Raw genomic sequence first — 72,089 nt, 5'->3', positions numbered from 1 at the left:
TCAGGAATCAGAGGCCTCCAAAGCATGGATTTACAGTTGTTGACTATGTGTCGCACGTGCGAATTTGAGCTGCGACAGGAGGTGCTCGAGATTGAAAAAAGAAAAGTAGCCAATAACGAGAGGCGGCTTGATCTAAAGGAGCGCAAGCTGGCACTTGCTGAAAGACAACACGAATTGATATGAAAGGCAACACGAAGGAACACTTGGACTTGGTTAAGATTGTGGGCAATCGAAAAGCTCAGTAATGAAATAGGTGACCTAGCAAGGATATTTCCGGAGAAACACATGAATAAAAAATGTGTTGGGAGGTTACAGACTTTCTTGCTTCAATAGGCAATCACAAAAATTAAGGGGTGTTTAGGTACACTTCCAAGCATGGTGGTTCTAGGTAAATAGCATGCGAGACCTCTGAACCATATAGGCAAGTGTGACAGTTTGCCAGCAATGCACTCGCTTTATACATCTTTTCTACACCCTTACTAAAAATATGTAGTTTTTATCTGCAAAAAAGCCCAGAAATATTGCTGGAACTCCATTATACAGCCTTCCTCACGCTGCTCTTTGCCTTGATAAAGGTGCATTGCTCTGGCGTTAGTGATGCGCCGCCGTAAGGTTTCTGCAGTAGTGGCCGCAGTGGGTAAGTGGGATCCCCGTTAAGGCAGTAGTAGTGGCCCTGCAGAATCTTTTCGAGCTTCGCGTAAGCCTGGCTATGGCCAAAGTTACCTGAAAATAAAAAGGAATATGAATTACTGCGTTAGCACTCTTGCGCTTGCTGATCAAACATCGGTACATGTATTTTATAGAATAGAAGAGTAGCAACAGAATAGGCGAGATGTTCTGTCTGCTAATTTAACGTAATTTTATTTTCCCATCTTAGGAGATGGATGTTTATCAGGGATAAGCGATAATCTTATAAATACAATTGAATATAGAAAGGCTCACAAAGAAAACACCAATGACTACACTGAAGGGCAATGTGTACTCGTAGGTAAACCTAAAACACGATATTTCACTACACAGTGTGAAGTGTTTGTCTAGAAATTTAAATCTAGTTTATTTTATATTTGTTCGACGTGATCTCCCACGTAAACGTGGAGTAAAGTGTGATTTCCAAGCATATGACATGCTCTTTACTTACCAGCATCATGTTTGCTACCCGGATAACATCCATCCAGCTGGCGAATGGTGCCACTCGGGCACATTATTGCCTGGTATTTCAGCGCAAGGAACCTTTTTTGCCCACATAAGTACAACTGCTGTTGGCTTGTGGGTTGGCGTATAGCACACGTCAATGAAGCCCCAAAAGCTAATAATTGAAGCTCCCTTGGCGTAAATGGCCTGAAAGAATAATAAGGGAAACAGGTACAACAAAACCTCCAAAATGCACCTACCATTTCGCTCTTATTGCTTCTTACTTTCGAAGAGTTCTACACCATGTCGATGGTGAGCCAGCTGTGGTGGCTTACGTCGTTCATGAGGTAGAAGAACTTGTCGATATGTCTCAAGACCTCTGTCGTCAATGAGGATATCGTCGAGCTATGTCGGCCGAAGAAGTCCTCGAGATCTTTCAGTCGGTTGGGATACACCAGCCGCCGAAGAGCTCCTTCTCCGGAGATTAGCCCTCTTTGAGCTGTTACAACTCTTTCGGGTATGCGCTAGGCGACCAGAAGCTTCCGTATGTCCTCATTTTTGAAACAAACTTATGTTTGAATCATGCCGTCGTCCACGGAATCATGCCGTCGTCCACGACATCGATGTTGAGCAGGCCACGGTAGGAAAGTGCGTCCCATCTTTTCTCGTTTAACACCTAGAATACTAGGAGATTTTCTATCTCCGACCACTTCAGCTCAGATAGAAGCAACGGTTCGTGTGATATACTTCGTGGCATAGCGCTAAGAGGAAGAGACCGCCTATATATTCCCGCTGGTAGTGCGTGAAATGCACATGGCTCAACAACAGTGCTGCTAAAAACCCACATACTCTATCGCTTGGCTTGGCTTCATCCTCACCCTTTCGGCGGCGAAACCCCCCCCCCCCCTTTTTTTTTTGTGGGGATGTCGAGCATTCCGTCATGCATCCAAATCACTGACGACATGTCACGTAAGACAAACGAGGACTTACTGCTACTGAGCACCTGCCACCTATTAAAATGTAATTTACAATATTACTTTCGCAATGACTTCACTTTTATTCGGCAGGTGACGCCAAGAAGCCTCTAGTTGATCGAAAGTAACTTCCACTGCTTCCACCATGATCAACAAGCGGAGCAGGAATGCAATCCGTTGAAGCGAGCGGGGCATCGCTCAGCTATCACACTTTTATCGGGTCACGCTCCGCAGCCCTCTCCGCTCCCTTGCTCACTCGTAAATCCCACCACCTGTAACTCTCGTGTGGACAGCGCACTGCTATTTGCCGCGCAATCACGCCGATGGGCAGGAAGCCGTCGTGGCATGCTTCCCGCTAGAGTGTGCGTACCTTTCCCGGCTGTCGCCGGCAATGCGAGGGTTAGCGAAGCCGATCGCATTTCCAAATGGCGACGTCAACACCGATGAGGCGGGAGCTAGAGAATCCGTTACGCAAGCATAGGCAGTGGAGTATTTGCGACACTGAAGATCTGCGTCAAGAACACTGATCGTGTCCGAGAATACAGACGGCGCGCGGGTAACACCGACGAGACGCCAGCCAAGGGAGCCGAGCGCAAGCGTCAGATAAGCGGGCCGCCTCTCGTGTCTTTGCGTTTCAAACAAATGTTTACTCGAGTAAACGCTGCACCGAGTTTCGCTTCAAACAGTTTTTCTAGCACCAGCGTATACGCCCGTCTCAACTGGTTCAACGCAGTGCGCACAGGTGCTACTTCGAATCCTATCAGGGTTCCTTCTGGGTAGATGTTCCATATTTTTTATTATTCAACACGAATAAAATATTTTTTTTCCATACTTTTTAATCTAACCACTAAAAATCAGGGAACAGGCCTTTGAATTCTAATAAAGCTTTCCTCTTTTCTTATAACTGTTTGCTCTCCGACATTCCTCTATCACTGCTCTCTTCTCCCTAGTTTTTGCCGAGTGCACCGTCTCTGCATCTTTCGCTTCATGCATTATTCTCGTCTGTTTTTTTTTTCATTTTTTTACCATAGCCAATCAGTTTATAATTTATTCGTGACTCGACTCCAACTGAGCGCTCGCCACCTAGCTGTCGTGTCTAAAAACGGCGCTAGCAGGGTCAACCTTGAAATGATACATGTTTCCACGTTAGGTGCTTTGAAAAGGGGCCACATATAGTTTTTTCATTTTCGCAATACCACACACGTCAACCTGAAAAAAAAAAAAGAAATAGATATCCAGTGACCACTGCAGTGCGCCGAAATGCGTGGCGTTAGGGTGGAAACAAGGCGACACATGGTTCTACCACTTCTCGGAGAACGTAGATAACTTGCCACTGAGAACAGTGTAAAAAAGAAACGTACATGTATTTTAGAAAGTGGTGGACACTAAAGTAGTTTATTCTAATCAATTCGCTTGCAATGGCATAATTATTCTTTGTGAGTACACCATTATTTAGCGCATGTGCATTATTATCAGCATTCGGGCTCGCTAAGCGCCGAGTGCATAGTTGCGTTCGTATAAGCAAGCGTGTTAGGATATTTGTTGCTTTACGTGCATGACTGTGTTTCTCGCATATGCTTGTTAGCTGTAATCCTTTACCCGAGAAATATACACACACACACACATTACACACACACACACATATATATATATATATATATATATATATATATATATATATATATATATATATATATATATATATGGTGGGGTGAAATTCAATGGATCCGGTGGAAAACGCGGTAGAAAAAGAGGTCGACAAACGTGCGAAAAAACACTAGTTTTACTGACACTAGTCAAACTAGTGTTTTTTCGCACGTTTGTTGACCTCTTTTTTTACCGTATATATATATATATATATATATATATATATATATATATATATATATATATATATATATATATATATATATATATTTATATATATATAGAAAGAGAAGAGACAACTTAGTGATTGTCTTAGTGTTATTTCCAATGGTTTCGACCGGTTGACCGGTCTTCGTGTTTGTGAATAAGTGCGACGCAATGCAAACATGCCACATTGACATGGTAGTGCAAGAAGGACACGGGAGAGAGTGACAAATCAGTAATGTTTTACAGTAGTGACATATGCTGTGCTAAACAGTTCTCGTCTCTCTGGCTGGAGCTAGCAAAAGACGGAAGGATGAGATAGGCCCAGTTTATAGGGGGACACGTGTCGTATGTTTTGGAGAAACATAAATTTTAGAGACAGCAGAAGCCAAATAAACCAACAAACACTTAAAAGAAGTAGCAAAAAAAACATAAAAGAAGGAAGGGAGGAGAGAGAAAGAAAGAAGAGGGGGATAGTGTGGCTTACCGGACGCACCATTGAAGGTCTTGGAGGGACATTGTTGGTGAGCTTGGGTAGCAGGCAATTACCTGTTGTGAACGAGGCGACTCTCGCAGAGAGAGGCTCCAATGCGGCCCCTTCTGTGGTCATTTAGGAAAATGGGGTGAACGGGTGTTTCGCTGAGGCCACACTGACACGTTCCATATGTGTGGGGGGGAGTGGCAGAATTCGGGTCAAAGATGGTGAAAACACACAAGGCGCATTGAAAAGTACTAGATAAATTTCGGGCCAGAAGGCACATGTGTTAAAGGCCAACTCCGGCGATTTTCTTACCATGTCAAGGGTATGGTGTTTCTATGTTCCTGAGACACTCTTGTCATGAGTCCAATAGCTGAAATGCTCAGAAAATTGGAAAATAATTTTAATAAGCAAAACTGTACAATACCAAAACCGAAACAGAACCGAGTGCCCTGTCTGCGCATGAAGAGTTATTTGGTAGAGCCGGAGGCCGTATGCTGGTTCCGCTGGCGCAGAATACGAAAACTGGGAAATGCAGTCCAGCGAAGCACCGGCCAAACACCACACAGGAAGGAAGAAAGCATGCCCGTGCTATACATAATTCAAACACCACTGCCATCGCCTTGTGGACTGCACAATAAACACTGTAGTAGCGATGCCATCGACTGTGTCACTCCCGTTGACGTGCAAAACATGACGTCACACAGACAGTGTTGCTAGTAATTCTGGCAAGGGAGGTGAGCTTTTCGAGGCAATCTTTAAAATTGATTTGCAAACGATCAGTACATCACTCAAACCTGTGATTTGGCATAAAAGAATAAAATGTGCAAAGGAACATACCCAGGGAATTTCATTGAGATTCATTGACCTCGAAAAATCTCCGAAGCTGGCCTTTTTATGATGGCGCGCATGTATCAAGCCCTTTTGTACCACTCCCCAACGCGCTTGTGATTGAAACCAGCTGGCACTGATTGGGTTCTCCCACTTACAAATAATAAGCCAAACATAAGTAAAGTAATGGCCGAAAATAAAAAGAATTGTGAAATGAGAAAATGGAACAAATATTAACAACACATAAAAGGACCAGTGATTTTGTGCGACAGATATATGCGAGAGAACATTCCGAGCGATGGAACGGGGTCCCCGTCCCACTGATGCTGTGGTATCGGCTATGCGGCAGATGGCCAGACTTCGTCCACTTTTACATCTTCAGCTGCCCGACCCTTTTTTCCCGCCTTCCACAAACCAGGTCCCCTATTTACTGCATAGGCATTCCTTCCTACGAATGCTGGCATCATACTTTCATTAAAATAATTATATGGCATTAAAATGCCTTTTACGATGGCAGAGTTTTCGACAGCCATAGACCAAGCCAAGTCGCACAGTGCACCAGGGCCTTACGGCATCCCTTATGAACTATATAAAACTTTTAAATAAAAGTTATTGTGCATCTCTTGGATGCGATTAACGAGGTGTGGGCAAGTAGCCTCTTGCTAGATGCATGGCTACACGCGGATGCAACCGCAATTTCTAAGCCAGGAAAAAGTCCGGATAACATCACTGATCTGAGGCCTATATCCTTAATACCAACTCTGTGCAAAATGATAGAGTGAATGCTTGCGACCCGTCTCACATGGTAGCTCCAGTGGTACTCTTAGTACCATCCTGCGCAAATTGGATTGCACCCCTCCTTGGGCCCTGAGGATGGGCTGGGACAGCTGTCTTGGTGCTCGTTGAAGGTCACTCTCACCATACTCAAACATTATTGCCAATAGACATTCGAAAAGCTTATGACCATGTCAGCCATGAAGCATTAGCTGCAAACTCACCTTGCCTTCACCTTCCAAGACACGTGTGCACCTTTGACGAAGCCTTCCTGTGTAACCGAACATTCTCTATCCATCGGGCTGGGCATGCAGGTCTGTTCACGTCCCACCGTGGTGTCCAGCAAGCGTCTGTCTTTGGACCAGTTCATTCAGTTGCGTTGCATTTGGCGGCAGTATCTGACACTTACTTCTTGATGTATGCCGACGATATACTGAGTGGACGGTACACCGAGATGTCGCCCGCCAATACCACGTACTTCAAATGGCCTTAGATGTTACCAGTGCTTGGTTGGGCCATATAGGCTTAGAATTATCGAAAGAAAAAAACAGCAGTCATGACCATCGGAAACAAGCACGGGTGCCGAGCACTTCAAGCCGACCTACCCGCCTTTCAATCTAGATCCTGCAAAGAAGGTCTCAAGTATTCACATGTTGGGGCTTTGAATTTTTCAGAATGAGTCTGCTTCTACATGGATCAAGATCGAAAAGCAACATAGGGCGGAAACAATTCATCTTATTCGGTGGATTGCCAAAAAATCAGGCGGTGCATGCGCCACAATGGCACACAACCTTGTCAAGGCTGTTCTTAAACCACGCCGTGTGTAGCAAGCCCTGTTCCACCATCTAACGAAACAAAATGGGCACGTATGAACTGTAATAATCACAAAGCTATGCATTAAATCACTGGACTTCCGCGAATGACGATGATTCCAAATATGATGGGAGAATCACAAGTGAACACGATTGATGAATTGGTACATCAGTGCCGTTAGGCACGTGCACTGAAACGGACATTTTCAAGCGTTGTAGCGTTATCTCTATACATGAGATTTGCAGTACCCATTCCTACCATTAAAGCCACTATTGCTCTATGGCAGCGTATACAGTTCACGGATAACAAGCCACTTGACCGTCTTCATCGCCCGATTCTTCACCAGGCGACTGCGTTCGTCTTCCGTACTCTTAGCACCGACAACACACCATGTAGCTTTGTAGAATATGCCGATGTGTGACGTCCCCGCTAACGCGGACTGGACCCCGGACCCTTCAAGATGTTTACGTCCATTTATTCTGCCCACACTTCGGCAAACTGAAAAACTCCCGGGGTAATGAATGCGAATTTCAGAATGGAGCTCCTGGACCAATGCTGTCCATGGTTCTCGCGAGCCCACCGCGCAAACACCAGGACCGGGTGGCGGCTTCTTGTCTACGGACACCATGGTGGCGATACACCATGCGCGCCCTTCAGTTTTATGGCACGGGAGGCAGCGGAGTGCATTTTGTTGGTTTTGTTCGCATGACCCTGCTGTAGCACATGTGCCGGGCCAGGCTTGACATTGCGTCAGCCTCCACGGCTCTCTGGCTCAATACTTAGTTCTCGCCGGATGACCACCTGCGGCGTCTAGGGACGAAGAGGCAGCGACTGCGGAGAATCGTGCTAGAGACACCGTGTTGGAGGTGTCGAAACTCGACCCGGAGATTGGTTCATCGGGCACCAAAAATAGGGGCAATTGGGGCGGCTAGGTGATTTTTGGCGCAGTACTCTAAACTCCGCACGTCGGCCGTTAGATACGATGCGCTTTGTCTTAGCGTTGAGATTCCTGGTCGCTCATAGTACACGTGTCATCAGACAACTCGACTGTTTCTCTGTCTAAACTTGAAGTTTGTACATTTTTACTTACTCTGCTTGGAAGAGTGCTCTCTACTGGTGTGGGCCGTAGGGGCGACCGTCGAGGCTGACGCACCAACCGACAAGGAGCTATGTCGCATGAACATTGGCAATTGTTTAGGTGTCATGGAGGGATGGAGTCGGGTCCTACAAAAAAGGGACCACGGAACCGCGATCGGAGGAGATGGTGCAATGAGATCAAAATAGCAGAGAGACGGAATGCAAAAGGAAGATAACGGTGCCAATACAGAAAGATGAGAGTCAATGAGAAGATGACTGAGACAGGAACGGTTTAATGAGGAAGGAAAGTTAGAGATGGGAGACGAGGAGGCGAGTGATCGGAACGTTATGAAAAAGGACTAAAATAGAAATGACCTAGAGGGACGACGAGGAAGACGACGATCAAGAAGATTGAGACATTGACAAATGGGACAGTGACTCCAGGAAAAATCCTTAAGTCCCAACTTGAACAGCAAGCTCTGAGGCCCCCAACAACATGGATCATTCATGACACGAACTTTATGTACCTTATTCAGACGAGCGTTGCAGGAAAGGAGGTGGCGCGTTGTGACATAGTGTGGTTTTATTTTTAACTTCATCGTGCGTTTGTCACCATGCGTTTATTTTGTATTGTCACACCATTGTATTGTCACAATATTTTCTTTATGTACCATGTGTCACACGTCGCCAGTGTTTAAATTATTTGTTATAATTTTTTGAAGCAGTTGGTATAGACGGGCAGCATTTGTGTACGCTGTTTGAAATTAGCAATAAATGAAATGCATCAGTCAATAAAAAGAACATGTAGCGTCTCTTCCTAGCCACAGCACGAGTCCCTGCGTGCATAAAATGCTTGATAGACATAGACAAGAGGGGACTGAGGAAAGGGTTCAGCGGCCTTCCCGCTTTTTGGTGGTCGGTAGCGGGGGACGTCTAGATGTCAGTATCACCAATTGCATATTTCATACTCATATGGTGTGCCCCCAACTAACACAAGCAGGACAAACATGCACGTATGCAGGTGACCCTGAACCATCGGCATATCTCGCTGAAGTCGCCGCTATACGGGACGGCCTAAACGCACTGCAGCGTTTTGTTTAAACGAAGCACTACTCTTAGCTTGTCCTTCGCACTGATTCTACGGAAGCGACTCATTAAATACGCCGTGTGGCCCGATCGACAGCGTTTTCAGACGCCATGCTTCAGCTGGCAAGAAACATCGGCACAACCATACGCGTCGAATGGGTTCCTCGAGCGACAATATCTGGTCAGATAGAGGCGGAATCTTACAACAACGGGTAACCGTCCGGGGCGCCCTCCGGATGTACAAGAGTGGATAAGAGGACCTTTCAAGCGATCTTCGCTAAACGTTATGCATAACTCGTTCATTTATGTTTAATAAGCCAGTCTTTGTTTTCATCTATGCTTGTTATGCGTAAGGGCAGTCTTTTGAATTGAAAAAAAAACAGATAAACAAGGTGAATGTTTAGCAAAAGGAGTGATCGCATTTAATTTCAAGGAACATTCTAAAAGCGCGAAAGGAATCAGTCAACAACGTTTTAGTTTGTGGAGGCGCAAAGTACATTATATCGCTGTAGCCGGCTGCTCTACGACGAGAATTGGGGCCGACTACCCCGGCCCCGATGTTTGTACACACGAAGTACGTCGATGCGGTTTTTCAGGGCCACTGCGAGCACTATGAATAAGAACGCGGGTAAAACTTTTTTGTTACAATCGAGAGTATATGTTTTACATGGTCGGTGAAACCGTGACTTGACCTTGCGGGCTGTTACTGTGCAGAGGGAATGTGTCCTTCACTGGTGAGGAGGTAGGTGCGTGTGAGCAGGTAAATGCGATGCTCACAATGTTGGCACGTGACGTCGCACAGCACACAACAGATAGCCTGCGAACGCTTACTGTGACCCATTACGTTCTCCAAGACCCTCTTCGCACGTGCCGTGGTGTATCGGCAATGTCGACCGCGAATCATACATACACCGTCAGTGGAGAGGAGCTCGGTGCGCGACTTGAATGCGTGCGGTAACGTCCACCAAAAGTGTTGGCCGCACGAGTGTGTCGCTGTGCTCCAAGTAACGCTAAACGAAACAGTGGCCACGCAGGTTTCAAAAGTGTTGAGTGGCTGGTGAATTAAGGCCGTGGTAAAAAGGCAGAGCAGAGGCTGATGTTGGATCTCTCTTTGGGGCACGATGGAACGGCAGTCGCCTAATGGTATCGGCTCTCAGGGTGAGATCGCAGCCCTGCAAGAGGCAAGCGAAAGTGTTCTATTGTTTGCCCTGCTTGCCTGCGTGACACCGGACGCGTGCGCGGGGACAACAGCTAAACATCTCCGGCTTCTCATTCTTGCTCGTCTTCTCTGCGGCTCGCCCTTTAGTGCTCCTGTAGACCCTCCTCGGTCGGGCCTCGACTTCAAGCTGTAGACATGTCACCGTCTATAACAGGCCGTGCTATTCGGTCTTGATGTTCAAGATAAGGACGAATCTTGAGATACGTGGGTGGGGATCGATGGTGAAAGAATGCTCTGTGTGCCTCCAGGAAAGGACCGTATTTGAGTGCTATGAACAGAGTGCGTTCTAACTGGCGAGTGAACGTTTTCTTCTTGACAGCCGTTGGTTGTTGGGTTCTCTAAAAACCGTGCCACCGGCAAACGTAATTTCTTTTTCGTCATATGTTGCGTGAAGGTAACCACGGGCATCAGCTGCCACGGCCGCTGTAATAGCACCATTGGTTTACGAATCTCCTGAGATGTGAACGCTGAGGTAATGCCCTCGCTGATGAGATAAAAAATGTCGCAAGGTAGAGCTATAGAGTTTTTTTTTGGGGGGGGGGAGGGGGGGTCAGATGGCCGTATACAACTTGTCTGTTTTTTTACATTACACTGGGCGCTAAGTAGTCTTTATTTACCAAAACAGTCACGGGTGTGATGTCATCATTCAGGTGGGGCTACTCCAGATGGCTCGCGATGTTTGAGGTTCCATAGACGACGCTGTTAGCGACTTCGCTTGCGAAACGCTGACATAACTGGGCATCCGGTGAATAGTTAGCCCACGCATGCATCAGTGCCCCGCGTATAAACGAACAATACAGTATCTCTGAAACAAGATTCTTTGTTATTTATGTTTGTCAAGGCAAGGCGCAACGCATCCGACGCGTGCCAGACGTCTAGACAGCGTGCCTTGTGTATCGCATTTTTTCAAAAGCATGACGTACCATTCTCAGCCATGCGCGATGCTTTCACCTACGAAGCGCAATCCTGACGTACTCGTGCCCTGGCCAAAGCATCTCGTGGAGAGACGAGCCAGCAGTGCAGTGGGCAGTGTGCAATAACAGGTCAGTGAAACGTGCAGCCTTGAGCCTTGTTATTAAGTAATATAGTGATTGCTCCAAACAGATTACCACAAAGGGAGTTCACACACATACAGGCCAGCCATTTCGTGGTAGTTTGTTTTGAGCACGAACGTGGTTATACAATGTCACGCGCCCGAGTGACCACGCAACGCGCTCTTCTTGAGCCGTGCTTTTTACGAAACGTGCGTTCCCGTCGCTATTAGGTGCGCAGTCACTTGCGAGTCATGAACTTGTTGCTAAGATCTGGCGTCATAGCAGCAAAAAAGCTATCATAATGAAAAGCAACTAGTAATAATGTGACGTTGTCCATGCACCCGTTCATTGCAGCAGAGTCGTTTGAATCTCCAATTATCTGAAGAGAGCATGGATTCGCATATATGGTGCTGACTTAGATTGGGAAACGTTACAATCGTTATTTTCAGCTCATATAACCACAAAAGTAACCACGGAGTGTAACTGCTGGAAAACACAAATACTTTTCTCTGAAGCTCTTCTTATTTTGGTGGTGCAAAATGACACAAGTAGACTGACAACAGTAGTGTGCTTCTTAGCACTCTGGGAACGCAAACGCACCTCAATAAACTCAGTATACTTACTTGGAAAACCTGAAATGAAGTCGCCATTCGTTCCATGACTCAGTTCAACTAGGTATTTGCTAAATGGGCCGGAAAAAATGGTCAGGTCAGTGCATTTCGTTGTTGATTTTCAAAAGCTGCATAATAATAATAATAATAATAATAATAATAATAATAATAATTCTTATAATATCTGAGAATTTGCGTTCTTAACCCACGGGGTGCCCTATAGTGGAGGGCTACGGGGATTCTAATCGTGTGGTTGAAATTCCCAGTCCAAGGTGGGCCTACATCGCACAGCACGCGAGGCTCTAGCATTTTGCCTTCATCAAAATGCGATCGCCGAAGCTGGTATTGAACCCACGACATTCGAGTTAGCAGCTACGCGCCGTAACCGTTCTACCATCGAGGCGAACTAAAGGGTGCATAGAGCGGCCGTCGTGTACCGAATTTTATCATCCACAGGTGAAAACTAAAAGGGCAGTGTCTAACTTCAAGTAGCTGCATAAGAAGAAGAAAAATAAACTCTAATTTCTGAGGCTCGATTTATAGGAGCTGCAACCACTGCCACGCCACTGGTTATGTTATCTCATCAGTACCCATGAGTCTTATCCTGAGATCATCGCCTTAGGTAATAGTGTCACATTGCATCACGTAGGATCTATCGTCTATAATTGCATTTAGTTGTAGTAAAGGTTTGACGTATGAACCGTTGTTTTAAGTAATTTTAATAAACACACATTTTATCAGCTCTGAAGTAGTCGCAACATGTGCTTGCACAGGTGTTCGTAAGCTCTGGCAGACACTATTCTTGATAATGTAGACCCACGAAACACATAAATACCAAAGACTTTTAAACAATCTAGTTGCTACCGCTCTTACGCCATAGCTTCGCAGTAAAATATTCATAAAAAGTAAAAAAGAACAGGTCTACTTTCATTTAAATATAATCATGCTCTTAGCAATGTTTCATCATTTTCATCATCATAATTCAATCTGATCAAGCTAATTTCGCAATCAAGAGCACGGATCCTGAAAAGTGTACCACCCTCATTAGCGACTCAACATACTGCGTGAGACCCATCATTTGCGAATCAGACGAAGCTGACAAGAACAGCTTTGTGTGGGCTGTTAAAAATAAGCATCGGCTACCATCATTCTTCTCCATCATGTTTAACCTTCTTGCACGGATTAACGCTGCATCGAAATTCACGCTCCTTAATGCGGCATTGGAAGATTGAGCGTAACTTATAACGCCTGCTTACAACGACACAAATTTTAGCCCACTTCGATCAATCAATTACAACCGAGCTTCGCACTGACATCAGTAGGCATGTCATAGCAGCAATGCTACTACAACATCAACGCAAACATGACCATCTTATAGCCTATGCAAGCCGACTGCTATCTGCCACCGAGTGCAACTATTCAGTAATTGAGCGTCAGTACTTAGCTCTCGTGTGGGCAGTCTACAAGTTTCGTACATACTTACGCCGGTGCCCATTCTGTGTCGTCACTGATCACCACGCCTACTGCAGGCTAGCCTCCCTCAAGGATTCCACAGGACGATACCTCTACCCGGTGGGAGAAGCAGCCGCTACTGACACCATTGCATACTGTGTCTGTGTCACAGCTATTAAATATTGGCAACGAGCAATGCCATGATGCTTCCTTACGAGACATCATTGACCAACTTGAGTCAATGCCTCACGACGTGTCTCTACAATGTTCCTTGTCGAAAACGGGATTCCCTACCAGCATAACCTCGTTCTTTACCCCTCTGTCATACTGCCCTTCACACCAGCAGACCAGCGTTCGAGTGTCCTCCATTAACCTCATGACGCTCTTCTCGCGGGTCACTTGGGCGTCTCCCGCACGTAGGCCCGCATACTTCGTTGTTTTAGGTGTGAAGCTCCTCTTAGTCTAACCTTGTCCTGCGTCAGACGTAACTGGCAGTATCAGACAAACTTACAGACAGACGAACAGGTGGACGCACGAACGCACGGATGGACGGACGAACGGAAGCATGCATGAACGCACGGACGGACGGAGAGATGGACGAGTGGATGGATTGATGGACAGACGGGGGAATGCACGGACGGACGCATGGACGGACACAGACAGACAGACAGACAGACAGACAGACAGACAGACAGACAGACAGACAGACAGACAGACAGACAGGCAGACAGGCAGGCAGGCAGGCAGGCAGGCAGGCAGGCAGGCAGGCAGACGGGCGCTTTGCCCCACACTTCATCATTCACTCCATTAATATATGCTGTAATTTTTTTCTTTTTTTACCTGGTCTTGCCTTTCTGTCCCACGTTACGTAGGCGCTTGTGGGCACTTCCAGCGCCGCAGAAAGCTATCTTCCTACTAGCTGGATGCCTTCAGCTGATCGACGTTCCCACAAAACTTTTTTTTTCAAGTTGGGGTCGACATGCTTGGCTCGTTCACGCTCTCTAGGTCAGAAAACAAATGAATTGCTGTCACCGCCAACTACGAGATGCGGTACACTATCAGATGAGCACTACTGAGAAGTTGCGCTACCGATGTGGCGCACTTTATGGTACACGACATATTTTAGTAGGCTAATCTGCACGCGAACTACTCACTGCTTCAGGCCGCACCTTCCCTCTTTGAAGAGCTTCTGTCTTTGAAGAGCTTGCAACTTCGTACCACCCACAAATGAACAATCTCACAGAGTGCCTCAATATTAACATAACCGACATGTTCTGTAAGTATACGTAGCGGCTGATCACCAGGACTGGGACATTCATTTGCAATATGTGACGTTCGCCTACAATTTCTCACATCACGGCACTGTCAGCTATTTGCCATTCCCTTGCCTATATGACCGGTAATTCGCCCTACATTTGACACCTTGCTGATGTCGGTCTCTGTAGAAGCCGGCGCAGACATCGCCCGAGTTGACGACACGCACCATCTCATCCGCAAACCGTCTACAAGTCATGCAGGAGCACCGAAATAGCTTTGGAAATCTCATCACAAAAACATGCACTTTTCCTCTGGCTCCCTTGTCACTGGTCACCCACTCGGCGTGTAGGGCTTTCTGAGAAACTGCTCTCACGGCGCACTAGACCATAGCCTGTAGTTTTCAACAGGTGAATGATGTTACAAATCCACATCGTTCATGCCAATCCGACGTTGTCATCGTCAGCTTCTAGTAACATCGTTCACATAGCACGACTTAAGCTCTATCACCTTCCCTCGACCACATCTGTGTAGATAAAGAACAGAGACGGTGCTTCAACTTCCAGGCAGGGGGGGGGGGGGTAGGGGGCTATGGTACGGGAACAGTCGCCACAGTGTGGCTGGATGAAAGGAGACAAAGATTACGAGAGTTTTTGGTTGTTGTTGAACTGGTGTCATTTTGTCCACCCAGCACTTCCATCAATGAAGCAACCTACCCGTAACATTATTATATCCCACTAAATGTAAAATGAAGCATTTCTCATGTCACCCTGACTCATCCACTTCTTTCGTCTATTTGTGAATAATAACATCAACCTCGAGTACGTACCTTCATATAAATATCTCAGAATTCAGGTCACCAATAACATTTCTTGACAAGCGCACATTGAATACACCACTAACAATGCCAAAAGATCTATCGAGTGCATATTAAGAAGGTTTTGCAAAACGCCGTGTAAATTAAAATAATACTCTGCATAACACTATAGGACTCAAGCTTGAATATGCTTCTTCTGTTTGGGATGCCAGACTAAGAACATTCGCTATCATTAAGTTAAATAAAAGTCGTTCAGCGTGTTTCATTAACTCAAAATATTCCTGCTCAAGTTTCACTGATGATATCATAGCTTGGACGAACGAATTTGCAACAAAAAAATAACAGTTACGTTGCTGTATATCTCAAAAAAATCATCTACGAAATAATTTATTTGAACAGGAGCTCATCTCAGGACATTCATACATATCATTACTCCTTCGACATCTGTATAAAGGTTTCACTCCTGTCTGCCGCAATAATGTTCTGTCGACTCCTTTTTGCCAAAAAAATCAGTGCCGAATGGAACCGCCTTTCTTCTCAATCGTCTGGATGGAGGACGCGTCATCTTGAAGAGTGTACTAATCGATTATGTATATAGCCTGTAATAACTTTGTGTTGTTTAAACATGTATTATCAATAATTTTTTGTATGCCTACGCTCCATTTTTATTGCATTTCTTTGTTTTTGTATTACCCACTCCCCCCTGTTTCGCCTTTAGGCACCCTGGGAGTGAAATAAATAAAAAAATTACCTCTTGAAGAAGAACTATTGAACAGCTGAAGCAAAGTTGTCTTCAAAAGCAGTCAACTCCAATTTTCGAATACAAATATCTACGATAACCATTACAGTAACAAAATAATGAATCGATTCTAGGAGCAGAGCACTTGGGGGCCAAGCTGTCGTACATATGCTATCGTCACTGCTAGGTGCACCGCAGGCAAAAGCCCCTTCATGAAGCCTAGCCAACCGTAAGAAAATTGAGCGCGCTCTCGCGGCAAAGTGGAGTCTTCACCATGTTCTTCGAGTGCCTTGATACTACCACAGGCAAACCCACATATATACCATAGCCATCTGCAGCATATTGAGCACACGCTCATGCCAAAGACGAGCCTTCTTGCGCTTGCTCTTCGAGCCCATTGATAATAAAATACAGTGCGGAGCATAAATAAAACCACGAATAAAAAGTGGAAAAGAGGAAACAAGCAAGAAATAAAGAGGAAAAGAGTAGAAAATACAACAAAAAATAGAAATAAAAAAGTACATAAAAATTCTGAAATGAAAAAAGAAAGAAGGCAGAAAACGAAGAGAAACGAAGAAGGCTGTCAAGCTTCGTACTCTATTCAGGTTCAGCACCATTAGGGTGAATCTGCCTGAATTTGCGTTTAGTACGTGGTTGAATACAGCAGCAGTTCGAAAAAAAAAGGGGGGTCTACCAAAGCGGTCGGGCAGGCAGGTGCAGAGACAACGTCACAGAGGACCAAAGGAACAATGCTTTCTGCCTCCATTTCCATTCACGTTTTACGTTAAGAGAACAAGACACACTAAAAAACAGTGAATTGTGCTTTGCTTTATCTGCGCATTCGTAACGAACTGATTATACGAAATAGGATGCCCAGCCAATGCCTTTGGACGGCGCTTTTCTACGAAACGCGGCCAATGCAGGTGATTAGTTACCAAAGTTCACGACTTCGCGCAGCAATAAAGCGACTTAAACAAGCCTTAGCACAGACATATTGTGAAATGTGGTCTCTAATTGAGAAATGATTATGAAATCAGTATCTATACAATAGGTCAGGTATCTAGCCAACAAAAATTAACTGGGGGCACAAAAAACCAAAAAAAGGTCTGCTTAAACACATACCAAGTATTGCTGAGGATGAAAGGATAACACCGTGCGGCTGTATGAAAATCTCCAGTACTTTTGGGCTGAATGTGATATATGACTTGCTACAAGCTTGACGAAAGGTAATGCCGCTTGCGTTCATACTTGTAACCTATTGTAAATTTAAAAAGGAAGCTTTTGATTTATGGACAGTCAATCTCCTATCTAAAACAAAAAAATGGGGAACTGTAGGTGGTATAATATATTGCCTTTCTTTTAAATCCAGAAAATGCAAAACCAAAATTAGTACAGATGACAGGAGCAGTAATGTGGACATCGCGAAATTCGCAACTATAGCTGGAAAGTGTGTGAACTTCAAGATCGCGAACATATAATGCGGGAGATATGAGGAAGGCTAGATATAGCAATGCAATTAGGTGTATTTGGTAGTACAAAGAGACAGGCTACTTGACAGGTTCGTTGGCAGTAAGCCAGAAGTAAATGGTGCATATAAATAGCTCGCCGCTGGTGACATGGACTGTATGAGCTGCGTGGCCAAGTGCAGCGCGAAGAGGAGCGAGGGGTCACTGGTTCTAGTCTCCGGTGGGTGCTTTGGAGTTTTTTCTTTAGAATCATTTTGTTTGTACCTCAGTATATGTATATATATATAGTCGCGACATGCCGCTCACGGCAAAAATTAGCCGAGAGTGCCCTTATAGTTAATTGCTATCACAATAAAATCTTGCGGTCATCTACAAATATGACAATACGACAGAAAATACAATTCTAGATTTGTATTGAAAGCTTCCAGGAAAGCAGCAAAAGCAGTGACTTGTATTTAATGGTCCCTACTGGCTCTCTCAAAATATGGAGTGACTGCAGTAAGCATTTGCAACACGGTTGGATATGCGTTGATTTTAACAAAAAGAAAAAAATTGCCCGCAGCTTCCCTCGGGGGAACACTGAGGAGGATGCGGAGCATATAATTGGTTAACGGGGTGTTAAAGTGCGACTTACTTGGGTCGATGGCTAAATTGGTTAACGTGGTTGTGAAATGGGGTGTTAAATTGCGACTTACTTGGGTCGATGGCTAAATTGGTTAACGTGGTTGTAGGAGGGGGTGTTAAATGAGTGAACACGTACGCACGTATGCGAAAGGGCGGCGCTGGTCGAAGGGACGTCGATCATTGTGTTTGTGGATTCGTTGGAATTCATTTCACCGCGACCTTGGACGTCGATGCGCCGTACAAACCAACCGACGAGCGGCAACTGAGCGAGCGAGCGCCGACCTTGAGTATATATACAGCGTGACGGCGCATGCACTGTCAGCTGTTGAATGTTCTCGAAGCGCGACGCCACATGCGCGTCCACTGGAGAATCAGGAGAATTGTAGATGTCGAACGCGGTGTGTAGAGGAGGAAGGGTGCACAGATGGTGGAGGAGTGAAGCGCGCGCGGTGTGTAGAGGAGGAAGGGATGCACAGATGGTGGAAGAGTGGGCGACGGCGCGACGGCGCATGCGCGCGCGTCAGCTGTCGAATGTTTGAGAAGCGGTGCGGACGGCGCGGACGGCGCACTACAAGGCGCGAGTATAAGATGCTTCCGCATCTAAAAAAGAGAAGAAATTGTAGTTTGACGTTTGAAGTTTATTGCAACATAGCCACAACACATCCATAAACAGCAAGGGTGTTGGAATAAAAGCTGCCTATAGGCAGCTTGACTAGTCCGATCTCCCCGTGCAATAGCACAAACAAGCAACAACATGACTGTGGTGACTACAACAACATGACCCTCAACTACATCTGTCCCCTGCGCTTCACAAGTGCAAGCATATAGCTCCATTGAAAGTGACCAGAGACCTGTGCCTACCTCCCGGGAGAAGCCCTTTGACCACTTAGCCCCTCATCTAGCCACGATGCCTCAGCGTTACGCCTCTCTCAACGTGATGAACAGTGAGGTGGGTGAGCCTGCGTCACGTTAAAGTGCATGACTTTTGTGTGGGGTTAGAGACGCTAATTGGTTAGTGTGGGCTTTCTCGGTATTTGCTTAGAATTGGTTTAGTGTGTGTGTGCGTTTCTTGTGTTGATCAGGTGTTGTTAAATCTGCACAAAGCGTCGTACATTGGTGGTCTCATGCGCGATTCTAACCTCAATTTTCTAAGAACCACAGTTTGTCATTACAATGACGTCCACGGCAGGACGAGGCTGATAGGAGTGTTCAAATGATTCAAGAAACATGGATTGGAAAGATCTAGTGGGTGTCAATGAGGGGTTAGGCTTAACTGGAGAGACACTTGAAAAGTAGGTGCTGGAGGAGAAGGCGCGTGCTCGAAAGGAGAGTGTTACTGAACGTGATTTTAGGCGTGAGCAAGCAGAGCGCGAGGAGCGCGCAGGAAAAGAAGAATTAGATTTGCTCGTGAGAAGGCAGTGGTGGAGGAGAAAATTTTGTTGCTTCGCCTGCGTCTGGCAGAAGCCGAAGTGGGTGCGGGTGGACGCGTGCCACAAGCGGCGATCCCTGATCGTACCGTGTCACTGCAAATATGTCCCCGAATTTTTATGCCAGCGTTCGACGAAAAACAAGGTGATCTCAATGCGGACTGGGCAAGGCCAGCATATAGCTGAATGAACCACCGCGTTAAGCATGCTTTTGGTGAGCGAAGCCCTCAAGGTGTTTGGACGGCGATCACCCGCATGGTCCTTGGATTACAATAAAGTAAAAAAAGGCTCTGTTGCAGTGTTTTCAATTTACTGCAGATGGCTATCGGGAGAAGTTTCACTGCAGTGAGCTCGACAGCATTGAGACAGGCAGCCAGTTCGCTGTTCGGCTTCAGGGATACTTGGATGAATGTATGGAAATGTCAGCTATAGATAAAACTTTTCAGAACATAAGGGATCTTCTAGCAGCAGAACAGTTCCTCACGAATTGTCATTACAAGCTGGCAGTATTTATCCTAGAGAGGAACTGCAATACCTTGGCAAAAATGTCGGAAGCATGCGACCACTTCATGAAAGCTCGGCGACAGAAAAACTTGCGCCGGTCCCGAGAAACAGAACGAGACCCTTAATTCTGCCCAAAGCGAATGCAGATACCACAAGGACTCCCTGAAATCGCCGCAAACAAAACGTTTTCTTTGCGACCGCATCGATGACGATGCTTTGGCATGTCGCTGAAAAACGGATCACCATTTTGTCTGACTTGCCAGAAAACGGGGTATTTTGCGGCCAACTGTAAGTGGAGCAGGCCCGTGAGTCAAGTGTCGGTTGTGTTGGCTGACGATTCAGGGGATGTACCACTACTAAAGAAAATCATGATGCGGAAGCGATACAATAGTCGGGCGTCTCGGAACACGAAAGCATCAATACTTCTCGGTGTGGAGGCGAGCGATAAAAATCATTGACGTTGAGAAGACTTCAACAAAGATTTCATGCCGGCGTATCCAGGTTATGTGTTCGGATGAAACATGATGGTGTTACGTGGTACTGGCAGTAATACAGACGTCTCTTAGTGAAGTCTTGTGCCTGATGCGGCGCTTATGGGAAGTACCGGTACGGATACATTCGCTGACGGAACCTCACTTAAGCTCCCAGAGCCATGGGTGCATCTGTCATCACCAAGAGATGCTGCTTGTTAGGTGCATGAAGCTTACTGTGTACGGTGTAATTATTGGTAATATTTCGGGTCCCATATGTGCTAAATATTTAAGTTCGAAATGGCCGTACTTGTTGGAAAGCGATTTGCCAAGTAGAGTTAAAGAAGGGAATAGAAAGAACAACCCTGCTGCAGTCACTAACGCTGACTGGAAACGTGACTGCCAAGCAGCTTGTTCACCTACCAAGTTTGTTGTCATTAAAGAAGCCTTGCTGACTCAATGTAAAAAGCGTGCGTCTTTGACGCACTTTTTTGATGCCTATAATGGGGTAAGTGTCTGCACGTACAAAGTTGCTCCAGAAAAAAAAAGGGAACCCGAGGTCTGCATTGTGAACAATCGAAGAGGAATCTTACAAGCATCAACCAGCCTGCGTGAGCTCAAAGGAGCCTACCATTCAAGGAGGAAAGCTGGCTAACGCATTTCCTCAACGCAGCAACAAATTAGCACGGTATATCTTCGCTCAAGCTGATCTAAACGTGAAGGCACATATGCGCGACGTAAGCTTCCACAGAATCAGCTTCTTTGGCTGTCACTTCAGCAGGAGGCTACTTTCACTATTGCAGACAAGAACATGAACCTGTTTTCGTTGAAGCAACGTCAGCTTCCACAGAATCGGCTCCCATAGCTGTCACTGCAGCAGGAGACCACTTCCGCTATCACGCTATTACGGACAAGAATACGAAACTGCTTTCGCTGAAGCGACTGTACATAAAGAGGTGATAATATCATTCTTGGCCATGAACAGCCACTCAAACGACTTTATTCTGTCGTATGCAGAACTAGCCCAGTGAGTCCGAGCCATGCTGAAGGAAGCAAGAATCAAGACGGATCATTTGCACTAGAGAGCGGTGGCGTCCGTAGTGCCCAGCCATGTGTCAGCAAGAAGAAAAGCGCTCAATTTCTTCAAAACTACTGTACCGCCGTTCGGTGCATTGGGCGAAATAAAAGCGGTAGTACTGACAAAACGTCTAACGGTACATTGAATTCCACAACCTGTACTTTGTTTATAGTAGAATTGTCTTATGTATGTTGCGAATTTTGAACAAATTAAATGATTCGTATTCAGACTACGGAGTTACAGTCACATGTCGAAGAAACTGTTGGGTCTCGAGTGTATTGTACCCTAATGTGACGTGTGCGCGTTTCGCCTTCTATTCGTATTGATTGATGAACAAATGGCTTGAGTTGTGGCTTTTGTGGTTCGCGTGCCAAGGAGCGAGTGAACCTGTTTGTGTGGTAGTGTAAGAAGAGGACGAGGATGCTGATGCACGTGGAAGAGAGACCTGAACACATGGAGCAGAGTAAAAAAGAAGAAAAGCAAGAAAGAGACGGTGGGAGTTGTTCGGAGCAATCGGGTGGCCAGATCAGAGCGTCGTGCACCAGCGTTACGGTCCACGAGTTGAGGCGACGGGTGTCACGTAGCCGTCAACTATCAACGTCCTCTGCGCTTCGCAAGTGCAATCACTTGGCTTCTTTGCAAGTGACCAGAGACCTGTGCCCACCTCCCGGAAGCAGCCCTCTAACCACTCAGCACTTCATAGTCACAATGCCTCAGTGTTACGCCTCTCTCAATGTGATGAACAGTCAAGTGGGTGTGCCTGCGTCACGTCATAGCACATGACTTTTGTGTGGGGTTCAAGATGCTGATTGGTTGATGCGGGCTTTCTCTGTGTTTGCATAACATTGGTTTAGTTTGTGTGTGTGTGTGTGTGTTTCTTGCGTTGATAATGTGTTTATAAACCTGCATACAGCCTCGCATATTGGTGGGTTCATCCGCGCTTCCAACTGGAATATTCCAAAAAGCACAGTTTCTCATTACAATGACAAAACTTCCACTTGGTGCAATATAAAATAAAAATACCCAGAGAAAACTGATAGAAAAAACCACCAAGGACATATACATTTCTTTTTTCCAGAAACACAAAAGCAAGGTTAAGGTTTTTATTATCATTTGATGAAATTTATTTTTGTTAAATAGGGTTCCATCTGATAGTTCAGGGTTGATGGAAGACAGTAAAAAAAGCGTTTAAAGACCATAGTTTGTGCGTGTTTGCGGAAAGTAACTCACCACCCATTAATTGGTGGGTCTATTTAAGCGACATAATGAGTTGGTTACCAAGTTTGCGATGTTCCTCGTACGAGTAGTGCCCTCTGTCGTTTCCCGTTTAAAACAACACATAAGCTGATACTCGTACAGGTGGGCAACTCGAATAATTTTGAACTTCACAAACTGAGCACGCACAAGTTCATTGCAGGGTACATCAGCAATATCCCGCAAAGACCAGGACGAAGAAAAAGAGCAGGCGCATTTCTAAAATAGTTTCGTTCATAACCATTATTGTAATGCTCATAGGAAAATTCCCCACATTTTCTTTGTCGATTCCCCATGGTTGGTGTGTAGAATAATCAAATCAAATCAAAACCAATTTCACCCATTGTGGTAATTGATATAGTCACGCAAAGTATTAAGCGAGGTGTTCACTTTCACGCATTATTTTTTAAAGATCAAACCGCAAATCACGAGGCGGATTGACATTTTCGTGCAAGTCACTTGCGCTTGACGCAGGCTTCCTATGCACGTCGACTACACTGCGACGCCTAAGGGGACGCTTACTGAGCAAAGAACCCAGGTTCAAGCGCTGGCCTGCCTATAAGACAAGCAGCATTTTTCTGGCGCATTCCTCTTGTGTCGCGCAGCGCTAGATTGTTAGGGGGAGACCCATAGGCGTGCATATGCTATAGCATTTATTATATATAATCTGCACCAAGAGCTGTCACAACGCGGCTTTAGTCAACATCATCAGACCCTACCCACCACTAGTTTAGTTGACGCTTACCCATATGCCCAGTGCTAGCCGAAAGTTAAACATCAATAATAGTTCGTGTTGAAGGTCTCAAAACCAACATATGATAATGAGAAATGCCACAGTGCAGGGCTCCGAAAATATCACCCACCGGGGGTTCTCTAACGTCCATCTACACCTAAACACATGGGCCTCGACTATCTTTGCCTCCATTAAGTATGTGGCCGCCGACGCCTGGATTTCATCCCGCTACCTGCGAGTCAGCAGCCCAGTGCCTTCACCACAACACCACCGTGGCGCGAGCAGGAATAGAGAGTCGTAGTATACCAGCAGACGCTTACCTTATCGTTAGCACGCGTCGAAGCGCCAACGCTAAAACGAAATAAGCTGCCTGGCATCTGGTAGTCTTTCAGTTCCGCAATAGTGCCTAGACATTCATTTAAGGCATTCTTGCTAACACAAACGCAAACACCTACAGCGCCCTTTAGTTATCAAACACTATATGCACTGTAGAAACCTCGATTGCACCACTAAATCAAGTTGACCCGAAGTCATCATTACTGTGTCTCTGTGCTGGGTTTGTTTCAGCGCTGCGTCTGATGGCCCGAAACAGATTGTTTTATTTCGAGTTTTGCCGTAACTAAGTATCGCACAAGACCTCCAATAGCTACCTCAGGTTGACTTGTGGCCGCATTTGTCTTATCTTGGCCCGAGCTATAGCCATCTCTGCGTTGCTACCAAAAACATGAGTGAACCCTGTAGAGAATTTTTAAGCCGTCTGCACACTAAATTGGGTGAATAACTTAAAATCATAGTTCTTTTATCAGCAGTGTACTGTTGGTGAAGCCTCATTATTCGAATATAAATCAAATCGTATTTGGGCGTGAAGGAGTTCAACAGCGCAGGCTTAAGACACAAATGATTCGAAGTGGACGGCTCTCACTCCAACGGGCACCACCATCTTGTCTATACGTACAGGATCTCTTGCGTGCGTTAGCGTTGAACGCTATACGCCAGAAATAGCGTTGGTACGTAAGAGTTCAGTCAATTTAACATTCTGCACTGCACGCGCTCACTTTAGAGCACGGAACGCTAACACTTGCGCTAAATCCTTGTGTCTGCTGTTTACCGCTGTACTAAAGCTCTTTAATAGCAAGCACTACTTTCAGTAGCCGAAAGCGAGTTAACGGTAGCTAGGCCCACCATCGTGACTTTCTTAATGGTGAACTCAAATGAGCAAGCACCTAGCATCAACCTAGTGTCAACGACACAAGAATTCGCAATCCTACAAGTTCGCAGTGCTTCATGGTGTGTGTGTGTGTGTGTGTGTGTGTGTGTGTGCGTGTGTACATGTGTGTGTGTGTGTGTGCGTGTGTGTGTGTGTGTGTGCGAGCGCCTGCGTGCACCCGTGTGTGTCTATGGGTGAGCTTCTGTGTTTGTGTGTGCTTTGTACGCCTTACAAATTAAGCTTCGCGAACTTGTGTGTGTGCTCGCGGGTATGTATGTGTGCGCACGAGCGTGTTCATAAGTGCGTATGTGTTTGTGTGTGTCCGCGCGTGTGTTTGCGTGTGCGTGCATTCCGCGCCTTGCAGGTCAATCTTCACGACTTCGTGTGTGGGAGATAATTTAAGCCATCTCCCAGTTTCGTAACCTCACAGACTTCTGTTGAATGTTTACATTCAAGTCAACATTGTGCGTGTATGTGCATGTGCGTGCGTGTGTGTGTGTTTGTGTGTTAAATTATTGCTTTGCGGATGCTGTCCCTATATCTTTATATGTATTGTATATTACAGCACAGCCCTACTTTTTGTCTCGTTGTGTTTATTCTAAGAAATATTTTAAAAATTCAGCCAGCTTTTGTTAGCGGATACTGAGGAAAAAGCGAGGTTGATGGTGTGCAGTGGTGTTGAAACAAGTGGGTTGATTAAAGTGGGAATGACGGGGCGAGAGCAGTAGTGAGAGTAGCGCTTAGATCTGGGAGTAGTGAGTATTTGAAGGGGTTGTAGGGGTGCCACATATCCCTACGGGAATTCACCCAACTTTTGTAGGTAAATCCCACTACGATCTGCGATGGACCACAGGCATGAAAGCACCGAGCAAGAACAGCTCCACGCTTAAAAATTGCAAGCTGCCAGCGCCAAATATATCCGCCGTGATGATCTAGTGGTTCTGGTGCTCGAGTGATTACCCCAGGTCACAGGATCTAATCGCGCCCATGGTGCCCTCATTTAGATGGAGGCGAAATGTTTAGAGCCTCGTGTGCTTAAATTTGGGGGCACGTTAAATTACCCCAGATGGTCAGAACTTCCGGAGCTTTTGACTTCGGCGTCTCTCCAAATCATAACTTAGTTTTTAAAGGTAAAACACCGACACTTCTTATTAATAACGAGTAGATACCAATATTCGCCTTCATTAACCCGACTCAAGAAAAAATTTGCCCGTGTAAGCCAACACAAGCAGACAAAAAGACCACATTGACCAACAGTTTGCTACCACCAAGCAATATTATTCGCTGCCAACAATATAAACAGTATTATACCTAACATTGTTTAAACAGTGTGCATTTAGTATTAAATTCGAAGCATTTCTGAGGGAACATCTATCTATCTATCAATTTATCTATCTATCAATCTATCTACCTATCTATATGTCTGTCAGTCTGTCTGTCTGTCACGAGAGCACCAATATGTAGGTGGCTAGATAGATCACCATAAATTATGTGATAAATAGATAGATAGATAAACAGACAAACAGACAGACAGACAGACAGACAGACAGACAGACAGACAGACAGACAGACAGACAGACAGACAGATAGATAGATAGATAGATAGATAGATAGATAGATAGATAGATAGATAGATAGATAGATAGATAGATAGATAGATAGATAGATAGATAGATAGATATTGGCCAAGGGCATTCGTATCGCCATGAAACGCTTCCCATTCAATAGCAGAGCTGAAATCGACAGCGAACACATTTGTCAGCCATAAGAGTAGGGAATCTCCAAGCCAGAAAAGAGGTGCTGCTCTAAGGTTATTTGGAGCACTGGCTAGTTGAGTGAGTAAGAAACGTTTAAACATATAATAAAAATAAAGCAGCAAACAGATGGGATGGTAAAATCAGTGAGCGACAAACATTTAGAGGTATAATGAAAAGAAAGCAGCAAAAAGATGGGATGGTATCATCAAGCATACTATGCAAGATTTAGAGGATATACGAGTTATCATAATCAAATATTGTAGATTATGACTAGTGTCAAAGTGATCTAAAGAGGATGCCTCTAAAATCACCAGTCATCGCGAGGAAAGGCAAACGAACACGTGACGCACCTAATGTGGGTGCGTGTACACATGCACGAACGCATGGGTCTATATATACGCTGGCGAAAATACTACGTCAATGAGCCTTCGCGAGCATGCGAGTGAGTGCGTGTACAAGTGTTTGTGTGTGTGCATGTTTGTGTGTGTGTGAGTGTGTGTGTGTGTGTGTGTGTGCGTGTGTGCGTGCGTGCCAGAGGCGCTAGCTGCAACCAAGATCACTGCGCGCTGGCACCCAGAAACTTCTGTGCGCTGGGTTGCACTGCAACATGTAAGGTTCCTTGTCGGGACGTGTAGTCGAAGTTTATAAAGTTGTCGTCATCCCTGTCTAAACCAAGACGTGGTGGCGTAGGGTTACATCTCTGGAAACAAGCGGCCTCGTCGTTTCTGGAAGGCAGCAAAGCCGAGCTTTCACTTCACAAGTTGGGTTGAACCATGTTCAGGTACAGCCATCTTTATTTATAGTCCCCTCTACTAAGGTAATTTTGAAACCACAACCTACAAGCTTTTTGAGGGTCTTCGTGGTGAAAATATACCATGGGGAGCTCCAAAAGTTTCACCTGAAGACAATTCACAACGAAACAGCAGTGGTATGAGTGCAGGGGAAAGGAAATGGGACATATTATATTCCCGATTTCATAAAGAAATTGAAACGTGCAAATGTTAGAACAACCAAACTGCCTTATTTAAATTGAACAATAAATAGGAAAAAAAGTGCCACATTGCTATTTCATAGCGTGATCACGCAAACTATAGACGCATTAGGCGCAACAAAAGATAACAACACGCGTTAGTACTCAAGTATTCACCGGAAGAAAATCAACAGCACATCGATCATGGGCTCACACGAAAGACATAGGCTAGGAAACATGATGTAATTTCATTTACGTAAATGACGTCTCCACTGTGCGCTGGACAGTCTGTTACAAAACGCGAGGTGTTTTTTTCCTTTTTGTTCTTAATGAAGGGCATTGAGGTATATTAGTGGCCTGTTGCCATCGGCTGACACAGTGCGGCTGAAAATGCGCCGTCTCAACGGGCTGCTGCCGTCCTGCAAGGGCACTACGTTACGCAACGGTCGTCGATCCTACGGGCCAGCATGTGATCCGCGCAGTCACGTGAGCGTGTGCCGCTTGTCATCGCCAACACAGTAGCGGTCCTTGTTCGGGTCGTTGTGGCCCTGCGCTTCCCTCCTCGCCCACGTTCAAGCCGCTGACTGACGCCTCGACTCAATTCGGGGAACATGTGGCAACGACACAGCGGTGGCCCCCGCGACCACCGCACGCGCGTGCCAAACTTCGGCTGCCTGAGAAAGTGCTCGGGATACTTGCGAGGGTTGCAATCGACCAAGAGATGGGCTGCTTTGGGCGCTGTGCCAGCTATGTAGCCTTTGTCACTTTGTTTATTCCTTGAGTAATCTCCCCATACTGCCCTCCCTCCGCGGGCCTTTCCTTTTTATGTTGCCTTGCACGTATCAGTTACGCGCAAGCTTTTTGTATCCCGCTGTTCGTAATGAGATGAGGGGCGGATGGGGAGGGGACTGCTGGCGCTTCTACGACGCGATATCTTCGCGATTGGCCATTTCTCTTTCACTTGTTCTCGAAGACGAGAAGCCTCCAGAGCGGCTGGAAGAGTAATGCAGGGTTCAACAGGGCCATGTTCACACTCGTTCCCATGAGACTGCCTTCGGATAAGGCCCTGTACATTTATTCAAATTTATTTATTTGCCATCATATGTCAAATAATATTTTTCTCTACAATACTACTAAAAAACATAACAAAAAAGTTGGGCACCATAGGAAAACGCACTTGTTGAATAGATGTTATGCGAAGCTCTCCCCTCCCCCCCAGCCGAAGGATTTCAAATAAATGATGCGCAAAAAAAAGAAGCGCGTAAATGCATTTAAATTCTAGCTCTTGTTGTTCACACAGCTCACCTCAACGCACAGCCTCATGGCACTGGGCATGGGATCATTAATGGCTTATCAGTGAATGCGAAGTTGAGTGGCCGAAGCAAGAAGCATTACTGATGAACACGTGTACGCAAAGACAGTACGAAGCGTAGTGTTGTATGCTGAATGCTTGTAAGCACCGACGAAAATATTTGATCCGTGAATTTCTTCCAGCACTTGAGGTGATCGACCTCTTGTTGCGTCTCACTGACCAGTTAATCTTCATTTGTTTTGTTTCGAATTCTTTTGTTTTTACGAGCGCCTTTGACCCTTGGTCCGGGAAATATCAGTTGTAGTCTTCGTTGCCATTTCAAGGCTGTGTTGCGGACACCCATGACATTATGTTCAACTTGGAAAGACACAGACTTCAGACACAGAAGACGCAAAAAGAAAAAAAAGGCTATGCAGCACATAAAATGGCTGCATTTATATTTCGTAAGAAATAAATAAGGTCACAGTTTTGCCTCATGGGCGAAGTAGTTTAGGAGACAGCTGGAAATTGTAATGTCACAGGAAGAACGAAAAGCTGCTCGACATTTCAAGCGCGTTTTCTCAAAACAAAGAATGGCGCACAAAAAGCGCTAAAAAAAAGAGACCGAACGAGCTTTAACTGACTGTCATGGTTGTTACTTCAACTAGCCCCGACACTGACTCTCGTAGCTAGCAGTGCACTGTTTTCGCAAACGTGGCCTCTGGAGCGAGAAAAGTGGACTTCGTGCGATGTGTAGCTTGAACGCAAACTCTGCGGTGAGAGCACAAGACGTACAAAACGATTACTCAAGTCTGGTGAAACACTAGACAGGTTTGAAATATGGGACCCAATAAACTTGATTGATTGATTTGATTGATTGATATGTGGGGTTTCACGTCCCAATACCACAATATGCTTATGAGAGACGCCGTAGTGGAGGGCTCCGGAAATTTCGACCACCTGGGGTTCCCTAACGTGCACTCAAATCTGAGCACACGGGCCTACAACAATTCCGCCTCCATCGGAAATGCAGCCGCCGAAGCCGGGATTTGAACCCGCGACCTGCGGGTCAGCAGCCAAGTACCTTAACCACTAGACCGCCACGGCGGAGTCCCAATAAACTGGCAGCTCTAGTGTGAATCTGCCGTACTTTATTATAAAACGTAACAAAAATGCTTTAAAACAAAACGTTAAAGCTTGATAATCACCGCTGTTTTATAAATGAATACTTTTTTTTCTAAGACACTTAACAGAAACACATGTGGTATTTGAAGATACTTTCATTCTAGAATTTCGCACCCGCCAAGAAGAGCTAAGTAGATGGAGTTATCGGGAAAATGACTATTGCTTGTGGTGGTTTAGCCACAGACCGGACATTTGTAACGAGAGCTCCAATTCTAGCAGTGCCTTCATCGCCTACTTTCTCTTCAGCGTCTTGGAGGTCTTTCCGATCCTCTTGCGCCTACCATGCCTCGTTGACGATCTGCTGCTCGATGACTTCTTCACCTTCCCGCGCCTTTTTTCGTGACTGGCGGACGCTTGACGAGTAGCGTGGCGATGCTTCTTGCCTTGCATTGAGTGCGTGCTTGAGGCCAAGGATGAAGTGCTCGACCAGGCATGGCCGACGCCTCTTGAAGTGCCTCTTCCTTCGGTAGCTCCTTTCTGACTCCTTTACCGAGCTCACACGGCTTCGGGATTTACGTGTGCTCCTGTCATAATGACTGCGGGATAAACACCCTGATCGGCCGTGGCCGTGGCTGACCTTCCTGCTGGCCTTGGAATGCTCCAGAGATAAGCTAGCCGTGTTGCGGATGGTGCTTGCGAAGGAGCATCTCCAGCGCTTCCTGCGGCTCACTCTCAGCTATTAGTTGCGACAGCAAGCTTGCTGTTTGTCGGGCTTTCGCTCGCCGGTTGCGATATGTCTGCTGCCTTCTGCGGCGTCCGAGCAACCATGGTCGCAACGGGCTCCGGCTCTAGTGCTCCACGGACACGGCCTTGGTCGGCCGCGCGGCCGCGTGGCAGCCGGATTTTTGCTGGAAGGGCCAGCGACATTCTCGGTAGCCGCAGCAACCTGGCGCTTTGATTGTGGGTCGGTCTTTGGTAGACTCTCGTCGCCCTCGGTCTTCTTCGGCATGACCGCGTCGCTCCGGGTACCGTCATGCCGTTAGCTGTTGATCGCTTGCAGCCCATTGTTGTCTTAAGCGTTGTCGCTCACCGATAAGGAAGCCCGAGGAAACGGCTTCAGTGGAGTCGCGCGAGATCTCCGGCTGAACAGCTGCCGATGATAATGATTATGATGATCCGCGTAATCTGGCGCACACGCAAAAAGGGGGATTGGTCTCGAACCGGGTTGCAGAATCTAAGTTAAAGGTTTAATTATATATATATATATATATATATATATATATATATATATATAGAGAGAGAGAGAGAGAGAGAGAGAGACAAATTGAGGAAAATAAAGGCTGGTCCACCAGCCAAATCGTCAGTCAGAATATACTGTGCAAAACCAACGTGCGTCGTACTCTATTTTGCCTTATTCTACCGGGGCCAGCGTTACTTCTTTGCTGCAACTATATATATATATATATATATATATATATATATATATATATATATATGTATATGGGATATGGCACAACGGGAGCGTTGTCAAGAAGGATAAATATATTTATTTCCCAACAGTTTCGGGAGGGGACCTCCCTTCATCAGGGGATGAGTTATATATATATATATATATAATACTGTCGATTCTCATGGAGGGCCATAACAGACAGGACATACATAAATAGTGTACAATGTTCATAAACAACACCGGTAAGAGCACTGTCCCCTGTGTTCGGTACTACTGATAGCTGTTGGAAAAACAACCCCTTTCATACCAATATTTCCCTTAAAAACTCTGCTACCTATGCTGTCATGTTTGGTAAGTGATAAATTTCCATCTGCTGTATTAGTATTTTATGATCCACTTTGTCGTACGCCATGTCCTAATCTAGATACGACTCTCCAAATCCACGTGCGCACACCAGATGGAAAATCCCGACCTACAGCCAATCTTACTCGTGTTCAGTATTGACTTCCCCTCAATGTATTTCAATAAACGTGCATTCCATACCCTTTAATTTATTTTAACCAAATTAGGTGTAACAGAAATAGGCCTTACGTTGTGAATGGTAAACCCAAGTATCTTTTTTATCTACCGGAATTAATTTGGAAAGTTTCCCATGCACAGGTATCGAAGAATTTTGCAAAGAATAATTAACCATATTATGGAGTTCATGTGGGCAAATGTCGCATAGTACTTTTATCATCGCAGAGATTACCACATCTGGTTCAGGTGCTGCAGGAGGTAAGTGCCTCACTACATCCGCTAGTTCCGCTAATGTCACTTCAGTGAAATCCTCCACTGCGATTGGCTTTACTATGTGTTTTGGAATCATTGATCTGAATCTATCTTCTGATCCTTTAGCAACATTTCTGATAATTCGGTGAGTTTGCGAGGCGATATAACTGAAGAATTAAGAGTGTGTGATGACGGTACTATTTTTTCTGGAACTCAAAAGTCTAAAAACTGGTTTTCTATTGTTGGATTTTGAAAGATAGCTGAATTTATTAGTGTCATGGTCATAATTTGCTTTGCGTACTGTATGTTTAAAATCTGCAACCTTAATTGTATTGATATTCACACCAGTTTTTCGGCATTTGTTGTGAACAAGTTGCTTCCACACCACTTTTTTTTTCTATACCCCTTCAAACATTCAGCGTTCTACCATGAGGTAAACGATCTTCCTGTTCCTGGAGTTATAATAAAGAGTGACTTTTTTAATGCTCCTTTTAGTACCACACACAGACTTATAGCCCTAATGTCTTCCTGCATGTCCTTGCGAAGAATTAAAGTAGACTTTAAGTCTTTTTGTACTCGTTCACGATTTGCAATTGAGCCACTTTGTTTTCTGTACTTTGTGCGAGCGCTATGCCGTGTTGTTGCGCCTATGACTGCAACAACCACAGTAAAATTAGTTGCGCACTTTTTATGATACCCCAGGGTAAGCGCGATGGCTTGCGCATGCAGTAGTGGCGGCACAACATTCAAATAAACTTCGTTCTGACATATTACAGTGTTCCTTGCAAGGTAAGGTGCCCTTTTATTTCTCCTATCAAACCATTGCCGAATACTGCATTTGAAATATTGTTTCGGCCTGCTCATCAACATAAGTGCTCTTTAGGGGCGAAGCTCCTTACGCCGTGGGTATTATGTCGTGTGTCGTCGTAGTCGTCGTAGTAGCCAGTTACATTGCAATAAATGTCAATAAAAATGGTGTCACAGCATATCCGCGGAGTGAATGATGATGAGTGAGACGAAGCTTTCATGAGTCCGTCCATGCTTTTCTGCGTCTATCCGTTCGTGCGTCCGTTCATCCACACGTTTCGCTCCACTCGTCATCATCACCCCATGGATATGCTGTGATTTTTTTTCGGCTTGTTCTGCGTTGCTCCTAACTCGAGTTGTCATCAATATGTGGAATACCTTTGTTGGAAACAAGCAGAAATTTGACTTGTTTAACGTTTTCATGCAAACGTATGTTAGGGAAAGTTGCTTTTAATGTACGTTGTTGCGTTAAGGCAACCACTGCTTGGAATGAACGTCATAAACAAGATGGATTCTTGGAACCCATATTTGCTTATATGAACTATGCTTACAAATACATTTATTTTCCCAGAACATCTGATTGGAATTGACTGCCTCACAAGATTCTTTCCGCTGACAATTTTGTTATATCGCTGAAAAGTTAGGTACTTAATGATTTGTGTTCAAATGTGTTATAAATTTTGTTGCTGTTTCGCAGACATGCGATCTCTGATAGAATAAATACATGATTTTCTTGCTCTTACGAATGACGAGATGTTTCTTATGCTCTCCTGCCTGGACCGAAATTCTGGCCTGCAGCATGTCTAAATAAATGAATAAAATAAATAAAAATATTCAGATTGTCTTATAACACCTAACACGCACCTTGCCATTCCACGAAAACGCACAACTGTAGTCTGCTTTTTCTGTGAAACAGTTACGTAGAAAGACACAGCTTCTCGATCGCGCTTTTTGTGACTGTTCGGATGCGTTTACGGGAACGTTTGTTGGAGAAAACAAATGAATGGATAAATAGAGATGGCCCTAATTGGCTCTAGTTTCCATAAGGGCACCTATTTGTTGTTTTTGAAGGGCATATTAATATACAAAAATTATCAAAGAGATGTGGTTCACCGAAAGCAGAAAAGAAATACAGACGCGCTACGCAAAAAAAAAGAAAGCTATAGCAACAGTGATAGCGAAAGTAAGAAATTTTCTAGGAGACTGAGGCCGCCATCGTTTCCGTCACGCCTGCATTCGCATGTTTTCAGTTACCCATTACGAAACTATAGTATATTTTATACCAGTGTCACAAGGCTACTTCTGATCGAGATCAGTCATTCCGAATGAAATTTTTTGAGCTGCTATCAACGGACAGATTGTGATGACCTTCCTGGTGCAGAGTTTCTCCTCTCGCAAGTAACTTGATCGCTAGTTTCTTTGACAATGCCATCAAAACACACTCCTAATTATTCATTTTCTTTTGTTTCTGCTATTGTGGTAGAGGAGTCACTGCTGGAGACAGATAATCGTATTGGCCTTGCTCAAAGGCCTTATTCAATTCGGAAACCACTGCTCAAAGCTTCTTTCACGTCCAGAAAATGAACACATGGTAAACGATCCACCATTCATTAGGTCAGTGCAATTTGTGACACTCTAAGTACCTGTGTCATATACTGGTGCACAAGCACGAAAAAATGCTAACACAGATGGGCATGCCTTGGTGCCATTTGTGCCGTTAGATGGGCATGCCTGGCAGTCTTGGTGCCGTTTGGTTGTATACGAAGGACTATTGTTCAGCTGCCCGCTCGTAATAAGTTCACGTGCTACGTGACGCCACACAGGGTCTTAAAAGGGTGTTCCACACTCGCCGCTTGGCTGCAGATGGCGCTGACTGACACGATGATGATGATGATGATGATATCTGGGGTTTAACGTCTCAAAACCACCATATGATTATGAGAGACGCCGTAGTGGAGGGCTCCGGAAATTTTGACCACCTGGGGTTCTTTAACGTGCGCCCAAATCTGAGCACACGGGCCTACAACATTTCCGCCTCCATCGGAAATGCAGCCGCCACTACGGGATTCGATCCCGCGACCTGCGGGTCAGCAGCCGAGTACCTTATCCACTAGACCACCGCGGCTGGGCAAGCTGCTGACTGACACTCCCACGTTTAAATTCACATATGGCTCAGTGGTTAGAGCATCGAGCGCGTTATTTGAAGGTCGTAGGTTTGATTCCTGCTCACGGCAGGTTAATTTTTCATCCAATTTTCTTTCTTCTTATTTACATTACGATGGTTCTAATAACTTTCCCTATACATTTCTTGGCAGTATTGTCTGTTAGATCTCAATATTATTGTGTCAAAACATTGAAAAACGAGCCCTTTGTATACACTTCTTTCCCTTATATATATATATATATAAATATATATATATATATATATATATATATATATATATATATATTCATATATATATATAGGTGTGTGTGACGTAAGAAGGCAGGGATGGTTAGGAGAAGTAGATGAGGAAGAAGTGCAGAACAGAATAAACATGGGGTATGAGCCACGCCACGTCACCCAGTCATCATAGCCTCACACGAGTCCACAGGATGAAGACCTCCCAGCCACCTAATCACAGTCTCATCATTGACGCAGTTCTACACAAGACGCCCTGACCATACGTCGACTACGGAATCATCTCCTAGCCGCACACAGCGACCAGCACCATGACGGAATCATCGACGGAGCTTCCCATTCCCAAGTACACAGGAACAGCGGACGATTGACCTGTACAGGACTGGTTCGACCTGTTCGAGTTCCACGCTACCGCTGCATCTTGGTCGGAACGGGAGATGACCATCAACTTCACTGACTACATCTCCGGTGAGGCATTTAGGTTTTACCTCACCCACATCTTTGAAAATGACGAGTCTTGGCAAAAGATAAAAGAAGAAATGATCACTCGTTTTAGCGGCTATGAACAAGACCTACTTATTGCCAACCATCTCAAGAAATCCCGACACTATCGTCAATTCCCTAAGCAATCAGCGAGCATTCGAAAGCCCAACGTGAATCGACAACTGCCACAAGACAAAGTCGCACATGAGTTTACTTACCGAAGACCGTGCGTATTTTGGGAAAAACAAAACCATCGAGCGGGCCTCCCTTCTGCACGAAAGTCGGCATTTTCGAAGTCATCGCTCCAGCACTTGACACGGGACGTTTCTCAACCACCTGATGTCCTTCACTGTTCGTCTCGCATGCGTGATCCACCACCTGGGTTTCCATCACGCGGTTATTCAAGCACTCTTAATACTCACCACTTGCCTTATAAAGACGCCGTATTCATGGTAGATGACTTGGCGCATCGGGAAAATACTTTGTCAAGCCACTGCCGTTCCAAAAGCCACTGTACTTCAGGAACGCGTAGCTCAACTCTCCCACAAAGAAACAAACATACGGAATCGCAACCACGTCAAGCCGTGTTTGCGGCGATGTCATCCTCAGGAAATGAACCAACCCAAAGTCGAAACAGTATGGAGTCACCATTGAATGCAAGTCTCGTTGATAAAAACGAAAATGCATCTACTGCTTTCCTTGACACAAATGATGCTTGCAATGCACTCGTAAATAACGCTGGGACTTCCGACAGCGTCTCCTCCTTCAACGACGAAGACTAACCACAATTTTCTCAGCGCCATCACCACACCAAGAAAAGACGACGACGAATGAAAACTTCAAACCATCCACAGACAACCGCACCCAGTCGTTGCAGTCAAAAGCAGCCTTCACGAATTGACCAACCTCCTGCTTTTCCGTCGCGTGGATCTTCGGCCGCTCACAACGCCCACCTCGCGTCTCACGCGTTCACTATGGTCGGAATAGAGCGGAGAAGGTCCAAGCATACTCAGCCAAGCCCGTCACCTACAGATCAGTTTCATGCACCAGAAGAGCTCGCATTGTTCGTTCCACAGAAAGATAGTCATTCACAATTTAAATATGACCAAACCGATCCTTCCGCAGTGTCGCTGTCGAATTCCCAGCCACCTGAGAGCCCAACCCACACAGGAGGCTCGGAAGTATCTACTCTCAAGCACTGCCCTGTGCCAGAAACATCCATCAAGAATGGCGTTGCAAGAGCCTCAGCAGATCTTTCTGCCAATTCTGGCGCACTATCTTCAGTGCTTGACACAAATCGAAACACCCTAACAAGTATGAATTATTTGCTGGTCACGTCAACCGACAAAGAAAAGCGGGCTCATGGATCCAAAGGAAGTCCACCCCGTCAGACAGTGCAACATCAGCAATACCAAGAAAAGCAACAAGAGGAACCCCAACAGCTAAAACGCCTACACCAACATCGGCAACGAACAACTAAAACTACATCGCCAGGATACTTGTGGACTGAAGAGCGTCGTGATCAACATACACTAAAGAAAAGTCGCCAGAAACGCTCCCAGCGTCTGCTATTCCGCCGACTGCAACACCACAGGAAGCGCCGAGAAAGACGCGGAAGCACTGCTTGCAAACCGCAAGCACTCAGGCACTCCATCACTTCAGTCTGTCGAGAAGCACGCAAGCAAGAAGTATCGGGATTGCACCATCCACGACAAAAAATACAACCCCGACGACATCCGAGCTGCCAATGCAACAAGACGTTCCAACCTTGGTCAGCCCGAACAAGAGTTCTAGCAATACTGTCAGTATTCACGTGTATCCCGCTCTGTCCGGAACGCAACAGTCAGCCTCGCCCACAAGAATTTTTATAGAATTCACCGAACTGCTCCCTCGGGCTTGAAGATTTAGAGAGACTCTGGAACTCCGTCGGAACGTGATACCGCGAATTTTGACAATGTCTGTTTATTGGCTTCTTCAATTTTTTGTAGGTTATAAACGCTGCCATCTTTCGGGGGGAGGGGGGATTGTGTGACGTAAAAAGGCAGGGATGGTTAGGAGAAGTAGATGAGGAAGAAGTGCAGAACAGAATAAACATGGGGTATGAGCCAGGCCACGTCACCCAGTCATCATAGCGTGACATATATATATATATATATATATATATATATAATGTGGGCATTTAGTATACCAATCCTCTTCATCTGTACATTATCATCATTATCATGTATTGCTCATGTATACTCATCGTTGTCACGTATCATCATCATCTTGGTTCGTGCATCTCCGCTGTCGGCTGCCGGTTCCTCGGACCTAATAAAGGTCTTCCAAACCAAGACTTCATACGTGGTGGAGCATGCTGTTAGATTCCTCGTCATCCTCTCGACCACTCTACCTCCTGGAGCTACGTTCAGGTCGCCGCTTGGGCCAGGTGTCCGGAAATATGTCGTACCAAGAAGAGGTCGGTGCTGCAACCGTTCCCAGTCCGCCACCGTGTTCCGCGCCTTTTCACGTCATTAACAGCCTCCAGCGTGAGCCCCATCCCTTCGCCGGTATGCACGGGGAAGATGTGGAGGAATGGCTCCACGATTTCAAACGTGTCGGCGCTGCTAACCGGCGGGATAACACCTACAAACTCGCTTACGTGTCATTCTACCTCACGGGTGTCGCGAAGACGTGGTTCCTCAACCACTTCATCGACATCCCCGACTGGTCAGCCTTCAAAGATCAGCTTCGCCATGTCTTTGGCACACCGACTGTTTGTTCGGCTCTCGCAAAGAAAGCTCTCGCGGCTCGGAAACAGCACATCGGGGAGTCGTATACATCCTACATCGAGGATGTCCTTTCACTTTGCCGCCGGGTTGAAACCACAATGACAAAGTCAGACAAGGTACGCCAGCTTCTTAGGGGAGTGCACCCATCGCATTCGATGCCCTTGCAATCCAGAATCCGGCTACTGTTGCTGACGTTTCGACAACCTGTCAGCGCCTCGAAGAGCTCGAGTCTATGCGCCTACAACCGGACAGTGACGCGGCCCGTATTACGGCAGATCCAAACCTATGAGACACAATAAGTGTGATTATACGCGAAGAATAGAATCATCGGGAATCACACTACCTTCAGAGTGTCCCATTCAGTTTTCTTCAACGTCATTGCGGGATGTCATCAGGAAGGAGCTCACGTCCATGACCCACATGGCCCACCCGCAGCCCACTGTCGCTCGTACTCTCCCATCGTTCTCGCATGCCATCGCCGCACCATCAGGCACCGTCAGCTCGACGTCGCCGCCATCAACGTACGCGTCGGTTGCTGCCGCACCTCCCAGAAGCTTTCCAACGAGCTTTCCATCACCACCGCCTGAGCCATCACCTGTCCCTCTCACTGCTCTGTCTCCCGGTGCATCTAACACAAGCTACTACCCTCCTTATCGATCGACTCGCCCTACGTGCTGTTATTGCGGCTATTGTGGTCACATTTAACGCTTTTGCCGCAAGCGCCAGTAAGATGAGCGCCGAGGGTACGACATACGCGAAAGAGACTATACCGCAGGAGCCTTGTATAAGGGCCGTCGTTATTTGTCACCGCCTCGTCGGTCTCCATCTCCGCCAGCATCCAGTGAACTGCGCAGTAGTCATCGATCAACCAGACGCCGTTCACCATCGCCCTACCGTCGCTCCTCTTCTCCTCTTCAGCCTGCTTCCCTCGCTTCTGATCGGCGTCCGGAAAACTAAGCGATGCAGTTTTTGGAGGACAAACTGCATTCCAACACAGTACTCCAATTCCTCCAGCGCGCCCTTACAATATGATTGCAGTCTCAGTTGAGGGAGTGGACGTTGATGCTTTGGTGGACACTGGGGCTGGGTTTTCTATTATTCGTGCTGATTTGTGTACCCGCCTTCGAAAAGTCACGACGCATTATGATGGGCCAACACTATTTACAGCCCAGGGAACAATGATTCGCCCTTCCGCTCTCTGTACTGCCCGTGTGCTAATCGACGACATTCTTCATCATATACCATTCGCTGTGCTATCCCCATGCTCCCACGAACTCATTTTAGGCTAGGACTTTCTTTCATCTGCTTCCGCTGCTATTTGTTGTGCACAACGTGTCGTCCATCTTACTGACACAGACCACTTGCTTATTGACGAAACCTACAGGCCACTTCGACTTGTCGCTGCTGTAGACGTCGAGTTACCCGCAAATGAACATCAATTAGGCACTGTTTTTTCCAACGACGTTGGCTCTGGTGACATTTTGGTCACTCCATCGCCCCGTTGCCTTAATAAATGCATAGCTCTCGCATCAGGTGTGGCTCGCTTCAAAAATGGATCAGCTGTCCTCGCTGCTACGAACACCACACCAGATAAAATTTTACTGCCGCAGCACACTACTGTCGCCTGCGTTGCCGATCTGGAGCCTGTGTGCATCGTGCCTCTTACCCCTGCCTCCCCTAAAGGCCATCCTGGAGATCATGCTCCTTCTTCGCCTTTACAGCAGCCATCAACAAGGACTTGACAGACTCACAGAAGCAGCAGCTGCTTGATTTGTTGCAAAAGCATGCAAACTCTTTTGACGTTCATTCATCCAGCCTGGGTCAGACAACTGCTACAGCACATCGTATTCAGACCGACGGAACATCCATTGTGCATCGTCGTCCGTACCGCGTGTTCTAGTCGAAATGAAAATCATTAAGGAAAACGTAGACGATATGATGCAATGGGAGATGGGAGATAATCCGACCCTCAACCAGTCCTTGGTCGTCTCCAGTGGTTCTGGTGCGTAAAAAAGACGGTTTCGTACGATTTTGCGTCGATTACCGAGGACTCAATAAGATCACTAGGAAGGACGTATACCCCATGCCACGTATCGACGACGCCCTCGAGTCCTTACAAGGTGCTGAATTCTTTTCAAGCCTCGACTTGCGTTCCAGTTTTGGCGAATCCTTATGCACGAAGATGACAAAGAAGAAATGGCGTTTGCAACCCCGGACGGCCTATACGAATTCAATGTTATGCCGTTTGGTCTATGCAATGCGCCCGCAACTTTTGAGCGCTTGATTGACACCGTGCTGCGTGGCCTGAAACGGAAGACTTGCCTATGTTACCTCGATGACAAAGATGTCTTTTCATCGACGTTTCCTCAACATCTGCAACGCTTGGACGAGGTCCTGACTTGCCTTGCGGGCGCTGGTCTTCAAACTAACACCAAGAAGTGCCATTTCGCCAGCAGATCTATCAAAGTCCTCGGTCATGTTTTGAGCAAGGACGGAATTCGTCCAGACCCTGAGAAAACTGCTGCGGTGCTTCGCTTCCCTCGCCCTGAGAATCCGAAAGATTTGCGAAGTTTCCTTGGTCTCGCCTCTTACTTTCGGCGATTCATACAAAGCTTTGCCTCCATAGACGCACCACTCCATAAGCTACTTGCTTCTGGTACGCCCTTTCAGTGGTCTCAGGAATGTGAATCAGCTTTCGACAGGTTGAAGAGTGCCCTCACGACCGATCCTGTACTTTCTCATTTTCACGATGGTCCACCGACCTTCCTCCATACAGACGCTAGCGGCCACGGTTTAGGAACCGTCCTCCTCCAGCGCGACAACTCTTCGCGAGAGCGAGTCGTTGCGTACGCCAGCCGCGTCGTCTCCGCAGCCGAGAGGAACTACACGATCACAGAGAAGGAGTGCCTCGCCATCGTTTGGTCAGTGCAGAAATTTCGTCCCTATCTTCACGGCCGCCATTTCACCATTGTGACCGACCACCACGCTGTGTACTTCCCAGTCTATTAACTTGATTTCTCTTTCTTTGGGGCTACTTGGGCCATATGTGAAGTGTTACTCTGATATACGGTGGTCACTGCCCAAATCTCTTCCTTCCTTCTGTTGTACCATGCTGTCATTTCGATAATTTTGGTGAAGGTTAGGTCTCGGGTTGCTTCCCTGTTTAGCGGCGTGCCAATTCCAGTTGGACTGCGGTGATCTGTGACGAGTGTTAGGCCTAACTCTTGCGAGTCATGCCATAAGGCCCTTCTTTCTGGTCTTGTATACAGGTATCCCCAGGCAGCATGTGGTGCAATAAAGTCTCCTCCTATAACTACTAGATTTTCTCCAGCCAGGCTAAGTGTTTTATTAAATTCATGCTTATGTTGCGAAGGGTTGCTATTAATGTTCAGAATAAATAAGCTATGGCCTGTCTCCTTTTGAGGAAGGTGTTCCAATAAAATATTGTCAATGTGCACTATCCCTGTTGCACGCACGTGATGCTTCTTTTTACCAGCATGGTTGATGGCCTGGTCTCCCCTTCGGCATAGCCAAAAGATCTGTATCCTGATAGCTTTGTAATACCGTGTGTTTCCTGCAAAGTTATGACGTCCGGTTTATCTTTTCTTTTTAAGTGCTGCTGCAAAACTGACTTTTTGTTTTTGTAACTTCTACAGTGCCATTGCCACATTCGAAAAGCTTTCTTAGGTCGCATCATTGTAGTTGTGACCATGAAATGAAATTGAGAGGTTGTAGAGAGGCTGATCTTAAATAATTCTGTGACTGAATATTGATATGAATTGTGGCGCTTCTACTGCGTCGGAGGAAAGTGGGATTCCTGGAGACTGCTTTGTTTTTAGAAGGTCTAAATCTATTCATAATCGTTGCTCTTGCCTTAGCCATTTGGTTCAGCATTTCGTCCCGTTTACCATTTGATTTTTGAATCTCCTCAAGGGTCTTTTGTATATCATCTAATGTTTTATCTACCGTCGCGTCATCTTCTTTAACACTCACTTGAGCTTTGCGTTTCAGAGGAGGGGACTCATCCCCTTCATCCATCTTGTTCTCTGGGATTTCAGTTATTTCTTTTGTGCTCGCTTATGGAGCGGGAGTTACCTGGTTTACTGGGCTTTTCTTTTCTCCTTGAGGCTTTTTATTTCATCACTCATGCGTGCTAGCATTATCCTCAGCTGCACGTTCTCTTGTTTTAGTTCCCTTAAAAAATTGGTAATGGCAGTCTCCTCGTCAACACGTGGACGCGTGCCCTCGACCACGTCTGCCCAGCTCACCTTGAACTTAGAGTCTCCTGTAGTGGGTGGCCGTGTTGTGGACCTAGACTTGGATCGGGATTGGCGTCGTGTCCCCGGTTTTCCGGAGTCAAATTGAGATGAAGATCGACGGGTCGATGGAGATCTTGATCTCGTGCTCGACCTTCTGGGCTTGGAGTGTCGTTCCTTTGCTTCTGGGAGACCAGGTTTTCCGCGAAAATCAGCCTTCTCTACTTTCGATGTATAGTCTCCATATTTTTGTTGTCGCTTCTGTTGCAGCCTTTGTCATTGTCTTTGCTTGACAATAAAGGGTTTTTTTGAAGTTGGCCCTGCATGTCCTGTCTGCTGTGGTATGGCCCGCACCGCATAATTGGCATTTGGGTTCGCACCGATGATCTTCATCTGGATGTGGTGTTCCACAACCGGCACAAAGCTTGCTGTCTGGATTGGAGTACAAGTCTCTCCAGTGTTCAAGTCTGTTGCAATTGCGACAGAAATCTACTTGTTTCGGGTACATTGAGCATTGGAGCAGAGCTGCCCTGTATCGGAAAAACGTGGGCACTTTGTGTCCGTCAAAGAGAACAATCACTGCGGTAGTGTTACTGAATCTCTCAGCTGCTATCTCCATTAAATTTTTGGTAGTAACAATAGCTGCTGTGATGTTTCTTGGACACTATTCGTGTGGGATATTCCTTTGATGACTCCCTTTGGCCGTCATGTCCAACGCTGTCTCATAAGAATTTTTATCGTAACACTTGTCTTGAACTTTGATGCGTCTTATAGTCTGATATTTGTTGTTATGCTCCTGATCCGGTGTACTGGCGAACAGAATATTTTGATAGTTGTTGAGGCAGATGATATCCTCTTCCCGTTTTTCTAGAGAAATGCCCGCCGCATCTTGCCCCGCCGCTGTTACGTTAACCACACCATGCTCAGATATTTTGATTCCTCCAGTCGGTCTGATAACAATCTTGTAATCCCCTCTTGGCGAACGAGGCATCCTGCTTCCTTTGAGTATTTGGACTAGTCTTCCTTTCCTGGGTGTATCGTTGCGCTTGACAGGCCACGTCGGCGCCGAGTTGCTTTCGTGATGTTGAGAGTCTTGCCGGCTTGACCTTCTGTTCCTGGCCTCTTTCCATCCCTTGCTCTCATTCAGTTCTTCTCTGTGACGCTGCGTCACTTCGCAGTGACTTCCGTGATTGTGTGAATGATCAGCAAACGCTGAGAAACTTGGCTCCCCGGAACGCCAGTCACGGCGGCAAAGTTGCAAGCGAGGTGCGTCGCTGCTCACCACACGTGAGGCTATGCTGGCGACTCAGCATCAGCGGGAACGTTGGTGGCGCGCCCACGGGTGAGGGACCGGGCTTCTTGCTACGCGTTCGTGGTACGACAACGGCCGTATCTTGGCGACAATCGAAATGCTCACCTGGAGCTTCGTGTCCACTGGTTCTGGTGAGGTGCTCGTTCTGCTATTGTAGACTTTTTGACGACGTTTGGCGATTTTCGCCACGCAAACATGCAAAAAAAAGCGGAGCCGACATTATGTGCATCCCCTCGCTCCAGCAATCTCAATGCCTCCCCGCGTTAGAAGAATAATGTTTTCTTTACACCATGCATGCAGTCAATAGCGCCGTTGGCCGTACGTGGCGTTTTTCTGTCGCGAAAAACGCAGCATGCGCAGCATGCGTTATATATATATATATATATATATATATATATATATATATATATATATATATATATATATATATATATATATATGTATGTATCGAACGCGTTGTTCGAAGGTTCCATTCCTGCTTACAGCAACTTACTTTGTCACGCACTTTGCTTTTCTTCTTATTTACAATACATTGGTTCTACTAACTTCCCTTATATATTCCTTGGCATAATTGTCTGTTAGATCTTATTGATATTGTGTGAAAACACTAGAAAACGAGCCCTTAGGTATACCCTTCTTTCATATATATATAGATATATATAAGGGAAAGAAGTGTATACCTAAGGGCTCGTTTTTTCGTGTTTCAACACAATATTATTGGGATCTAACGGACAGTAATGCCAAGAAATGTACAGGGAAAGTTATTAGAACCAATTGAATGTAAATAAGAACAAAGAAAAGTGAATGATATAATAACCAGCCGTTAGCAGGAATCGAACCTACGACCTTCGAATAACGCGTTCGATGCTCTAACCACTGAGCTACCACAGCGGCCTTCCCTCTACCCACTTTTTTGGGTTTACATGTGAATTTAGAATTAGGAGTAACAGTCAGCGCCATCTATAAGCCAAATGACGAGTGTGAAAACACTCTTATGCGCATGTTTGGCGTCACGTAGCACGTGAACCTATTATGAGCGGGCAGCTGATTAATTTTCCCTCTTATACAACCTAAACACACCAAGTCTGCCATTACGAGACCCTCGTTCAATGAAATAAGGGAAAGAAGTGTATACCAAAGGGCTCGTTTTTTCATGTTTTAATACAATATTAATGAGATCTAACAGACTGTAATGCCAAGGAATGTACAGGGGAAGTTATTAGAACCAATTGAATGTAAATAGGAAGAAAGAAAAGTGGATGAAAAAATAACCAGCTGTTAGCAGCAATCGAACCTTTCACCTTCGAATAACGCGTTCGATGCTCTAACCACTGAGCTACCACAGCGGCCTTCCCTCCATCCAAGTTTTGGGTTTATATGTGAATTTAGAAGTAGGAGTGACAGTCAGCGCCATCTATAAGCCAAACGACGAGTGTGAAAACACTCTTATGCGCATGTTCGGCGTCACGATGCACGTGAACTTATTATGAGCGGCCAGCTGATTAATTGTCTCTCTTATACAACCTAAACACACCAAGTCTGCCATTACGAGTCCCTCGTTCAACGAAATGAGGGAAAGAAGTGTATACCTAAGGGCTCGTTTTTTGTGTTTTAACACAATATTGCTACGTAGCTGACGTATCAGCAGTCAGAAGACGACAACGAGGAAGTGGTCTGTTGGTTTTGCGTGCTGCTTCCATCTTAGCCGACGCCATACGCGTTAGTTTAAATATAGATTTTAAATAGACACGCCTCGTGTCATTCTCACGTAACATCTTTTTGGTAGACGTGCTGGGTACTTCCCCGTTTACATCATGAAGCTCCGCAACGGCCGCATCATCATAGGTCCAACCATGTCACAGGTTGAACAACCATCGTCTTCGCCACCTGCCCCTACCGTGACTTCTACATACGTCGTTCTACCTCCTGCTCAAGATCCCAGTGTATTTTCCTGTCAGGATGGCGTTTACGTCGACAAATGGATCAACCGGTACGAACGGGTCAGCGCAAGCTATAGGTGGGACCCGACTCTTATGCTTGCCAATGTGCTTTTTTACCTCGATGGGCCACCGCGAGTGTGGTTCGAGACGCACGAGGCGGAGATTACGAGCTGGGACTCCTTTAAAGAGAAGATCCGCGACCTTTTTGCCGACACCGTTGGGCGGCAGATCACAGCGCGGAATCAATTGGTGGCTCGTGCACAGACGTCGACGGAGTCGTACGTCGCGTACATTCACGACGTCATCGCCCTATGCCGCTAGATTGACGAGCATATGAGTGAGTCGGAGAAAGTGGCCCATGTGCTGAAAGGCATAGCAGACGACGCATTTAATCTTCTAGTTTACAACAACGTTGCCAGCGTCGACGCCATCATTAAAGAGTGCCGGCGGTTTGAAGAAGCCAAGAGCCGCCGTATTACTCAGCGATTCACCCGGCTGCCCAACACGGCCACGACCTCATCGTGTGAAGCCGCCCGCCAGTCCCTCACGTATGACAACGTCACACGCATTGTTCGTCGGGAAATCGGAGCCGCCTGTCCGGCTCCTCTTGAGCCACCCGTTTTCGCAACGCTCGCGTCTGACCAACAACAGCCGTCAGTGGCGTTAATACAAGCTGTGGTGAGGCAGGAGTTTGCGAATCTCGGACTTCCATCAGCATGTCCCTTGACTCGCCCTGAAGCCCCGTCCTACTCCCGAGGACACGCTCGCCGTTCACCTCCAACAATGCCCTTCCGTAACCCTTCGGAATGGCGAACACCCAACGACCGGCCTATTTGTTTTTTCTGCCACCAGCCTGGGCACGTTTCTCGCTATTGCCGCCGCCGTTGGTCAAACCAACCACGTCAGACTTTCTCTACCTCGGTGCTCATGCATCCGACGACCCCTCGACGTTCAGTCGCCGCACCCTTCAATTTCTATTCGTCGTCATCTTACGAGCCTTCCACTGACGCCCCTTTGCCCGGTCGCCGCTACCCTGACGCCCCTTCGTCCGGTCGCCGCAGTTCTCGCTCCCTGTCGCCGCTACGTCGCCAATCCCGCTCTCCGCCACCTCGGCGCTTTTCCTCGCTGAGCTTTTCTGGACGACCGCAGCAGGAAAACTAGATATTGCAGCTTATAGAGGTGAAGCTGCAATACCAATGACGGCCGAAAATCCTCTACTGACGCTTCCCAGGCACCATAGCCTGCTTGAAGTACAAGTCGACCATGTTCCTGTGACCGCCCTCATTGACACAGGTGCACACCTGTCTATTATGAGCGCTTCTCTACGCTGCCGCTTACAAAAGATTATGACGCCATCTACGACGCAGGCAATACTAGTTGCCGATGGTGGTACTGTACCAGTAATCGGAATGTGCACTTCTCGTGTCAGCATTGCCAGTCATCACGCCATGGTCCTTTTTGCCGTGCTAGCCTGCTGCCCTCATGACCTCATACTTGGCCTTGATTTCCTTTCGGCACACTCGGCCTTAATTGATTGTTCGTCTGGTACCCTCAGCCTTGATCTACCAATCTTTGCTGACTACTCTGCAAAGCCCACCAGCCGCTTGAGCCCAACCACTTTCGTTCGCCTGCCACCTCGAGCCGTCACGTACGTGTCTTTGTCATCAACCCCTCCCGTTCCTGACGGTGATTATATCGTTACGCCAAATACTGACGTTCGGCTGACGCGCAGTGTTACTGTGCCCTATACCCTCACGACCATAGCGGATAACTGTGTGTTACTTCTGCTCCTTAACTTTGGTTTTACCCCTCAAGTGTTGCCCTGCCAGATGTCTCTAGCCCAGCTAACTGCCATAACAGAGGACGATGTCAGTGTTGTCGCTGTATCTGCTTTTGATCGAAGCGCAGTTTCATGGTCACCCAGATCATACGATGCTATTTTTCGAAACATGATTGGATCGGAGCTGTCGCCTCACCAGGCCGACGCCCTCTGCCAAGTTTTGGCCTCATACAGTGGCATTTTCGACACTGACGATCGTCCCTTGGGCCAGACTAAAATTGTCACTCACCGAATCAACACTGGTGACTCTGCACCCATTCACCGTCGGCCGTACCGCGTGTCAGCGTCTGAGCGAGAAGTGATTCAGAAAGAAGTGGCCAAAATGCTTACAAAAAACGTAATCGAACCATCAACGAGCCCTTGGGCATCTACCGTGGTATTAGTGAAAAAGAAAGACGGCTCATGGCGTTTCTGTGTTGATTATCGCCACCTCAACAAAATTACCAAAAAAGACGTGTACCCTCTACCACGCATTGACGATGCCCTTGATTGCCTTCATGGCACCACCTTCTTTTCATCTCTCGACCTCCGATCTGGCTACTGGAAAATTGCTGTAGATGAAATGGATCGAGGAAAGACCGCCTTCGTTACCCCTGACGGTCTTTAGCAATTCAAGGTCATGCCATTCGGGCTCTGCAACGCTCCAGCGACCTTCGAGAGAATGATGGACACGCTCCTACAAGGATTTAAATGGTCGACATGTTTGTGTTACCTGGATGACGTGATCATTTTCTCACCTACCTTTGCAACCCACCTTGAACGCCTTTCGACCATTCTATCCATATTTCGACGGGCCGGCCTGCAGCTCAATTCCTCCAAGTGCCACTTCTGTCTTCATCAGATTACTGTATTGGGTCACCTTGTTGACGCTGCCGGCGTACGGCCAGACCAGGCGAAAGTACGCGTTGAAACAAACTTCCCAGTCTCACACTCTATCCATGATGTTCGCAGTTTTGTGGGCCTCTGCTCCTACTCTCGCCGGTTCGTGAAAAACTTTGCGGCACTCGCCGGCCACTCACTGACCTTCTCAAACAAGACGTCCCATTTTCTTGGGGCCCACCTCAAGCTGACGCCTTCTCTCAGCTAATCACTGCTCTAACGACACCTCCTATTCTTGCACATTTCGACCCCGATGCTCCCACAGAAGTGCGAACAGACGTCAGTGGTCACGGAATTGGTGCAGTTTTGGCGCAAATTCAGCGGGGCTACGACCGTGTAATCGCGTACGCAAACCGTCTGTTTTCTAAGTCTGAACGCAATTATTCTATAACAGAACGGGAATGTCTCGCTCTTGTTTGGGCGGTTTCGAAATTCCGTCCTTACTTGTATGGCCGCCCTTTCCGTGTCATCACAGATCATCACGCGCTGTGTTGGCTTTCTTCTCTGAAGGACCCCACTGGACGACTTGGTCGTTAAGCATTACGCCTACAGGAGTATTCCAACTCGGTTGCTTATAAGTCTGGACGTCTCCATCTGGACGGCGATTGTTTATCCCGCTACCCTGTTGATCAGTTCGACGAACCAGACATCGAGCCTAGCCTCAGCGTCATGTCAATGTCCCAGTTCCTTCAGATACGTGATGAACAACGTCGTGATGCTTCTCTGCGACAACTTATTGACCGTCTCGAATCTGCTCCGAACGACACGTCACTTCGCATGTACGTCCTCCTGAATGGCACGCTGTACCATCGTAGCCTCCAGCCAGATGGCCCTGAGCTCCTTCTTGTCGTGCCGAAAAATTTGCGTTCAACCGTCCTGCATGAGCTTCACGATGAACTGAATCATCGATGAGCTGGTCATCTGGGTGCATCTCGGACGTACGACCGCGTGCGTCGCCGCTTCTTATGGCGCGGTCTCGCCCGGTCCGTTCGCCGTTACGTGTCCTCCTGCGATAAATGCCAACGTAGGAAGCGACCTACTGCGCCCCTGGCTGGACTTCTTCAACCGATCTCCATCCCAATCGAACCTTTTTTTCGTGTTGGTATAGATCTTCTCGGTCCTTTTTCCGAGTCGAAATTGGGCAACAAGTGGGTCGCCGTTGCAATAGACTATGCGACTAGGTATGCCATCACTCAAGCACTCCCCACCAGCACCGCTACTGACGTTGCGGACTTTTTGCTCCACGACGTCATCCTACACCATGGCGCTCCTCGCCAATTACTCACGGATCGTGGCCGCGCATTTTTGTCCCGTGTGATCGACGATCTTCTGCGCTCTTCCTCGACGCACCACAATCTGACCACTTCCTACCATCCCCCAAAAAATGGCCTTACCGAATGGCTCAATCGGACCCTAACGGACATGCTCGCGATGTATGTCTCCTTCGACCGCCATGACTGGGACCTGGCGCTACCTCACGTGACTTTCGCGTACAATTCTTCGCGCCACGACACAACTGGTTATTTACTCTTTTATTTGCTTTATGGCCGTGATCCGACGTTACGACTCTACACCTTACTTCCAACCACTGCAACGCCGTCAACCGTATATGCACGCGACGCTATTGCTCGTGCCGACCACGCACGTCAGATCGCCCGCTCTGAACTTTCGGCTTCGCAAGCCACCCAGAAAGCCATCTACGACAGCCGGCATGCTGACGTTCACTTCTCACCCGGTTCTCTTGTTCTCCTCTGGTGCCCAGTTCGTCGAGTTGGCTTATCAGAGAAGTTATTGTCTCGCTACATGGGTCCTTAGCGTATCATCCGCCAGGTAACCGACGTCACCTATGAGATCATTCCGGCATCTGAGACCACAAGCCTGCCTGCAACCACACCCAGTGATGTTGTGCACGTCAGCAGGCTAAAACCTTACCACCTGCCTACTGAAGACCGCAGTTAATGTGCACCGAGACGGCGCTTTTACCGCCGGGGGGGGGGGGGGGGGTAATGCTACGTAGCTGACGTATCAGCAGTCAGAAGACGACAACGAGGAAGTGGTCTGTTGGTTGTGCGTGCTGCTTCCATCTTAGCCGACGCCATACGCATCAGTTTAAATATAGATTTTGAATAGACACGCCTCGTGTCATTTTTACGTAACAATATTATTGAGATCTAACAGACAGTAATGCCAAGGAATGTACAGGGGAAGTTATTAGAACCAATTGAATGTAAATAACAAGAAAAAAAGTGGATGAAAAAATAACCAGCTGTGAGCAGGAATCGAACCTACGACTTTCGAAAAACGCGTTCAGTGCTCCTACCACTGAGTATCCACTTTTCTTTCTTCTTATTTACATTCAATTGGTTCTAATACATTCCCCTGTACATCCCTTGGCATTACTGTCGGTTAGATCTCATTATTATTGTGTTAAAACACGGAAAAACGAGCCCTTAGGTATACATTTCTTTCCCTTATTTCATTGAACGAGGGTCTCGTAATGGCAGACTTGGTGTGTTTAGGTTGTATAAGAGGGACAATTATACAGCTGCCCGCTCATAATAAGTTCACGTGCTACGTGACGCCAAACGTGCGCATAAGAGTGTTTTCAAACTCGCCGTTTGGCTTATAGATTGCGCTGACTGTCACTTCTACTTCTAAATTCACTTATAAACCCAAAAAAGTGGACGGAGAGAAGGCCGCTGTGGTAGCTCAGTGGTTAGAGCATCGAACGCGTTATTCGAAGGTCGTAGGTTGGATTCCTGGTCACGGCTGGTTATTTTTTCATCCACTTTTCTTTCTTCCTATTTACATTTAATTGGTTCTAATAACTTCCCCTGTACATGCCTTGGCATTACTGTCTGTTAGATCTCATTAATATTGTGTTAAAACACGGAAAAACGAGCCCTTAGGTACACACTTCTCTCCCTTATTTCATTGAACGAGAGTCTCGTAATGGCAGATTTGGTGTGTTTAGGTTGTATAAGAGGGACAATTAATCAGCTGCCCGCTCATAATAAGTTCACGTGCTACGTGACGCCAAACATGCGCATAAGAGTGTTTTCACACTCGTCGTTTGGCTTAAAGATGGCGCTGACTGTCACTCCTACTTCTAAATTCACATATAAACCCAAAAAAGTGGATGGAGGGAAGGCCGCTGTGGTAGCACAGTGGTTAGAGCATCGAACGCGTTATTCGAAGGTCGTAAGTTCGATTGCTGCTCATGGCTGGTTATTTTTTCATCCACTTTTCTTTCTTCTTACTTACATTCAATTGGTTGTAATAACTTTCCCTGTACATTTCTTGGCATTACTGTCTGTTAGATCTTCTTTATATTGTGTTAAAACACGGAAAAACGAGCCCTTAGGTATACACTTCTTTCCCTTATTTCATTGAACGAGGGTCTCGTAATGGCAGACTTGGTGTGTTTAGGTTGTATAAGAGGGACAATTATTCAGCTGCCCGCTCATAATAAGTTCACGTGCTACGTGACGCCAAACATGCGCATAAGAGTGTTTCACACTCGTCGTTTGGCTTATAGATGGCGCTGACTGTCACTCATAATTCTAAATTCACATATAAACCCAAAAAAAGTGGATGGAGGGAAGGCCGCTGTGGTAGCTCAGTGGCTAGAGCATCGAACGCGTTATTCGAAGGTCGTAGGTTGGATTCCTGATCACGGCTGGTTATTTTTTCATCCACTTTTCTTTATTTCTATTTACGTTCAGTTGGTTCTAATAACTTCCCCTGTACATGCCTTGGCATTACTGTCAGTTAGATCTCATTATCATTGTGTTAAAACACGGAAAAACGAGCCCTTAGGTATACAGTTCTTTCCCTTATTTCATTGAACGAGGGTCTCGTAATGGCAGACTTGGTGTGTTTAGGTTGTATAAAAGGGACAATTAATCAGCTGCCCTCTCATAATAAGTTCACGTGCTACGTGACGCCAAACATGCGCATAAGAGTGTTTTCCCACTCGTCGTTTTGCTTATAGATGGCGCTGACTGTCACTCCTACTTCTAAATTCACATATAAACCCGAAAAAGTGGATGAAGGGAAGGCTGCTGTGGTAGCTCAGTGGTTAGAGCATCGAACGCGTTATTCGAAGGTCGTAGGTTCGATTCCTGCTCACGGCTGGTTATTTTTTCGTTCGCTTTTCTTTCTTCCTATTTACATTCAATTGGTTCTAATAACTTCCCCTGTACATTCCTTGGCATTACTGTCTGTTAGGTCTCATATATATATATATATATATATATATATATATATATATATATATATATATATATATATGTATATATATATATTTATATATATATATATATATATATATATATATATATATATATATTGTCACGGGGTCGTGAGTGACGTGGCCGAAGAGACAGAAGACTTTATCTTGGGATTTAACAGTTTATTCGGGCGAATCTATGCCCGGTAAACGGTAAGTCCGATTACAGTAGCAGTCTCGCACAGATAGTAGTGAACGGAGCGTCGGCCGTCGATCAACTACTGACAAGCAGCGAAGTGCGTCGGCATTTATACTGTTGCCATCGAATGTTGTAGCGTTATCGCTGGCGGTGGCGAGTGTTCCAGAATAATCTATACAGTTCGCGGAGTGGGCATGATCTTATCGAAATGATCTAATACAGTCCCGAACCTGCTCGAAAACTGCAGGCGCGGTTTGCGCTGAAAATCATGTATTGTATTGGGACGATAACAAAGCTTGAGGATGGCACGTGGCATTGCCCCCCGGTGAAAAAAGCATCGTCCCGATGCTTTAAGTAAACATGAAGGATCAACAATTATGCAAGAAAGTAGAATGAATAAATTACGATGCAGTAATAATACAAAAATCCCTGTTTCAGTTTGATAACACGCATGAAACGGCTGAGCCGCGCGACATGAACGACTTCAAGTCACGATCGGCGTCGTTGAGAGTTCGTGATGCCGTCGGGGACAACCTCGTAATCGAATGGGCCGAGACGTCGAACCACCCTGTACGGTCCGAAGTACCGTCGCAGAAGTATTTCACTGAGTCTACGTCGGCGTATTGTCGTCCACACCGAAACACGTTCACCGGGCTGGTATTCCACGAAGCGTCGTCAAAGATTGTAACGGTGGCTGTCGTTCTTCTGTTGATCCTTGATGCAAAGACGCACGAGTTGTCGGGATTCTTCGGCGCGTTGAAGGTACTCACTCACATTGAGGTTTTCTTCGTCGGTGACGTTGGGTAACATGGCATCAAGCATCGTTGCCGGGCTCCTTTCGTAGACCGATTTGTATGGAGATACCTGCGTCGTCTCCTGCACTGCCGTGTTGTATGCGAAGGTCACGTACGGAAGAATGGCGTCCCACGTCTTGTGTTCGGCCTCAACGTACATTGACACCATGTTTGCGACCGTCTTGTTTAGCCGTTGGTGAGGCCGTTGGTCTGTGGGTGGTACGCTGTCATCCAACGGTGGTTTATCTGACTGTATGCCAAGATTGCTTGAGTTAGGTCAGCACTAAATGCCGTTCTCCTGTCGGTGAGGAGGACCTCCGGGGCGCCGTGACGTAGCACGATATTTGCGACGAAGAACTTAGGTACCTCAGATGCACTGCCTTTGGGCAGGGCTTTTGTCTCGGCATACTCGGTGAGGTAGTCGGTAGCTACCAATATCCACTTGTTTCCGAAAGCCAACGTCAGGAATGGCCCCAGTAGGTCTATACCAATCTGCTGGAATGTTCAGCGAGTTGGTTCAATTGGCTGCAGAAGTCCTGCTGGCCTTTTCGCTGGTGTCTTGCGTCGCTCACAGTCCCGGCATGTCCTCACATAACGAGTGACATCGGTAGTAAGACGTGGCCAGTAGTACCCTTCTTGTATTCTCGCGAGCGTGCAGGAAACACCGAGGTGCCCTGCCGTGGGATCGTGGTGCAGGGTCTGCAGGGGTTCGGGCCACAGAGCTGAAGGCACCACAAGGAGGTACTTGGCTCGGAGCGGTGAGAAGTTTTTCCTTCGGGGAAGACCGTCTCACAGGAAGAACGACGCCAGTGCGCGCTTGAATACCTTCTGGACATCAGCGGTCCTACCTTCGAGGTATTCTATTAGGGCCTTCAGTTCCGGGTCGGCCCGCTGTCGTTCAGTGAAGTCGTCGGCAGTTATCGTTTCCAAGAAGTAGTCGTCAACCGTGTCGTCGGGCGGTGATTGGTCGACAGGCGCACGAGAGAGACGGTCGGCGTCGGAGTGTTTCTTGCCGGACTTGTAAACGACGGTAATGTCATATTCTTGAAGTCTCTGGCTCCATCGTACGAGACGACCTCAAGGGTCCTTCAAGGTAGCTAGCCTACACAAGGCGTGGTGGTCGCTCACAACATTCAAGGGCCCGCCGTAGAGGTAGAGGTGAAATTTCGATGTAGCCCAGATGATGGCTAGGCACTCTTTTTCTGTTGTGGAATAAATGGCTTCTGCTTTCGACAGTGATCGGCTGGCGTAACTAATAACACTTTCAAGTCCGTCAGCCCTCTGCACAAAACGGCTCCGAGACCTACGCTGCTTGCGTCGGTGTGTATTTCTGTCTCGGCGAATTTATCGAAATGGGCAAGTAACGGAGGCGTCTGGAGGCGATGTTTAGGCTCCTGGAAAGCGTGTTCCTGTGGCGTTTCCCACTTGAACTCTACGTCGGCCTCGGTAAGGTTAGTGAGTGGATTGGCGATGTGGGCGAATTTTTTCGCGAACCGCCTATAGTAGGCGCACAGGCCCAGAAATTGGCGCACAGCCTTCTTGTCAGTGAGCGGCGGGAAGTCGGCGATGGCGGCTGTTTTCTGTGGATCGGGATGAACTCCAGACTTGTTAATTACCTGCCCCAAGAACAAGAACTCCTCGCACGCAAATCTGCCCCTTTCTGGCTTCAGATGAGAATCCGGACGTCTTGATGGCTTGAAGTACAGCTTAAAAGCGCCGAAAATGCTCGTCGGAACTCGAGCAAAACACGATGACGTCACCCAAGTGCACAAGGCAAGTCTGCCACTTCAATCCTGCCAGTACCGTATCCATAACGCGTTGAAAAGTTGCAGGCGTTGAGCAAAGACCGAAGGGCATCACCTTAAACTCAAAGAAGCCGTCCGGTGTTCTGAACGCCATCTTCTCTCGGTCTCTTTCGTCGGCTTCGATTTGCCAATAGCCAGTCTTGAGGTCCATTGACGCAAAATACTTGGCGTTATGGAGCCGATCCAGTGCGTCGTCTACTCGTGGGAGAGGACACACGTCCTTTTTGTGATTTTGTTCAGGCGGCAATAATCAACGCAGAAACATAGGGTCTCAACATTTTTCTTCACTAATACCACGGGGGACGCCCATGGGCTCTTGGACGGCTGGTTGATGTCGTCCCGTAGCAGTTCAACAACTTGTGTCTTTACGGCCTCGCGTTCTCGCCTCTAAACACTGTACGGACCCTGATGGAGTGGTCTAGCATTTTTATTGGTTATGATGCGATGTTTCGTGATTGGCGTCTGCCGAATTTTTGACGATGATTAAAAGCAATCTTCGTATTGCAGCAGCAGGGTCCTGAGCTGTTCTCGCTTATGGTTCGGAAGGCTGGGATTGACGTCAAAAGCGAAGGGAGGGGCTTGGTTTCGCTGAGCAGGTTCCGCAGAACCGGCGACAGTGAAAGCACTGGTGGCTTCCACAATTTCTTCGATGTATGCGACCGTCGTTACTTTGTACACATGTTTGTAATCATTGTTGAAATTTGTGAGCATAACCGTTGCTTTGCCTCCCCGCAGCTCTGCAATTCCTCTTGCGACGCAAATATTGCGGGTGACCAACAAATGCTGACTGCCTTCAACAGCGCCTTTCAAGTCAGGTGATTTAGGGGCGCCGACTGAAATAATGACGCTAGAGCGAGGCAGAATTATGGTGGCTAGAATTGGGAGGTGACGCCAACGGGAGCTCGGAGCCGCTGCTTCGTTTCGAGCAGCGCGGCGGTGGCGCTGTCAGCGGAATGGTGATGCTAGTTACGCGCGCGCGCCTTGAGCGCGCGGACCTTTCAAAGATGCTGTTGCTGAAGCATGATTCAGATAAATTGGTGATTCAGATAACTCACTGTGACGATGGCTGATAGAACGCCATTTCAAGCATTAAAAGAAATTGGCTGCCGCTGCAAGACTTCTGTGACGTTGAATCTGCGCAAATTAAAGCTTTCGTTCGCATATCCCTGCAGTGTTTTGGAGTGCAAGGCGACGGCGTTTTTTTAAAAAAAAATATTACCAAAGTTCTGGGCGAGGAAAATAAAACAAATATTTAATGCACATCATATTATTAGGAAGATCTATTGCACATCATGGAATACAGGGTAAAATAAAATAAAATGAAAAAATACGCACATTTACATACGCTCGGGAGTAGTTAAAAACATTGAAACATTGCACACAGACGGCGCATCGCTTGGCACTAAGTAATAAGAGGCATACAATCACTTTCCACTCGGCAAAAAAAAATCAATGGAGCTTAAAGTTACAATATCGAACTCAGAGCACGCGTATAAGCTTCAGCAATTTCATTCTTTCCTGCTTAGCGTTTCGTTTGCTGTTCTGGGCTTTGACATGAAAGTGGACCCTAGTAAGAACATAAAACTTGATAATTTTGTTTGTGAGGGACATACTGTGGTCAGGGCAGCCAACAAGTGTAAGCTTTCTTAACTGCAAGAAGGAAACCAAGTCCATGATGCTGTCAGGTTTGACTTCTGTAACACTGAAGCAGTGGGTAAAAGTGTTCTCGAGAGTGGTCACGAGTTCATTGAGCTTGACTGATGGGTACAGCAGGCCTCCTCGGTCAACAGCAGCCGTGAGGGATGCTGCAGCTGGAGATGGATCGTTCTCGCCTTGTAGGAGCTGCTGGCTGCACTCTGCACATTTGGTGCTTGCAACGCTTTTTCTTGCCACATATCCAGCCATGTAGAATATGAGTCTGGCATCGCTGCTTTGCACGACCATGTCTGCATGCTTGGTGCCGTGGCCGTATTCATTGAGCACTTCATGTGCTTCGGCAAGGTTTCCTACTTCAAGAAGCTCGTCTAATTTCCTCCGAGGAGTGAGGTCCTTTCCGTTGTCAGCTCCCAGCAGACTTCTCAGCAGTCCTGAGGACACATTGCTTCCTTTCGGTGGTTTTGCCAAATTCTGGAAGCTCAAAGTGTTGACCGAGATTAGGAACTGGGAGGCAGTCGGATGATCATTGCATCCAGACATTTGTCGGACGATTCCAAACAGCCTCTCCAGGGGGTCCTGACTCAAGCCGCATGTCATCATATAGCTGAAGTTCAACTTCATCGTCAGGTAGCGGAGAAGGTGTAGCGTGCTTGATAAGGTAACACGAAGCCCCTCGGCTGTACTGCGGCTTAGGAAACCTCCGGAGCCAGCAGCTGTTTCCCAATCGTCCAGGTAAGTCAAGAAGTTTTGAATGCACTTCTCGTGCATCCCTCCAGGCTTAAGTGCACCCGAACTGCACCTTGAAGTCATGGCCTCAATGAGCCTTCTCATTCTTTCCACAAAGCTGACTGTCGCTGCTGTGCTCCCATGCTTTTCTTCGATGGTTGCATTGTACAAGAAAAGGCCTCTGAGGACTTCATCACTGTAAAGCCGCACTGCATAATTTACCCTCATTTTCTCAAAGCCATTGGGATGCACAACCGATTTGCTAATATGAGGCATGGCTTTGAGAGTCGTGTCATGCTGTTCATCAAGCTTCCGGGCACATTCAATAGGGTCAACACTGGCATGGCCTTCTGGCAGTTTCACGCCCGTTCGAACAAAGGTGTTCCTCACACATTTAAGAAGGTGTGGGAAGTCCGAGATGAAGTGCAGAAAACGTTCTGGGTCTGTAGGGTGCTGCCTTCTACATACTGTGTTTTCTTTCCTGCCGTGTATGCCGAATGAGTGCCACATGCTTCTGTTCCACGCAGCTCCATCAGTGGTGATAAAGTCTACGTGCAGACCGGCGTTTTCGCTCATGACTACTGCTTCGAGGATTATTTTGCCTAACGTCTCGGACTTCACATTGCTGCGTGATGCGAACACACCAATAATCTGGTACCACGTGCCTGTAAAAGGCACGAACAATACTACAAGGCCATGGTCACATGCTACGGAGCGCTCACTCTCTGGTGTGAACTTCCCAAGGTCCACAAAACCTTCGATGGTGCCATCGGTTCCCAAGCTCAAGTGTTCAGATAGCTTAATCTCATCAATTAACAGCCCACCATGGCGCTGGAACAAGTCCATAGATTTTGTTTTTTCCGCCACAGCAGCAAACACTTTTTCGCTCAGGCCGAATCCACTCCTGTAAGGCGTTAGATATCGACGTAGTGATATTCGAGAAGGCAACGCCATGATGTTGTTTTTGCGTATATGCTCATAGAGGCGTGGGCTTTTCATGGACATAATAAGGCACTCTAGAGCCCATTCACTTTCATACTTCATCCCTTTCGTGGATTTTCTTTTAGCCGCAGCAAAGCACGCCTTGACTTGTTGCTGCTGCTTAATGGGTAGGGCCTTCACCGCTTCTTCAAATGCTGTAGAATCATTCCGTGCATTCTTTTCTTTCATTTGTTTGATGAGTGATTTAGCCTGCAGGACACTCAGGCGACTCTTTTTCGCTTGCGCTGTTCGCAGCTTATGCCTGTATGAAAGCTTTTGGGACTGGGCCACATTTTTGCCTTTTCTTCGCCTGTAGGACTCACGATTCAGGAGTAGTCTTCTGAGGTGCTTGCATTGTGGGCAGGCTTTTTCTGGCGTTGGAGCAACCCCACCGCAAGATGGGCTGAAGGTTCTGCCATCAAAAGTCTTCTCCTTGTACTTTAAATTCACTCCAAATTCACCAGTTTTACCAAACCCTCTGCATGGTATCATGGAGTCGACGTCGCAAAGCAACTCTTCTGCCATTTCGATGTGCGTAATGTCAAGGGTCTTTATTTTTGTGGCTTGCACAAAAGCTGTCGCTTGAAAATTGTTTTCATCTGATGTCATTAGCACATACTTGTCAATAGTCAACTTGTCACCATCTAGTGCGCAAACTGTAAACACCGTGGCGTTGTCGGCTCCAGCAATTAGATGTCGAGCCCAGTAAGCGCTGGGAAGACCACACTTGCGGACGTCGGGAATTGCGGGCACATTCGGAACAGGTATTTGGTTACTGTCGCTTTCTGTGCTGTACGAGCCAGCTGTCTCCTCGCAAGCAGACGTGCTTGGTTCCTGACGCCGAATTTTCGATGGTAGGCCGCAAGTGGATGTTCTTGACGTCCTTTTCTTCGGCACTTTCTTTGAAAGATACGCACGAACATTTGGGAATATGGTGCACCGCGTCAGATTTCAGCACCGGTTTCCCTCGGGGAATCTGAACAGTTTCGCCGTTTATCACATGCGTGTAAAAACGCTCAATAAACTGCTCGTCGAAATGAAGCTCACATAGCGCCGACTTCACGTCCAACGACTTGTCGGCACGGGGTACGGCTCGTTGCCAGGCTTCGAAGAGGGCAGGGTCTTTGGGAACAGAGAAAAGAGAAGCACGCTGACCTTGCTCCCTCGATGACACATAGCCGCTCGTGCAGCCAGGAGCAAAGCAGTGGCGTTGCCTCGCTTTCTTAGTGCTGGAGTTCATCCTAAGGTCGGCACTCACACTGTCATGTCAGCAACTAAATACATTTTGCCATAAGCGAGACATCAACGCGGAAAACTGCACACACCCAGACACGCTTCCAGAGGCGAACCAGCGAACCCAGCGGCGAGTCGACGAGAGAGCGCGGAGCGCGCGCTTCGCCCGCATCACTATGCCGACAGGAGCGCCGTGGTGGCCGTCGCGGCGGCGCTTGAAAACGAGGATCGCGCGCGCTCGGCGAATATGCGGGCGCTGGCGTCACCTCCCAATTCTAGCCACCATAGCAGAATGGTAACTTGTTCTTCCAGCACAATCAAGGCATGGTTTCCTGACGGCGTGCGTGACGGTAATGCTTCTGTGGATAACGTTATCGACTTTACTCTTAGGTTGATGACAGCACCATGGAGGCATAAGAAGTCCATGCCAAGGATGACATCTCTCGAGCAACGCTGTAGGACTACGAAGTCTGCAGCATAAATATGGCCGTTAAGGATGACTATCGCTGTGCAGATTCCTGCTGGCGTTACGACATGAGCTCCGGCTGTGTGGACTTCGGGGCCTTCCCAAACTGTCCTAACTTTCTTCAACTTCACGGCGAACGACCAACTAATGACGGAATAGTCGGCTCCAGTATCCACGAGAGCGGCCACACTGTGGCCGTCGATAAGAACGTCGAGGTCGCTAGTTCGCCGTCTCGCGTTGCAGTTAGGTCGTGGCGTCGGGTCATGGCTTCGTCGGCTTGTTCCGCTGCTTCTATGTTGCGTCGTCAGATCACCTTCGGTAAGTGAGGTTTCGTCGTGAAGACTTTGCCTGGTTGGCGTGGTGTTCCGAATGCTCCATCGCGGCGTCATCGTCGTCGGAGGATCTTCGGTAGTTCGTCGCACAGAAACCACACCTCCATCAGATGCTGCCCTTAGTTTCCCGGATACGGGCTAGGAGACCAGACCCGCGTTGGGCCAGAGTACTGCCGGTGTTGCGGTGACATGCGGCGGCTGGGCGACGGTGAATGGGAAGGACTTCGTGGTGTCCACTGAGTTCCTGTCAGGTAGTCGTCAATGTTGCGTGGCCGTTTTCCTGGCTGCGGACGTGGTGCATTGACGGCGAAGCCACGCAGTCCCATCAGTCGGTACTGGCAACGTCGGTATGTGTGCCCGGCCTCGCCACAACGATAGCAGAGTGGGCGGTGGTCAGGGGTGCACCAAACGTCGGTTTTCCTCGGCGCACTGCGCTGGGCAGCTGGCGACCGGTAGGATGTCAGTGAGTGTGGTGGCGGCGGTGGCGTCTGGCGACGGAAGTGCGATGGGGCGGCGTTTTGGCGTGCGCTTGGAGGAAGGGCCTGGCGGCGGGCTGCAGCAGCATAGCTCATGACTTGCCGCTGCGGCTCTTGAGGTTGAGGAACGCCCAGCGATTGCTGGATCAATACTTGTTTGCTGACTAGTTGGTTCATACTTGAAAAATTGAATTGCTGCACAAACTTGTTTCCCTTTAAGTTTGTGCAGCAATTAAATTTTTCAACGATTGCTGGATCTCCTGGAGTACGACGTCCACGATGGATTCCACTTGAGGCTCCGCGGAAAGAAGTAATTTTCGCAGCTCCTCTTGCACGATCGCTCGGATCGTCTCACGCAAGTCAGTGGTTCCTGCGCTTGAATGCCGGCGTAGTTTGTAGACGAGAAGCTACGGTTATATAGCCGCGTGTGCATCTCGAGCGTCTTCTCTATCGTAGATGCTTCTGAAATGAATTTGGCGACCATTTTTGGCGGGTTTCTGATCAGCCCGGCGAAGAATTCCTGCTTTACTCCTCGCATGAGCAGACGGACATTCTTCTCCTCGGACATGTCGGAGTCAGCATGGCGGAAGAGTTTAATCATATCTTCCGTGAATAGCACCACGTTTTCATTTGGCATCTTCATGTAGGTTTTGCGGAGAGCTGCAGCCTTCTCCTTGCGCACCACACTTGCGAAAGTGGTGAGGGAGCTGGCGCGAAAGGCGTCCCGCGGGTTAAGCCTTCGCTTTTGATTCCCGGACCAGGTCCGAGCAGCATCTTCTAAGGCGAAATACACACGCCGGAGCTTTTCATCGTCTGTCCATTCACTCAAGGGGGCGACGTGGTCGAGCCTTTCGATCCAGCTTTCCGGGTCTTCCAATGGCGAACCACGGAAAGTTGGTGGCTCTTTGGGTTGCCGGAGCAGGAGGGGTGTGGGTGGAACCGGCGTTGATATGGTCACCGTGGTTGACGTCAACGTCTTGGTTTTCATAACCTCTTCCAGTAAAAGCCCGTACTCTGGTGGCAGACCTTCTTGCCTGCGGCTAACTCGCCGCTCGTTGCTGGCGTCGGGGCCTTCACGGTGTGGGCTGGGTTTACAGCTTGACGGAGGCGTCCGGTACATGGAAAAAACATCACCTGAACCAGATGTCACGGAGTAGTGACGTGGCCGAACACAGAAGACTTTATGTTGGGATTCAACTGTTTTTTTGGTCGAACCTGTGCCTGGTAAACGGAAAGTCCGATTACAGTAGCAGTCTTGCAGTGATAGCATTTAAGAGAATTTTATTTCCGGATATATCTTACACAGTTTATGTGCACACATAAAAATGGACAATGGTGAACAATGAGTATGTACAATGCAAGCTGTTATATACAGCGAAAGAACGTATAGCGTATGCAGTGACGTACAATGCGAAAATTGTACAACAAAGACAGGACATTCACGACATCGAGATGATTAAACTTAAACAAACATTAAGGCTATATGAACAAACAAGGGGAGGTCATTCACAGTGTTGCGTGATATTTTGCATTCACCTGTGAGGACAATTCATTCTTGCGCTCATGAACAATATTGCACAAAAGGACATGTTTCTAAAGAAGAAAAGAAAAATACACACTGTAATGTCACAGTGGTACAAGCTTTAGCCTACCTCCTCAATAGGTGAGGAAAGCCATGAACACTGCTGTTTTTTACGATAATAAATCGCGTAGACCACCGTCGGACGAAAGTCTCCTCTCCCAGCATGACTAGTTCTGCGTTAAGACGCATAAGCATTATGTTTCTTAGCCAATGTAGTAGGGGAAACGTGGCTCTCTGGGGGCGTCCCCTCAGGCAGGCCAGTCCCCTTCGTTTCCATAAGAAGAAGGCTCCGATAGCCACTAGGAGTACGACTAAGTTATCCCTGTGGCTAGACTTCCACTGCATACTTGTTTGGAGCATCCTGGTAACCATGCGCCAAAAGGTGCGCGCTACTATACATTCATGGAAGACATTGTTTAGTGTTTCGACGAAACCGCATTGCGGGAATGTGGCGGAGGGCGCCACACCCCACGCCGCAAGGCGGTTGGCCATTCGTAAAGCCCCCCATTCCCTGAGCCAGTTTAGGTCATAGACCTCGGAGGGGAGAGACGTGTTTGTATGAGTCCAGCGTCTTTTCACCCGGCATTTCCGGCGTTGTTCTTCAGATAGGCTTTTAAATGCTATTAATTCACTCATCTCGGTGGGGGACATTTCCATAAGTTCTTGAACTGAAAAATCGTTTCGCCATTGTTGCAAAAATTTTCTAACATGTGTGTAATACGCTGGTGGCTGCTCAGCAGCTGATCCTGTGTCATTTGCTAAAGCAAAAAGCCTTCTAGAGGTTCTTAGCAGATACACTACAAGTTGCCTGCCTCCATACGATGAGTTGTCTAAGAGTGCCCAGGTGTTTTCGAGAGCCAACATGTGGCAAATTACATCAAGGTTGGGTACACTGAGCCCTCCCCATTTTATGGGTAGGCGCACCAAGGCTCTGGCAAAAACTTCGGCGTGGCCATCCCAAAAAAAAAGGAGCCGCACGCAGTAGCCACTCTCAGCAAAACCCGTCGAGGTGGCCGGGCAATTCTGGCTACATAAAGCAGGGGCGCTGTTATGTTGGATTTCATTAGATAAGCTTTTTCAGTAAAAGGTAGCTGAAACGTTCTGGCGACTTCAATGCGTCTGTCCACTTTGTGTTGGATTTCTTTCCATGTGGTGCGGGCTACCTCACCAGTCGAAAGGATAGTTACACCTAAGACTTTACCGCCTTGGACAATTTGGACGCCATCAGGAAATTCTTCAATGTGCATCCCAAAGCACAATGATTTGCTTGTTCCAGGATTAAGACGTGCTCCCGACAGGTAACTATACGTGTGGAATATTCGCAGAAAGGCTCTGTAGCTATCTATGTTCCGAATAAACAACGAGATGTCATCGGTGTATGCCGCTACTTTCACTTCGCCCAAGCCTGGAAGAGAGAAACCGCGTATCGAAGTGCATTTCTGAATTTGTTTCAATAATGGATCTATGCATAATACAAAGAGAATCGCGAAGAGGGGACAGCCTTGTCGAATGCCCCTACTTACTGCAATAGGTTTAGATGTACAGCCATTCACTACTAATGACGTATCTAAGTCTGTGTAGAGTAAGCGGAGGGTGTCGGTTAAATGTGCTGGGAAGCCATAACACTCAAGCACAGCGAAGAGATAGATCCATTCTACGTGATCAAAAGCCTTTTCCAGAACCAAGAAAACAAAAACGCAAGATATTTGTGTTCTTGTCGCGTACGTGAATAAATCGCGAGTCAGCGCAAGCGACGAACAGATTGTACGACCTTGGACACAGCATTTTTGTATGTCGCTTACTATTTCCCGTAGAATGGTTGTTATGCGGTTTGCAAGGATGGCTGTCAATATCTTATAATCCGAGTTAAGTAGGGAAATGGGCCTCCCCGCCCTTGGATCAGACGGCTCTCCTTCGCTTTTAAGCAAGAGTATAACTTTGCTCTCACGAAACGTAATCGGTCAGATTCTGTCAGCAAAAAGCCCATTTAGCATTGTCAAAAGGTGGTCTTGTATTGTTTCTAGGAAGGTTTTGTAGAAACTCAAAGGTATCCCGTCAGGGCCAGTGGCGGCGGTTGTGTTCAATGCGCTTAAGCACGATGCGTAATTCATCCAGCGTCACAGGGCTGCACAGACTATCGCGGAGCTCCTCCGGTACGCGGAAAATTCCCTCGCAAAACTCATTAACTATGGTGGTATAGTTCACGTCGTTTGCGTTCTCCGCCTTGAAAAGATTTGAAAAATGTGTTTCAAAGACCTTCATTATGTCTCCTGCTGTGTGGACTGTTCACCGTTCGGCAACTGAACGAAAGGAACATGCATTTGTGCACCCAAGGAGCCATTGCGAACACTTCGAAGAACAGCTGGATCTGAAACCGGTCGTCCGTTAATAAAAGACTGCGCAGGTGTGCGCGAACTAAGACGTAGCAAATGTTCGTACCACACCTTAAATTGATCGAGATAGTCGTGCATTGCGAACGTCAGCATCTCGCCTCTGCGTACAATGCGCGCTTTTCGTAGCGTGTCGTTTATCTCTATCGTCAGGCGCGCTTTCCTTTCGCGCCCCGCTTTGATAAGCTCGGCGCGCCAACTGTGTTTCAATGCCTCCCAGTTACGCGGTTCAGGCGGCCTTCTGCATGTTTGCTCTAGTGCATTGCGCAGTAATGCTACGCTCTCCGGGTCGTCCATGAGTGTGGTGTCTATTTTCCAATGGTTTCTAAATGTAGTGGATTGTTCAAAAAAAGTATTACAGACACTGTAAAGTGGTCTTTAATGCATGGAACGTCCGCTGGGAAATGTAGGACCTCGCAACTAAGGACATGTGTGGCTAGCACTTCTGGAAAATAGAAGCGGTCTAGCCGGGTCATGTTGGGACCCCGTTGCAATGTTGCAACGAAGTCATTTCTGTGAGTGTCGACCCACGCATCCCTGAGCTTGAAATTGTGGATGAGTTGTCGCAATGCGCCAACTCCGCTATATAGTCTGCTTTGTCTGCGTCCGCGCGCATCTCTGTCGGTGTCCTCAACACAGTTAAAATCCCCTACTAAGAAAGTAGGGTAGCTGTCAAAATTAAATGAGCCGAGTGAATTGAAAAAATCGACCGTGCCCCCACGTTTAGCTGGGGCATATATTACGAGCGCCCTTACTCGCCTGCCGTGGAGGTCAAAGTCTAGTGCTAGTGTGGGACCGTCAAAACCATAAACACAGCGTGCTGTTCGATGTAACGCTGGTGTTAAGAAAACAACTCCGACTCCCCACATCTTTGAATCAGTCAGCGAAAAAAAGGCTTCGACTCCAAAGTGTGAACAAAAGGATTGCACATCAAAAGAGGTTCTAAAATTACATTCCTGTAAGAAGAGGATGTCGACATGACGTGACCTTGCGAAGTGCATGACTTCTTTCTGCTTATCTTCGCGTCTGAAACCCCTGACGTTTAACGAAAGAAAATCCACCGTAGCCATTTTGAAAAGGGAGAGTGCGCGCAAACTTCAGAAAAACTCCTTGTAGAGGGTGGGGCGAGTACTCAACGAGTGAACATGACTAAAGAGAGAAATGCTCTGACGTAGTCAGAGCATTAGCCAATTTTTGGGGCTTACTACTGTCCGTAGAGCCCTCAGAGTTCGTGGTCGGTGGGTGGGCTTGTTTGGTGGCTGGACGGTCTATTTCCATGGCGTTGGCACAGACACTCGCACCGGCGGCCGCATCTGTAATCTGGTAAATGGGGTTTGACAGGCTCAGTTTGCTGGTCTGAGCCGAGTACTTCGTGGCGCGGGCGCTCGTCGTTGTCAGTGGCGTAATCACCGTTGTGGTCTTGTCTGCGCTGATGACCGGAACGTCTGCACGTCCCGTTGTTCTGGTGCCGCGTTCCATCGAAGCTCTCGGTGCCTCGGAGCTACCGGTGGTGTCAACTGTGTCAGAGCTGTAGCTTTCGTGGTCTCTGCTTAGTACGGGCCCTCAGGCTTCGGCTTTGGATGAGCTGTGTTCTTCATAGGCGTCCGTCGAAAAGTCGCTGGTCTCCGACGGGGCGTGAAGGGTTGACGAAGCTTTCTCAGACAAGGGAGGCAGGTCTCCTTCGTCTTTTGGTTCAGCATGGGCGTCAGTGTCGGTTGTGTCAGTGTCGCTCGCAGGCTCGAGCACCGGATAATCATCTTGCAATGCGAGCGTGAGGTCGGTGCACGCTTGTTCTTCGGTTGTCGCTGCTGCATTCGCTGCGGACTTCGGACGTACGTAGTCAGCTGTTGCATGGCTGCCCGAGCACTTGCGGCACGGTTCTTCGCACCCCTCTGTGGCATGTCCAAATACGTTGCAGCGCGTGCAACGGGGCGTGGCACAATTTTTGGCAATGTGGCCAGCATTTCTGCACTTGGAGCACACTTTCTTGACACCCCGGTAGTCACACATGACATTGTAGCCTTGAACTGTCAGAAAGTTCGGTATTTGGCTTTTCATTTCCACTCGCGCCCCACGGACACCTGTGCCAACCCCAGGGCGGCCCTTGAACACTGGCTCGTGGATATGTTGCACGTTGCCATAGGCGGAGAGAGCAGTCGCTAGGGCTCCGCCGCCTACCCACAGCGGTACCCGTAAGACTGTGAAGTGGACTATTTCAGGACCTACGCTGACTAGTGAAAATAATTCGCTGTTCAAGAGAATGGCGGCCCGACTCTTCAGCTTGGTGGCTGCATGGACGCGGCTGCGGCACCGAAATTTGCACTTCCAATGTGCTGGAGGGACTTGATACCGGCTGGGCCGATTACTGCTTCGAGGGCATCTATGATGTCATCGACGGTGCTCCCCTCTAGAGTACCGTCGAGTTAAAGCAATGAGCTTTCGGTGGTGGCGCTGCGAAAGCCATCACACTTCCGTCCTGGCCCTGGCTCCCGCGGCGTGCGCTGTGGTGCCCAGGCGTTGGCTCATGATGAAGGCCTGAACAGAGCCGGGGGGTTGTCCAGGGGTTCGCTTGATGCTCGATGAGATGGGGTTGACGACTGGCAGCGCCCCTGGTCACGGAAATCCCGGCCCCAGGTAAGCGGCAAACGGAGCGTCGGCCGTCGATCAAGTACTGACAAGCGGCGAAGTGCGTCGGCATTTAAACTCCTGCCATCTAATGTTCTAGCGTTATCGCTGGCGGTGACGAGTGTTTCAGAATAATCTGTACAGTTCGCGTAGTTGGCATGATCTTATCGAAATGATCTACTACAGTATCGAAGCTTCTCGAAAACTGCAGGCGCAGTTTGCGCTAAGAATTGTGTAGTGTGTTGGGGCGATAACAAAGCTTGAGGAATGGCAAGTGGCAATATATATATTTATATATATATATATATATATATATATATATATATATATATATATATATATATATATATATATATATATATATATATATATATATTGTACCGGAGCGTAGTGGCGCCAGCTCTGTGCCAGCGTGAAAGAAGACGTTGACGTCCGTGTGGCTCGTCCTTGCCGGGTTCCTGCCTGTACCAGCTTGTTGCGGCTAACGCTTCTTGATTATTAACAAGTTTTTTTACGTGAACTCGCTCGTTGCATTTGGTGGAAACGTGCTGGGTAACATCCTGGAGCTCCGCAGCCGTAAGCTACCATCTGATTCCGCAATTACCGAGCGCGTCGATCCCCCACAAGCCTCTTCCATGTCGCCGCCTGTCATGTGCCCTTGCGTACTTCGTCTGCTTGAACCACCAGTCTACAATGGCGCTGAAGATTACGATGTCGAGGATTGGCTGGCAAAGTACGAGCGTGCCAGCGCGATTAACAAGTGGGATGACCTTGCGAAGGTGACTCATGTCATCTTCTATTTGACAGAATTGTCCAATCTATGGTTCACCAACCACCAAGCCGACATCCCCACCTGGTCGGTTTTCAAGGTGACCGTGACCTCGTTTTTCGGTCGTCCAGCTATGCGCAAGCTTCGCGCTGAACTTGGCCTGTGGGGACAATTTCAGCTAAACGGTGAGAGCTTCGCGAAATACATTGAGGATGTGATCGGCCTCTGTAGGCGAGTGAATGCGAGGATGACAGAGGCTGACAGAATAAAGCATGTAATGAAAAACATTGATGACGACGCTTTTCATAAGCTTGTGGCCAAAGACCCACAGACCGTCACTGCCGGGATTCAGCTCTGTCAAAGGTTCGACGAGCTGCTCAAGAAGCGAAATTCTACACGTCGCGCTAATACGCAAACGGCAGATATTTCGTCTTTGGAGTGAAAAAGAAGTGGCTCTGACTACACCGTATTGATGCCTCAAATTCAACAGTACATCCGTGAAGAAGTAGCTCGACAGCTCTCGCTTGTGACCACCATCGACGATACCCCCAAGCACTGGACCACTCACTTCGCCATGCTATTCAGACGCAAGTTGCCGAGGCTCTCCCTTCACCCACGTCCCCAATATCAGGTACTGCACTGCTTACTTATGCAGAAGCCGCCGTCGACCTCCTGCCCAACCGCCGCTCCCTTCATACAGTCTAGCCACCAACTACTACAGGTCGCCTGTTCCAGTTTATCTGGTAAATCAACCCTTCTCGCCACTTCGAGCACCTGTTAACTCTTGGTGTACTCCGGATAACCGGCAAGTCTGCTGCAACTGCGGTATTCCAGGGCATGTCGCGCGCTACTGTCGTCACCGTTGATTCTATTTTAATGAGGCTCAGCATTCCGGCAACGTTCCTCGGCAACCAGAATCACATGTTACACCTGATGCACCTGACCACCACTCACGTCGACCAGACATCAGCCCACGTCGACCTCCTTCACCCGTATTCGGTCTCCTTCTCCCATGCTTCGCCGTTCCAACCACGCCCAGGAGGAAAACTAACCGTCACAGTTCCCGAGGCAAATCTGCGCCACCGACGAAATTTCCAAGGCCTCATCTTTCTCCCCCTAACGAGATTGCCGTGTTTGTGAACGGTTTCGCCACAACTGCTCTTGTCGACAGAGGTGCCGCTATTTGTGTAATGAGTGAAATGTTGTGCCGCAAACTGAACAAAGTGACGACTCCACTGGTTGATATTTCTTTACGCACAGCGAGTTTGCAGCACGTCCAGCCTTCTGCCACATGCACTGCTCGTGTGGTGATTCAAGGGGTGCTGTATACCGTTGAATTTGTCGTCCTTCCGCATGCGTCTCATAAGATCATCCTGGGATGGAACTTTCTTTCCGCTATACAAGCGGTTGTCGACTGCGCCCGTGCACAACTCGTTTTGTTTCCGTTCAGCACGACATTCATAGATCTCCCTTGCTCGCCTAAAAAGGTGACCGTCGACACTGACGTCATCATCTCTGCTTTTTTGGTCGCCATGGTCTCTATTTTTTACAACTCTGTCCCTGATTCAACTGCCCTCTTTATACCGTCGCAAGAATGCGCTCGTCACCGGAACCGTGACGTCCCGTTTGCTGTCATAACGCTTGCCAATGGTTCGAGTGCCGTGTACATGTGCAATGTGTTCCCTTGTCCCGCTACCTTATTACATGGCGAATGTACTGGGCATCTTGACGCTTATGATGCCATCATTCCTTTCGATTCCCCTTCCGATACGACGCCGATGTCCGTGGATGCTGTCACGGCTGCCACCGCACCCTCACTGCCTGACGAAGACTTTCTGTCGCGCAGCGTGGACATCGGGCTTACGCAAGACCAGCGCAAACAGCTCATTCAACTACTTGACCGTTTCCGCACCCCTTTCGACCACGGACAACCTCCCTTGGTACGCACGTCAGTTGTCGCTCACACTTTGGACACCGGTCATCCTAATCCATTTCGTCAGCGCCCCTACAGCGTCTCGCCGGCTGAGCGTGACGTCATCACTCAAAACGTCGATTAGATGCTCCAACGTAGTGTCATTCAACACTCGAAAAGTCTTTGGGCTTCGCCAGTATTCCTTGTGCGAAAAAAAGATGATTCCATTAGGTTTCGCGTGGCTTATCTGCTACTAAACAACATCCCACGCAAGGATGTTTATCCTCTGCCACGCATTCATGACGCCCTGGATTGCCTTCAAGGTGCGAAGTTTTTCTCTTCACTGGATCTGCACTTTGGGTATTGGCAAGTGCCAATAGCTAAACCAGACCATCCAAAAACGGCGTTTGCGACCTCAGTCGGCTTATATGAATTTAATGTAATGCCCTTCGGTCTTTGCAATGCGCCGGCAACTTTTGAAAGGATGATGGACAGTGTCCTCAGGGGACATAAATGGCATATGTGTCTTTGCTAATTAGATGACATAGTTGTCTGTTCTAGAAGTTTTGAAACTCATCTTTCCCGTCTGGAACAAGTTCTACAGTGCCTTACAGCAGCCGGGTTGCAACTGAACTTCAAAAAATGTCGTTTTGGTGCACGCAAACTCACAATTCTCGGCCACGTCGTCTCAAAATAAGGAATATCGCCAGACCCTGCCAAACTGCATGCCGTTGCCGAGTACCCCAACCTACCACCCTAAAGGAGCTCCGTAGCTTCGTAGGCTTGTGCTCGTATTTTCGGCGTTTCATCCGCAATTTTGCTTCTATAATCGCCCTCCTAACTCAGCTTCTTTCCAGTAGAGCAGGCCTCTCGGGCTGGGATTCCTATTGCAATGTCGCAATCACGATGCTGCGCCGGATACTCACGTCTCCACCAGTTCTCCGCCACTTCGATC

The sequence above is a fragment of the Rhipicephalus microplus genome, chromosome X (genome assembly GCF_043290135.1).
Source record: "Rhipicephalus microplus isolate Deutch F79 chromosome X, USDA_Rmic, whole genome shotgun sequence".
NCBI classification, from domain to species: domain Eukaryota; kingdom Metazoa; phylum Arthropoda; class Arachnida; order Ixodida; family Ixodidae; genus Rhipicephalus; species Rhipicephalus microplus.
This window is presented reverse-complemented; position numbering follows the sequence as displayed.